The sequence below is a fragment of the Arachis hypogaea genome, chromosome 14, assembly GCF_003086295.3.
Source record: "Arachis hypogaea cultivar Tifrunner chromosome 14, arahy.Tifrunner.gnm2.J5K5, whole genome shotgun sequence".
In the NCBI taxonomy this organism is placed as follows: domain Eukaryota; kingdom Viridiplantae; phylum Streptophyta; class Magnoliopsida; order Fabales; family Fabaceae; genus Arachis; species Arachis hypogaea.
This window is the reverse complement of record NC_092049.1, coordinates 3,049,036-3,121,124: the sequence shown is the minus strand read 5'-3', so window position 1 is coordinate 3,121,124 and position 72,089 is coordinate 3,049,036. Positions and strand designations below refer to the sequence as shown.

Genomic DNA, 72,089 nt, shown 5'->3' with positions numbered 1-72,089 from the left:
AAAGGAGTGGAGATGTTTTTCTTTTCTTCTCGATCATCTGGTGGATTTGGAGAAACAAGAATCATGACTTATTTAATATAGATGACTCTTGGAGTGCTAGTAAAGTGGTGAGTTTGATTCGTAGTTCAGTAAGGGAGTTTCACTCTATTTTTGCTATGCATCAATCTTTGTCTCCTCCTTCACTTTGTTTGCATTGGGTCTCACCTCTCGTTCATTCTGTTAAATTGAATTGTGATGCTAGTTGTTTTGCTCCTTTTGGCTATACTGATTTTGGTTGTATTATTCGCAATTCTGATGGATGTTGGTTGAAAGGTTACACTGAAAAAGTCGAAGTGTCCAGTGTTCTTTTTGCTGAATTGTATGCGATTTGGAGAGGTTTACTTCTAGTTTGGGATAGTTGATTTCGTGAGGTTATTTGTGAAACAGACTGTTTAGAAGTCCTTTTCTTGGTAAACCAAAGAATACATAGTAATAATATTCCGGAATGGAATTTGACAAAGTATATACAGGAGGTTATGAATTGGAATTGGAGAGTCTCTATTCTTTTAATTCAGAGAAATGCGAATAATGTTGCAAATTGAATGGCTAAAGTAGCTACTTCTAGCACGAATATTCATTCGAATTGGAGTCAACTATAAAATGAGTTTCAACATCTAATAGATTGAGATATGAACCTAGTCAATTAATTTGATTTTGTCTTTTTTTTTTCTTTTTTTCTTTTCTGTTTAGTAAAAAAAAAACATAAATAAAATAGATAGGTTATTTTTGGCAGGTTACATATAGCCTTCGTCCTTTTAGTCTGAGCAGTTATTAGCTCATAAGATAATGCATGCTAATAAGAACATTGGGAATACAGTTATAAACAGCTATAGGCATACAAAACATGCATTCCGTAGTAAATTGTATAGTTTGAAAGATCAGAGAGAAATTTGATATTTATCTGATAGTACATGTATATATATATATATATCATAATTTTACTATATAAAATAGAGATATTAAAAATTAAAAAGGTTGGTGTCCAATAATTTTTAAATACCCTTCATTATATAATTTATAAAAAAATATTATTTCTAATATTTTCACTCAAAATCTTTTAGTTAAATTATAAATTATTTACCATCTCAACTAATAATTCAATCTTTATCATTTTTATACATATTTAATAAATAAAAAAAGTGAATCAATAATAAGTAAATTAGCATCTATTGATACACTAGTGTTCTATTATGTGATTGTACAAAAATGGAATGTGAAAGAACACAAAAAAATTAATAACTATATATTTACATATATTGTTTCACACATTTTTATTGTATATTATTTTAATGAATATTCTATATAAATAGTTAACTTTTTATATATGTAGCATAATTATTCGTTATATAACTTTACTTAAAAAGCTAGCAGTAAGTGGTTTTGAATAATGACTCAAAATTAGACAATTTTAATAGATTAAAAAATAAAAATATATAATAATATCTATAATTACCTTAAAAAAGGAAAAACTAATGTTCAATACAGCCACACTACTAAAATCAATATTGTCAAATTTTCGTTATTGGATAAAAATATCAATATGTCACGCACCCTTAGCTTAATTTTTAAATTTATTATTAAAACGTGAGTTTATTTATTCATTTTATTATTATTAAAGTGTGAGTTTAGATCATTTTTATCAATTTTATATATTTATTATAAAATAAATACTTTTAAAAATATTATTTGTACACTAAAATTAATCACTAACATAAGTCATTACAGTGACGGCGGATCCATAAAATTTTGATAGTGGGAACAAAATATATTAATTTTTATAATAAAAATATTATGTTTACATAAAAAATTAGCTATCAAATTATCTACTATGAATTTGTGTGTGTATATATATATATATATATTATTTAACTTATTTTTAATGTATATTTTGTATTTCAAGATTTATTTTGTACAAATAATTATTTTTAGGGTTAATAAGTACTTTTTTTGTCAATAACGTCTGAGCTCAAAATCAAAATCATCCCCGACCTTTTTTTCTTATTAAAATCATCCCCAATATTACAAGACGTTATAAAATTGTTCTTTTTTATCACAATTTTATTTTTTGACAAAATTACCCTTAACTATTAATAAAAAATAAAAAATATATTAAAAAATAAAAACATAACCCAATCCCAAACACCACCCCATCCCATCCTCATCCCCTTAACAAAAAAAAATGAATCCCCATCCCAATCATCACCCCCATTCCCATCCCTTTAAAATTTTTAGTGATTTATTTTGTGGTTGTTGCTACTGAATTTGCTATTGTTGAATTTGCTGAATTTGTTGTTGTTGCTGTTGAAGAAGAGAAGAAGAATTGTTGTTGTTGAATTTGATTGTTGCTGTTGCTGAAGGAGAGAAGAAGAATTGGGATTTTTTGGATGGGAGAGGGAGAGGAAGGGAAAGTTCGCAAAGAGCAGAAGGAAGGAGATATCAAGATCCAAGGCCAGTGAGAAAACCCAGCTTCTTGAGTCTTGATCCAAGGCCATACCTACCTAGTAACATTAAACCCTTGAGAATCAAGATCCTGAATCACCTCCTCAATATCATCATCACTATTTGTTCCGAGGGTTACCTGAAACTGGAGGTCGATCTCGGATGAGATCTTTGGTACTGGTCGGAGATTACGTGTCCGGCTGGCTGGTGGCGGCCGGAACTGTTGTGTCCGACTTGTTGGACTTGCTGCACTGCTGATTCTTGGCCACCGGAGGGTGGGGGTACCTGCAAGAGACTCCGATGCTTAAGTTAGCACGGGTATTAAGCAGGTTTTATGTAGAATCAGAGTATGAGTTATACCTGGGTGCTCCAGTGTATTTATAGTAGATGGGGCTGACTGGGATTTTCGATGATATGCAAAAACATATTTTAACTTATATATGTTAATAACTTGGGTTTCGGATAATTTAAAAAAAACATATGCTTGTGACCTTTCTGATAAGATAAGTTAGTTATCTTATCTTCAAGGGAACCGCCTTTATCTCTATAGGCTTGGATTGCTTTTGGATTTGGATCGTGTTCCTTCATTTGGGCCCTTTACTGGGCTTTCCTGTCGATTTGGCCGAGTTCTTCGTAAAGAAGTCGGTCCGCTTGACCTGAACAGGTCGGTTGCTTTGCTACTGAACATCCCGGTTCGGACAGCTCGACCCAGGGTATGAACAGTGCCCCTGCTTGAGCTCGGTATTCTTTTTGAGGCCGAGTTCTTGACTTCGGTCCTTCTTTAATGAAGCCGAACTCAAGCATTTTGTCGATTCCTTTGTAGAAGCTTTTTGAATGTAGAACGTTTTCCTCTAAAAGCGCGCGCTTTTATATCGGCGCTTTGGGAACGTGCGAGGGTTTAATGCCTTTTAATTTTAGCATTAATTGCCCCGTTTCCTTTTGGCTCTTTATTTTGATTTTGAAAATCCCGAAACGGTTTCTCTTCTTTCGCCCTTTTCGTAACTTCGCATTTTTCCCTTCATTCTCTCGCTTTCAACTTTTCTTTGTATTGCGGTGTTTGTTTGATTTTTCTGAAGCCTCTGCTTGGAGTTCGTAGTTTCGCATTTCAGCCCAGCGACATTTTCTTTTGCTCGTGTCTTTTCTTTTGCTTCGATGTAGTGATTCCAGATTTCGCCGTCCCTCTTCACCTTCCCTGAAGTCTGCTGCCTTTTCAGGTTGGTACTAACTTTCTTGCTTCTTTCACGGCTTCATCTTTAGTTTTTTTTGGTGAAGCTTTTGCTTTTGCATGTCTTGAAAGTTTGAACCTTTTCATGATTTTGCATTTGTTTGTCGCTGTAAATGCGTTTTTCTTGGCTTTCTTTTGTGTTGGAGGTCGGCACGCATTTTAGTAAAGGTATTGAGATTCCTCTTTTGTACAGGATATTGTTTATGATGGTGTAGTACTGTGCCTCTCTTTTTAACTTCTTTGCCTCCTTTTCTTCTGCGGGGAGTGTTCCTTCTTTGAGGTAGTTGATTATGGGGGTCATCCATCCTTGGTCCTGACTTGTTATGGCCAGGACTTTTTCCTCTTCCGAGATTGACGAGTTTTGCAATATTTCCTGGATGAGGCTTCTATTGTTGCCCCCTGGTTTGGTGCTGGCTAGTTTTGAGAGTGCATCAGCTCGGGCATTTTGTTCGCGGGGTATGTGGCAGATCTTATATTCCCCGATTTGTCCGAGTAGTTCCTTGGTTTTATCCAAATATTTTTTCATGGTGGGGTCTTTGGCTTGGTAGCTCCCTGTTATTTGTGATGTGACCACTTGTGAATCGCTGTAAATGTTGAGTTTTTGAGCTCCGACCTCTTTAGCCAGCTTCAAACCAGCTAATAATGCTTCATATTCCGCTTGGTTATTGGAGGCCGGGAACCCGAACTTGAGGGAGAGCTCAACTTGGGTTCCTTGGTTGCTTTCTATTATCACGCCTGCGCCACTTCCAGTTTTATTTGAGGAACTGTCCATGTAGAGATTCCATTATGTGGGAGTTTCCAGGGTATCTGTGAATTCTGCGATGAAGTCGGCCAGATACTGTGATTTGATGGCCGTCCGAGCTTCATATTAGAGGTCAAATTCTGACAACTCGACTGCCCATTGTAGAATTCTGCCTGCTAAATCTGTTTTCTGCAATATTCCTTTTATGGGCTGGTTAGTTCTAACCTTAATGGTGTGAGCCTGGAAGTACGGGCGGAGTCGTCGAGATGTTAGGATGAGAATATAGGCAAATTTTTCTATTTTCTGGTAGTTCAGCTCGGATCCCTGTAGTGCTTTGCTAATGAAGTAGACGGGTTGTTGCCCATTTTCGTCTTCTCTGACTAGTGCTGAGGCTATCGCCCGGCTTCCTACTGCGAGATATAATATGAGTGGTTCTCCTTCTCGTGGTCGGGATAGGATAGGTGGCCGTCCTAAGAACTCCTTGAAGTCTTGGAAAGCTTGCTCACATTCTGCCGTCCATTCGAACTGTTTTCCCTTTCTTAAAGTAGCATAGAAGGGGAGAGATCTTATCGCAGCTCCTGCTAAGAATCGGGATAGGGCGGCCAATCTCCTGTTGAGTTGTTGTACTTCTTTGACACAGGTTGGGCTCTTCATGTTGAGTACAGCTTGACATTTGTCTGGATTTACTTCAATTTCCCTTTGTGTGAGCATGAAACCCAAGAATTTGCCTGCTTCAACTGCGAAGGTGCATTTTGCGGGATTGAGTCGCATGTTATGCTTCCTTATAGTGTCAAATACTTGAGCCAGGTCGGACAATAATGTATCTTCGCTTTGTGTTTTTATCAACATGTCGTCCACATAGACTTCCATGATTTTTCCGATGTGATCTGAGAAGACTTTATTCATTAGCCTTTGATAAGTAGCTCCCGCGTTCTTGAGACCGAAAGGCATCACGATGTAGCAGTAGTTCGCCTTTGGTGTTAAGAACGAGGTTTTTTCTTAATCTGGTGGATACATGGGGATTTGGTTGTATCCCGAATAGGCGTCCATAAACGAGAGGTATCTATATCCGGAGGAAGCATCTACTAGAGCGTCAATACTTGGGAGTGGGTATGGATCTTTTGGGCAGGCTTTGTTGAGATCGGTGTAATCGGTACACATGCGCCACTTTCCGTTTGATTTTTTTACCAAGACGACGTTGGCTAGCCATAGTGGGTACTTAACTTCTCTTATGAATCCTGCCTCCAGTAACGTTTGTACTTGTTCTTCCACAGCTTGGGATCGTTCTGGTCCGAGTTTTCTCCGATTCTACTGCACCGGCCGAGATCCTGGATAGACCGCCAACTTGTGGCACATTAGCTTAGGGTCTATGCCTGGCATGTCTGCGGCTTTCCATACGAAGAGGTCGACATTATCTCGTAAGAATTGTATCAGTGATTCTTTTGAGTCTCCTCTTAGGACCGTGCCGATATTAGTCATTTTGTCCGAGGTGTCTCCAATATGAACCTTCTCTACCTCACCTTCTGGGTGCGGACGGAATTCTTCTCGACGCTGAGCTCCGCCAAGCTCAATTGTATGAAACTCTTCTCCTCTGCCTTTGAGGTTTAAACTCTCGTTATAACAGCGATGTGCCATCTTTTGATCTGCTTTTATCGTGGCTATCCCCTCTGTAGTTGGAAATTTCATGCATAGATGCGGAGTTGAGACTATTGCGCCGAGTTGATTGAGTGTTGTCCGACCTATGAGAGCATTGTAGGCTGAACTTACGTCGACCATAATGTAGTCTATTTTGAGGATCCTAGATTGGTTCCCTTTTCCAAAAGTAGTGTGTAGCGATACATATCCCAGCGGTTGTATCGGAGTGTCCCCTAGTCCAAACAGATTGTTCGGGTATGCTCTAAATTCCTTTTCGTCTAAGCCGAGCTTGTCGAAGGCTGTTTTGAATAAGATGTCAGCAGAACTCCCTTGGTCTACTAGTGTGCGGTGTAGATTGGCGTTTGCCAGTATAATAGTGATGACCATGGGATCTTCGTGTCCCGAGATGATGCCGGATGCGTCCTTTTTAGTAAATGTTATCGCCGGGATGTCGGGTGCTTCCTCCTTTCCCTCAACATGATATACTTCTTTGAGATATCTCTTTCGGGACGATTTGGAGATCCCACCTCCTGCAAATCCGCCGTGTATCATGTGGACGTGTCTTTCTGGTGTCCGAGGTGACCGTTCAGCTCGTCCATCATCTTCGTCTCTTCGTCTTTTTCTTTGGTCATCATCCCGGGTGGCCAGAAATCGATCTAATTTTCCTTCTCTTACCAATTTTTCTATGATATTTTTCAAGTCGAAGCACTCGTTGGTAGAGTGCCATCGAATTCGATGGTATTCACAATATTCCTTCCGGTTTTCTCCTCCCCTTTTGCCTTTGAGTGGCCGCGCTAGGGGGATTTTTTCTGTATGGCAAACTTCTTTGTACACGTCGACCAGGGATGCTTTGAGAGGAGTGTAGTTGTGGTATTTTTTGATTTTCTCACCCTGTCGATCTTCTTTCCTTTTGGAGTCCTTGTCTTTGTCTCGGTAGGAGGCCCTAGATTTTGAGGTTTCTCCCAGCCGAGCGTTCTCTTCCATGTTGATGTATTTTTCTGCTCGCTCCTGCACTTCGTCTAAGGAGGTAGGATACTTTTTTGATATAGATTGGCTAAAAGGTCCCTCTCGTAAGCCATTGATAAGCCCATGATGGCGGCCTCTGTTGGTAAACTTTGTATGTCCATGCATGTTTTGTTGAATCTTTCCATGTAGTTGCGGAGGCTCTCCCGATCTCCTTGCTTGATCCCTAGTAAGCTGGATGCGTGCTTTGCCTTATCTTTCTGGATGGAGAATCTGGCCAGGAACTTTTTGGCCAGGTCGTCGAAGTTTGAGATGGACTTCGGAGGTAAGTTGTCGAACCATCTGATCACCGTTTTCGTGAGAGTTGTTGGAAAAGCTTTGAGCGAACGGCATCTGAGGCATCGGTAAGGTACATTCTGCTTCTGAAATTGCTGAGATGATGGTTGGGATCTGTAGTGCCATCATACAAAACCATATCCAGGAGCTTGAAATCTTTTGGGATTTTGGTCTTCATGATTTCCCTGGTGAATGGATCCTGTTCTTTGCGTGAATTTTCCTCAGGAGTGGTCCGAGGAGCTTTTGATTTGAGGTCGGCCTCTAATTGCTGTAGTTTTTCTTCTAGATCTCGACGTCGCCGTACCTCTCTTTGTAGATCCTTTCCGATCTCCCGTTGTTGCTGGGTTTCTTTCTCAAGTTGCTTTAAGCGATCTTGAAGTGCTTCCATGGCTCCCGGATTTGGTGAGTTTTTGTCCCCGTTGGATTCCGGAGTATCCTTTAGCGTAGTGTCCGCGTTCTTGTGCGGTGTTCTGTTCTCCAGATCCGAGTCGTGGTCGTTGTCATGGCCGTCCGCCATGGTTTAGGGATGACTTTCAGGTTCCCCGGCAACGGCGCCAATGTTCCGAGGGTTACCTGAAACTGGAGGTCGATCTCGGATGAGATCTTTGGTACTGGTCGAAGATTACGTGTCCGGCTGGCTGGTGGCGGCCGGAACTGTTGTGTCCGACTTGTTGGACTTGCTGCACTGCTGATCCTTGGCCACCGAAGGGTGGGGGGGTACCTGCAAGAGACTCCGATGCTTAAGTTAGCACGGATATTAAGCAGGTTTTATGTAGAATCAGAGTATGAGTTATATCTGGGTGCTCCAGTGTATTTATAGTAGATGGGGCTGACCTTTCTGATAAGATAAGTTAGTTATCTTATCTTATCTTATCTTTATTTTGGGTGAAGTCAGCTTATCTTCAAGGGAACCGCCTTTATCTCTATAGGCTTGGATTGCCTTTGGATTTGGGTCGTGTTCCTTCATTTGGGCCCTTTACTGGGCTTTCCTGTCGATTTGGCCGAGTTCTTCGTAAAGAAGTCGGTCCGCTTGACCTGAACAGGTCGGTTGCTTTGCTACTGAATATCCCGGTTCGGACAGCTCGACCCAGGGTATGAACACTATTGTTATCATATATGAACCAACGCTCCACACCAAGCCAAGCATGGTACATAACCCACTCCCTCAGTACAGAACCCTGGTTCCACACCATGGTACATACACAAAGCTCATATTTTTCCCTCTTTTTCTTATCATTTCCATCAATTCTAGCGATAGACAGTAATATGGTGCAAACTGGGTACCGAAAATTTCCACTCAAATGGCTCACAGTAACCCCAACCCCTTTAGCCCTATCAGTGTTGTTCCTAACACCCTGCGGCAGCAAGCACCTCACAACTTCTTGCGCCACCAAAACCGTCCTCGTCGTTATAAAAAACGAACCGTCTTTGTTCAAGTTCTTGAACCCAAAGTGGCACCGAAAATGAGTCAAATTGGAAACCTTGTGTGGTCTCAGATTTAAACCCTTCACGAACACAATAATGATGTTGCTCTCTCTATCAAGGCTCGCCTCGTAATAATAGACACATTCAAGTTGGTGGGGGTTGATGTGGTGGTTGGTGAGTAGAAGGAGGAGGAGGTAATGGTTGGGGAATTGGATGCGATGTTGGAGTGTGAAGGAAGGGGTGGAAGAAGTGAGAGGCGTTAAGGGGTCAAGAATGGAGTTGCTGATGGCAGAGGAGTAGAGGAGAGAGAGCGCGAGGGGAGGGCGGAGGAGGGTGGCGGTGTTGAAGTTGAAGAAGAGGAAGAAGCTGGGTTTTCTCACTGGGAAGAGACATCGGAGGTGGGGTGGGGGGAGGGATTTTTTGTTTTTGTTTTTATTTTTTATTATTTTTATTAATTGTTAAAGGTAATTTGGTCAAAAAATTAAAATTGAGATAAAAAAGATGATTTTATAACGTTTTGTAACGTTGAGGATGATTTTAATAAGAAAAAAAGGTCAGAGACGATTTTGATTTTGACCCAAGATCTTGGGGACGAAAAAAAATACTTAACCCTTATTTTTATGTATACGTAATATAATTATTGGTATAATTATATTTTGTTATTATAAAATGTGATTAGTCTTTAGAATATCTAATTACAAATTAAAAACTAAAATAGTCATTTAAATAATAACATATAATTTAAAATTTTATTTTTTTATATTTCATATTTCAAATAGATTGAATAATTTTTCATTTGACAATATAATTAAAATGTCTCTTTTTTATATATATGTTGTTAAACAATTATTTAAAAATATTTAAAACCTATCTTTCATACAATTAGCTCTGATCTTAATGATATTCACAGTTGAAAAAGTTTATTCAATTAGTGTAATCGTTATGAAAAAAAAGTAAAACTAGTTTCAAAAGAAAAAAACACCAATAAATAGATAATATTCTTTCAAGTCAATTTTTAAGAAAGAACACCAATCTCATTTAAATTTGAGAATTTATCATTATAATAATACATATCTAATATGAAGTTTTTAAATTGATTATCAAGTGTCAAAAGTTGAATACAAAATTATTATGGAGTCAAATTTAATAATTTAATAGGAACAAATAAATATTATTATTATTATTATGTACTATTTAAAAAATTTTAAATTATAGTGGGGGCAAACGCCCCACTACAATATAAGTAGATTTGTCCTATTATTATATATTTATGTATAAATACATGTATTTATTTAACTTATTCTCAATTCGTATTTTATATTTTGACTTACATTTTATGCTAACAACTGATTTTAATAAATAATTTTAGTGTACATATAACATTCCTCTAATTTTTTTATATGTCAATCTATCACATTTGTTATCCTATCCGATAGTATTGTGTTGAATGTTTGAAAATTGAAATGTTATTCTTATTCGTAATGCTTAGTGCAGAAAAGATGGGGGGAATAGAATTGAAGGTGTACTGAAAAAATCAAAGTGACGGTGTTGGTAGTAGTAAGATGTCTAATGGGATAATTGAAGGGGCAATATGTAAGTGAACCCAGCCTGATCCATTCTCCTTTTATACCCTTCTTTCTTTCCCTTTTTTTCCCCTCCCTCTCTACTGGAAAACTTTACTGTGTTTTTTTTTTTTTTGAAAGACTCTCTTTGTAAGGATGTGACCAAAGTTTCTTAAAGCCCTAAAGCAACAAAGGCCTTCTTTTATTTGTTTACCCACATTCCTATCTCTACAAGTGTGTGTTTGTCAATGACAATAAAATAATGATTAATTACCGAAATACCAAAAGAAAAAAATTTTGATCAATTGCCTTCATTTTTCTTGATGTCATTTCTCTGATTTACTCCAACAATTAGTTGCTAATCTTGTTTCTTGATTATTTTTTTTTTTGGTGATAGTATGAAATGAAACCAAAGCCATGATATTAAGATTCAATTTGTTTGGCAGAATTTCAATTATTATTAATTAAGTTAAAGCTGAGTTGGGGCTGACCAAGTGCAAATGAACAATGAAAAAAAAAATAAAATGTTCATTAATTTAATTTAGGTTTGGAAAAAGAAGCACTAAAAAAGCGATGCATATGTGAGTAGTTCAGAGCACTTCTTTCTCTTTTTTAAAAACGGAGCACTACAACCTTACATTTTCAGTCACATTCGTAAAACCTGCAAAATAAATCTTCATTTTATCATTAAAGCCCATCAAACATGCTCTGTCTAATAGAAATAAGAGATAAATATCAAATCAATATCCGAAAGATTCTGGTTGATAAAATGATATTTGACTTTTATTATTAACAAAATAACTCCCAACAAATTTTAAAAGTCGACAAAAACACCTAAACATGAAAGCATGATGTCACATTAAATGAAAAACGTTTATCTAACAATAAGAAGAGCTTCAATGATAGCGGCAAAGAACTTCGATTGTGTTTCCAGCAAGAAGGGGAGCTTGTGTAACACCCTAACTTTTAGCACGTCATGATCGTACCAAAAGTAAGGCGTTACTAACCTATTTTCCTTTATTATCTATTTAATATTGAGCCTTTACATTGTTATCACATTTCAGTTTTTAAGAAAGTTCCACAAAATTTTGTTTCTATTAATTAAAACTACATATCAAAGATCTTCAAATAATAATCATTACATAAATACTATTAATAATAAGTGCTATACAAATAAATTCAATATAAAACTCGAATACAATATCTATCTCTATGGATAAAATAGAAACTAAAGCAACAAGGGCGAGAGAATTCTATAAAAGCAACAGGAATCATAAGTAAATCTACTAATCGTCCGCAGCTTCATACTGAGTTTTCGAACCTGTGTCACTGAAATGGTAGAAGGTTTTGGGGTGAGAACAAACCACACGTTCTCAGTAGGGAATGGGAATGCCGTAAAAGTAATGAATATAATGCCAATAAGTAACTTACTCAATAAAACTATTTTGTTAAATCTTTGGAAATACTTCTTACTTTTACTTTATATAATTAATTACCTTCTTTAAAATTTTCGAAAACAAATCTCAATAACAACCTATTAGCACAAGAAACAGATCAACGCACAAACAAATTGCAACAAGACAAACAGCACAATCATAGAGAAACAAGATAAGCAAATACAACCAAATGCAAATGCGCAAACAAGGATGATGCATGTCTAGTCCTATCAAGACCATGAGCTCATGTGTCGGTTGCCTACACGCTCCCGACATTACCCGGGCACAAGTCCCAGATATGGCTTTCCAGATGCATACAGTGTGCTTATAAGTCTTACGGCTAGGCCGCATACAATATGACTTTCAAATCAATGTGCTTACATCTGGAAAACAGTTCTCAGTGTGTGGGCATCCCCATTCCCCACTATGCATTTGGCACTAAAGCCCAAACAAAGTCGCATCTGCTCTCCTGTGGTAGACAGTCTTTTAAAGCTTTTTCATTATCTTTGCCCTCTGCTCTCCTGTGGCAGGGATCCCCTTCAGTTAATGTATTCTTTTAATCTTTGTTCTCTGTTCTCTTGTGATAGAGATTCCTTTAATTATCTCTCTTTCATTTACTTTTCGTTCTTCTTCTTTTCTTTCTTATCAAACCGAACTCATATCATAATTTAAACGAAATCTCTTCTCAAAAGATTGGATTTAAAACATTATACTTTCCTTAATAAATTGGATTCAAAATAGAATAAATCTTTTCTTAACTAAATAAATCTCAAATAATTTAATTTTCCAAAACCAAATCTTTTAAAATAGCATTTCAAACAAAGTCTCAAATTTTATAAAAATTTCGGCCGCATCTCGCCTAGAACTCGGACTTAGCCACCCTTACGAGTTTCCTCTTTATCACCAACCCTTTTGTCAGTAGTTATCATAACAACAGATTCTCAATAAACAACTCATCATAATTTAGTTTAACGACTATCATTCTATCACCAACTAAAATTAGAATTTCCATCAATCATTCTTTAAAAAGTAAATCCGTCCATCTTCAAGACTTCTAACTACAGTGGCAAAACCACCTCATGATGCCTTCTCTCTCTCTTCACAGACGTTCTGTCTCTCTCTTCACACACGTTCTCTCTCTCTCTCTCTCTCTCTCTCTCTCTCTCTCTCTCTCTCTCTCTCTCTCTCTCTCTCTGTTCGGCTCCTCCTCGGGGTGGCTCCATGACAGCTCGCAGCGGTGGTGCGACGATAACAGCTCCATGGAGGTCCGGCCGCGATGGTGGCGCATGCAGCACGAGTTCCTCTCCCTTGGTGCATCCCTGGTTCGCGTCTCTTCCCTTCGACGGTGATGGCGTGGCTGACGATGATGGCTTTATGGACGGCGACTTGGCAACGGTGGCGACGGAACTTCGATGACGGCAAGGCAGTGAGCTAGACTTCAGCTAGGGTGGCTGGGCGGCGAGTTCGGTGGCAGATCGGTAGCAGGGCGTAGCGACAGTTCCCTCTCTCTCTCTTTCCCCCCTTCCCCTCTCCTTTCTTCCCTGCTTCTGATCCCTTCTTTTCTTTCTTTCTTTGATGGGTAAGAGTTTTTTGGGGGAGGGGGGGTGAATGGCGGCTGTTAGGGTTAGAGTTTCAATTTGGGGATTTTTGGTAGTTTAGGTAATTTTTAATAAGATTAGGAGTAATAGAGTAATTAAAAAACTAATTTTAATCCAACACTAATATTTATACAAATACTATTTAATTATCTAACTTACAAGTTTATTTTCAAATAAATACTCTAATTTAATAATTAGAGATAATCAAATTAATTTTCTTTAAAATTATAAAATAAAGTTAAAAATCTAATTATTCAACTTAAAGCATATAAAACTCTTGTTATTATTCAATTACTAAAGTTTTGAATCATAAATAAGAAATTTTTTAATTTATATATAATATTTTTAAAATATAATCTTAATTAAATATAATAAATCATAAATAATTTATTATTTAATTTTCAAAAATCCAGGGTCTTACAGTTTGTAGCTGCGACAATGGTATTTCCACATCTCAGTCTCTCTCAGTCTCGCAGCCCACCTCTCGTTCATCTTTCTCTCTTCCTCTCTAGCTTGAAGAAGAAGAGAAGATTGAGAGAAAAATAGAGAAGAGAAGAAGAAAAAAGAGAGAAGCGAAAGACGAGGGCACCGGCATAGGGAGGACTGCTGCTCGTTGTCATCGTCGCTGTCACAATTGCAAGGGGAGGAAGCTCAAAAAGTAGAGAGAGAGACAACTTGAGAGAGAGATGCTGAGAGGGCACGGGCACGACAGAGAAGAGGAAGGAGGGAGCTATCTCGTCGTTGCCGTCATGCACTGTCACCTCCCCTAGAGTGGGTTGGAGCTGCCGCCTTCGACACAATAAACAGAACATGAAGAGAGAGAGTGAGCTTGATCTTCGCTTCTTTTCTCCTCTGTTTCTCTCTCGGTCTTCTTTTCTGCTTTAAGCTAGAGAGGAAGAAAGAAAGACGAACGAGAGGTGGAATGCAAGACTGAGAGAGAACAAGATGCGGAAATGCCATTGTCACAACTGCAAGCTCCCTTCCTGCCATAAACGCCATCGGAGCTCTCTGCCGCTATCACTAAAGCTCCTCTGATTGCCAAATCAGTGTTTTTCGTTCAATGCATGTGACGTCATGCTTTTACGTTTGGATTATTTTGTCAATAACAAAGGTCAGGTATTATTTTGCCAGTATCGAAATCTTTCGGATACTGACTTGATATTTACCTCTAAAAATAATAAAAGACCACCTAATTATTTTTTTCACTTAATTATAATAATAAAAATAATAAAGGTCCACTTAATAGAACATTTTAAAATATTTAAATCCTTAGGAGTTGGTTGTCATGGATGATTATGGGAAGACATGTATGTATAATTATTAGTGTTAAACTCATGAGATGTATCCATTTGTATTTTAATTTGACATAATAAATTGGACATAATATTTTGTGAAAATAATTTTTTTAAATTTAATATAACACTATCATTATCATTGTGTAATAAATGTAGTAAATATGTTATTTCACATCTATTCAATATAAATTATAAATTGAATAGTTTGACATTTATAATATCTTTATATCATAATGGAAAAAATCTGAAAAAGTAAGAACATATACAAATATATTATTACCATATTAATTTTACACTAAATTTTATATCAAAAGTTAATAAAATTTTATTGATAACTTAATATTTTACTAACTTCATTAGAGAAGCAACTATTGTATGTTATTGTGTTTCCTGTTACACATTTCTTTCAAGTATACAATTAGAGTTATATATAAATAGTTATATTTACAATTAAAAATGGTATAAAAATGCAAATCATAACATGTTATTAAAATGAAAAAATATTTTTCATGCTTAAATATTATCAATAGTTAATTGTCAATTTGATACCCAAAAAATTCAAGTGTTAACAAAATGGTATTTGACAAATATTATTGACAGATTGGCCCCTAAAAGATTATTAAGTTTGACAAAAGTGAAAAACCTTTAACTAAGTTGGATGACCAACCTTTAACTAAGTTTGACAAAAGTGACCAACCTTTAACTAAGTTTCCTTACCGAAACTCTCATCTCTACTTCTTCGTCGTCATCCCTTAGTCTCTTCTTCTTCTTCCTCGATTTCCTCACACCCCAATCACCTTAGTCATAACTCTTATCTCTTCTTCCAACTTAATCACTCACTTAAAGAAGCAACTACGTAAAAAAGACAGGACAAAGGCGAAAACGGTTGTATGGACAACAATTCTTCATCAGTTCTGTCACCTCCTCTTCTCTGATTCTCTCTCAACCTCTCAGGCTTTCAGCATAGCGTCCTTCTCCATTCATCTTGTACCCGGTGACGTTAGCAATGGCTTCTTCCATCGTCACTGGCATTGTCACCTTCTTTCTTTTCTTTTTCGTTCTCTCTCTCTCTCTCTCTCTCTCTCTCTCTCTCTCTCTCTCTCTCTCTCTCTCTCTCTCTCTCTCTCTCTCTCTCTCTCTCTCTCTCTCTCTCTCTCTCTCTCTCTCTATATATATATATATATATATATATATCCTCTCTTTGATGACAGCAAAAGTGGCGACAATGGCATATCTATAGATCGGCTGGAGTCGACAGCAGAAGCAGCAGTACATATGAGACGTAGATCTGAGGCAGAGGATGGAACCTAGCAGTAGCAGTGACAACACGATCCTTTTTCGCTGTCGCCCTCCTCGTTCCTCTTTCTTCCCTCTCTTCTTTTCTTTCTTTGATTTTTTAAATGGATATAGTGGTTTGATGTTGAGATTTAAATTTAGATTTGTTGTTGTTATGATTTTTATTTGAATTTGGATTTGTTGTTGTTGTGCTACCGTGTGTTAAGCAAAGAGGAAGAAGAAGATTTTTTTTTTTGTAAAAATTAGATTTAATTGTTGGTACTTTTTAATAAATAATTGTAGGAATAATTTTTATAATTATAATAATTGTTGACTGCCAGCTCAACGTTTAGTGTTAACGTTATCCAATTTAGTTGGCGGTTAGTCACTTTTGTCAAATTTAATAATATTTCAAAGATTATTTTGTTAATAACATCTTCAAGGCACTATTTTGTTAGTGTCTAAGTCTTTCAAGTATCGAATTAGTAATTAACTCTATTATCAAAATCTTCTTTGAACACGACATTGTTGTTGATGATTTTGGATTGTCGTCTTTGTCTAAAATTAGAACCTTCAGGCCGTTGTGACTCTTAATTCTTGACAAAACAACGTAAAATTGCCCATGGGTAAATAATAATTTTTATAAGTAAAGCCCTACATGCGATAATAATTGATCCTGACTTTTGTTGATGGTCATTTGCAAAGCACACTGTTAGTGAAATTGTCCCTGTTAGAACTTAAATGAGAATCCTAAATTCGAAGGTATCAAGTCGATTATTGGAATGTATATTTTGTCACCAATATTTCTACTAGTCATTATCGTAGCTCCAATTATGTTGTTGCCAAGTTCGTTGACTATCAACCTTGACCCACTATATAAACCTAAGGTTTGGTCTATGTTTCGCAATAGCATTACAATGAGTCTTGGCTTCAAAGCTAACTTGTGATTTGGTAATCTCAAACATTTGATGTCATTTAGAAACTCGGATATGAACCACTCTTATTGTACATCTTCATTCTCATTGACTTGACATGTGTCAGAATTTAAATACAACTTCCATGCTTAGAAAGATTGTCAATACAAAATCATTTAACTTCTTAACACTCTCAAGTGTGGATACAAGTGACATGTTTTGCAACAATTTTAGATATGCAAAGTCTACCAAATAAGAAAGAAAGAGTCATTAATAATTGTAATCAATAGATCATCTAAAATTTTAACTTTTAACTCGTCACCAACAGCTAAACCAATATTTCTATTTAGGACTCAAGTGAGACCAAATACAGGGTCAATTTGGTTCAAGTTTGAGGACCTAGTGAAGGCCACTAACAATTTTTCAACCCATAATTTCATTGGCAGAGGTGGTTCTAGCTTAGTTTACAAGGGAATTCTACCTGATGGCACAATGGTTGCAGTAAAAGGATAGAAGAGTCGGATTATCAAGGAGATGAAGAATTCTACAGGGAGGTGGAGATTATTAGCAACTTGAAGCACCACAATCTAGTGCTGCTAAGAGGGTGTTGTGTGGTTGATGAAGAAGAAGAGGAGGATTCCGGGTACAGAGTAAGCCAAAGATATCTTGTTTATGATTACATGTCAAATGGTAGCCTTGAAGACCATCTCTTCTCTTCCATGGACAACTAAAATGCAAAAATCACTTACTTGGTCTAAAAAAAAGAGCATAATCTTGGATGTGGCAAATGGGTTAGTCTATTTGCACTTTGGAATTAAACCTGCAATCTACCACAGAGATATCAAAACCACCAATATAGTGCTTGATGCAGGTATGAATGCAAGAGTTGCGGATTTCGGGTTAGCTAAACAAAACTTTGAAAGCAGATCTTTGATAAATACAAGAGTTGCTGGAACTCATGGGTACCTGGCACCAGAATATGCACTTTATGGCCAATTATCCGAAAAGAGTGATGTCTATAATTTTGGTGTGGTTATATTGGAAATATTGTGTGGAAGAAAAGTTCTTAATTTATCTTCATCTGGAGCACCTGCATTCTTTATCTCTGATTGGGTTTGGTCATTGCTGAAATATGGTAACTTAGAATTAGCTTTGGATGCTTCTTTGTTATTAGATGAAAATTTTACTAGTAGGAAAATAATAGAAATATTCTTAATGGTTGGTGTTCTGTCTTCTGATCTCATGTAGTAGCTGATTCAAGGCCAACAATTTTGGATGCTTTGAAGATGTTAGAAGGGGATATTGAGATTCCACCAATTCCATAGGCCACTGGTTGTTGGGCACCATGTGTTTCCCATAATTATAATTAAAACATAAATTTGGATTATATCATATTAACTAAAAAGCTTTGTATATTGTCACAATATTAAGTATATGTTCTGTGTTAAAGATGACAATTTTTTTCAGCAGAATGAATATCTGTGGAGATTTATCCGCTAGAGAGCAAGTTTGGGAGGCCTTTTTTTCTTGTGGGTAGCGGGTATGGGTTTTATGGAAAGTGGCCGTTATAAGATTTAGCAGCACTTTAACAGATTTTACTGTAACAAAAAGTGGCTAACACAATTGATACCTAAAAATAAAAAATAAGAATTTTAGAGTGCGTTTGGTTTGCGTTTTTATTTTCTGTTTTTTATTTTTAGTGTTTTCTATTTTTTTGATTTTGTGAAAAAAAAAAGGTAAAAACAAAAAATAAAATTTTATTATTTTCACTTTTTCCTTCACAAAATTCAGAAAATAAAATATACTAAAATTAAAAATAAAAAATAAAAACGTAAATCAAACGCAGTCTTATTCTGCGAGAATGCTAGTTTGATTTTGGTATTAATACAATAATTAATTTAATAATACTTTAGTAAGTACTCAAAGAACTTTAAGAAACACTCGTTTTTATACTATAACAAATAACGGATTTATTTGAATTTAAATGTATAAAAAAATAATAAAGTTTAGTATCACTTGAATAACTATACAAAAGATAAATATAATTATAAACTTATAAATTATAATCATATGTGTAAAGTGGACTAAATCCCTATTTTGGTCATTGAAATTCACGCGATTACTTATTTTGGTTCCTAAAATTTAAAATTACTTATACTGGTTCTCCAAATTTAAGTCCGGGCACCAATGTGATCCCTCGACTCTTTCTGGCGATGACTGGGCAAATGAAATCCTGAGATAACACCCTCTCTACCATGCTGGATGATGAGTAAACGACGTCGTTTATCCTTAGCGTCCAAATAAATATACGTCGTCTAAGTAGACAACATTGGTAGTGCGTGGAATCTCAAAAATTTGACTTATTTAAAAGAGTTGCCTACTTAGACGATGTTTTTAATTTGTTTGGATATCAAGAATAAACGACGTTGTTTACTCATTATTCAGCGTAGTAAAAAAAATGTCATTTCAACATCCTGTTTGTCTAATTATCGTCGAAAAGAGTCGAAAAATTACATTGGTGTCCAAATTTAAATTTGGAGGACCAGTATAAATAATTTTAAATTTTAAGAACTAAAATAAATAATCGCGTGACAGAAACCAAAATAAAAATTTAGTCTTGTAAAGTGTAAACACTACAAATATGTCGAAGATATTATAAATGAAATGAACGTGAGCTTAGTTGTTGTGTCAAATCTAATTAATTATTAAGTAGAACTAGACACCGTTAATGATGAGTCAATATCAGAATTCAGAAAGAACATGAATAATTGTATAATACACTTTGCTCTACCAAATATTGTTTGACTTTAAAATGAGTTAACAGTGGATAAAAGTGTTACATTCCACTTTCATTTAAAATTGGACACTCTACTATACAGATTAAAGTTATATAAAAAAATATAAAATTTTTTATAATTATTTTTTATTATTTTATTATTGTTCAAAATACGAGTCTTAACTTTTTAAATTTCTTTTTCATCTCATAAAAAAAAATCTATAAACTTACATTTTTACTATATAATTCACCTAAAATTAGACCTCTCGAATGAGTGTACTTGAATAAAGCAATTATTTGGTGTAAATAGAGAGTTTTTTACTTTTTATTTTTTATAAAAAAATTTTGCATAATAATAATTTTTAATAAATAAAAAATATTTATATATTTTATATTAAATTATTTAAGAATAAAAAATTATTTTTTCATTTAAAGTATTGTACATTAAAGTATTGTTATTTAAAGCATTTATTTATATATTAGGATATTTTGTATTTATTGAAATCTATTAATGCTCTTCTTTTATATTAGCTTTTGATTTTTATTTAAGAAAAAGTATAGGTAGACAATGAAAAGATTAAACAATGTGAACAATAGAGATATCAGATGTTCATTTCACTACGTATACGGATGGTTATTTTAATATTAAAATTTAGATGGTTAATTTGGAGGTGTAATGTATTTTTATTTAATTGGTGGTTGTTAATCGTGTTATTCAAAATAGTCATTGTTTATCTAGCACTCCCCTTTTATATAAGTGTGACTCATTCAATAAATACATAAGTACGAAAAGACTATGTCATTTAAGTTATAATTTATTGACATATAAATAGAGAGTTTAATTTTAATGTTTTAATGTAAAAATATTTTATATAATTGTGTATTTATATTTTTTTAATGATTGTTTAAACAATTAACTTAAAAATAATTATTTTTGGAGAAAGTCTAAGGGTTAACATTTTTATTGAAATTTGGTCGACACTTAATCATAAAAAAATGATTAATTCTACACTATTAAATGTCATTTCACACTATTAAAAATATTGATAATGACTAATTAATAATTAAACATCACAAATTCTAGTGGCTATTAAACTCCTCTTATTTTTGCATATGTAACACTACGAATAAATTCGTTCGTATAAAACTATTTTATACTAAAAGTAAATTAAAATTAAATTCTCCATTGACCTCTGTCACCTCTCCATACATGTTACATGTTGTCCCTCCTTCTCCTTTCTCTACTTTTTTTTTTCCCTTGATATTTTCTAGTCTCTTGATGAAAATCCCCGTATTTTCAGATAGGTTGAGTGTGTAGCCCGCTGCTGCTGTTTCAATCTTGTCGCCGCCATTTCCTTCAATTGCTTGCTCGGCCATCCTTTCAAGGTTTACTTCTTTCTCTACCCTCATTCTTGTCCGCTAGTTAATGCTATCTTCTCACTGCTGGTCTTCTACGTGCTCGTCTAGAGGCATTTATGATTCACGCGTCGTCTCTCCTGCCCTTTCTCCTAGCTCTTGTTCGTCACGATGCCTATCCTTCTTCCCTCTGTTCAGTCTTCTAGCACTGGGAACTCCCAAGTCTTCTGAGTATTTTGGCTTGCTGGCATCCCTACACGCCATGGCCATAGGGCTTTTGCAGGTTCCTTTTCCGTGTCCAATAACCCCGCAGTTGTAGCAGTAGCTTTGTTGGAGTCTTTCATACTTGATGCTAATTCATGCATTGTCTTTGTTGGCTCTTTCAAGATAGAAACCAGTCTGTAATGGGCTTGTGATATCTATGGTTGCTCTGAATATCAGAAACTCTCTTGCTAGCACTCCATTGATTTTGGGGTCTTCAACCTCATCCAGAATACCAATCATATATCCTATCTTCCTTGCTGTCTCCACATTCATATACTCCTCAGGAACTCCATAAAGTTGTATCCAAAATCTGCACAGTCATGGCTGATTTCATACATTGATTCCTCTTGCGTCCATTCCTGTAAATTTAGGAGGTTCCCTTTGATACTCCACAGTCCATTCTTGAGAACCTTTTGTTGGTCTTTGAAACTCAGCAACAGTTTGTTCCTCCCTACATCCGTGATCATTAGGCCTTCAGAGTTGCCCCATATGTCCATCAATGTGTTCTTGATAACTTTGAACTTGATTTCTTTCTCCATTATAACTTTTCCCACCAAGTTGAGGCATTCTGGGTTATATTTTGGACTTTTTTCCTGTTTAAGGCAGACTATTTTACCTTCTATCGGGTATATACCGCAATTACTATCGGGTATATACCGCAATTAGCTATCACGGTATAGAATGTTCGGAGCTTGCTGGTTTTGTTATGCAGGTATGTGGGTGAAGGCTGGGTTGACTAGATGGCTGCTATTAGTGAGAGTGATATTAAAGGTGAGAGAAAATATTAAAGGTGATTTGATTATGGGGAGAAGATGGGTTATGAAGCTAATGGTGGTGGCACACTGGTGTAAAACACAGCTTTAACCGAAGAAAAACCTAACAAGCTACAAGAAGATTAGGGTAAGACAATAATATCTATCTACTTAATCTACTTCTTTTTTTGGTGACTCCTAAAATTGAATTTTTTTTCAATTAATAAAAGTAAAATATCAATTTCTGAATCAATTTTTTCTCCAAAATGAATGCATTTAATAAATAATACATAATTATACTCATTTAAAAAAATATTTTTATTATAATTATATAAAATCAATATTTAATACATTATTAAACTACTTATCAATTATCAATCAAAAATATTTTAAATCATTTTAATAATAATAATAATCTACTCCTACTTAATATATATTAAACTTGAATTTTTCCTAACTAATGAAAGTGAGGTGTCAATTTTTTATAAATTCATTTTTTCTCCAAAATGAAAGTACTATTCTCTCTTCTAAATTTATTTTAAAAAAATATTTTTATTATAATTATATTACAATTAGCATTTAATGAATAATACATGATTATACTAATTTAGAAAAATATCTTTATTATAATGATATAAATTCAATATTTAATACTTTATCAACTAATAAAAGTGAGGTGCCAATTTTTCATGAATTTATTTTCTTTCCAAAAAAAAATTACTATTCTCTCTTCTAAATTTATTTTAGAAAAATTATAATTCCATACTGAATAGAATATACGTGACAAATTAAAAAATTTTGACAAGTTAATGGAATCAAATCATATTTCTATAATATATATATAAGAATGTATATTTTTATTTAGATTTCTACACTTAATGATGGAGTTGACGTGGCATATTTCTGAGCGTGTTTCTTAATTTATTTTTTATAACTCATTGAATACAATTTATTACAGTAGATTAACTCATCATAATGAAATTTTTACATTTAATGATAGAGTCAAAGTAGCATATTTTTCACTGTGTTTCCTAATTTATTTTATTTAACTCATTAAATATAATTCATTATGATGAATTAATTATATCAACTAATTGATTTAATTAGATATTTAAGTATCACATAATTTAAAATTATGTATATCAATTATTTGATTTGATTTTTATGATATATAATTTTAAGGAATAAATTAAAATAATATAATTTATTACTTATTTAAATTGAATACAATAAATATAAATTAATTTAGTTAGAAGTTTACTATTTTCTAATCTTTTATACATAAAAATGACAAAATAAAATTGTAAAAATAATCTTTTTATCACTTTTGCTATTTTAATTTTTCTTTCTTTGCTTTTTTTTTACGTGTAATTTTATTTTACATTAACTTTATTTATTTAATAACAAAATATACTCATACTAATTCTATCATATAATAATATATTTTTCTCCTATGTTAATCAAGAAATTTCAATAATTATCAACTACATCTAATGGAATGACTGAAAAGTGAGAACTACGAGAAGTTAAACCTAGGTTCAAAAGCTGAAATAAAAGAAAGAAAATACTAAATATATGATTAGAGAAAAATATATAATAATGAGAAATATACTAAAATTTGATTTTCTCCCAACTAATAAAAGTGATGTGTCAATTTCTCATGAATTTTTTTCCAAAATGAAAGCACTATTCTCTCTTCTAAATTTATTTTAGAAAAATATCTTTATTATAATTAGCATTTAACGAATAATACATGATTATATTAATTTAAGAAAATATCTTTATTATAATTATATTAAATCAATATTTAATACATTATCAACTAATAAAAGTGATGTGTTAGATCCTCATAATTAAATTCATTTTTCCTCCAAAATGAAAGCACTATTCTCTCTTCTAAATTTATTGTAGTAAAATATCTTCGTTATAATTATAATACAATATTACAGTTATATTACAATTAGCATTTAACGAATAATGCATAATTATAATAATTTAAGAAAATATCTTTATTATAATTATATAAAATCAATATTTAATATATTATTAAACTAATTATCAATCAAAAATATTTTTAATCATTTTAATTATATTGATACAATTCTAATTCTCATTCATTATGCAATAATTGTATTAGTAACAAGTTGTTACGTTAATGGTGACCTATTTATAATAATAATAATAATAATAATAATAATAATAATAATAATAATAATAATTAAATGCTAAAATAATTGCTAAACATTGTTTATCTAGTTTCAATTAGTTAATAAATTTAATTTTAGTTGCTATATTTTATTTTCTACATAATTATGTTAATTATCAATCATTATACATCAAATTAGTATTTAATATATAATTATATTAATTATCAATAATTTTTTTATAATTACACATCAAATCAGCATTTAATACATAATTATGTTAATTGTTAATAATTTTAATTTTCAATCATTATAATATAATTTTAAATTAGTCGTAATTTTTGGCAAGTTGATATTGTTATCTACATTAAAAAATTAAAACAAAAATCTATGATTCTAATCATGATAAAAATGTATATGATATAATAATGGCTTACTCAATCACGGTAAATATATGATGTATAACGTAAATAATAAAAAATTAACTTAATAATAATTAATTTATATAATTATTTTTGTTCTAATAAAGTCTATATATAGTATTTTTTGTGGTTCGTGAGCCTAGATTTGAGAATAAACTCATTTTTTTAATTTATTATTTTTCCTTGACTACTTCGTAGAATAAAGAATGTATTTTTGTTTTTCATCGAAGTTGATCATTTTAAGATATAATTTATAATTTTTTATAATATTTTTTATATATTCATTCTATTATATTATTTTTTTGATAATTTAATGATTGTTCTTACTCTAACTTATTCTTTTGTGGGGATCTTATTTGTATTTTCTGAGAGATTTAAATCTCTATAAAATTCTTTTCAACAATATAACTAATTACTACCACTACCTTCTTCATTCTCATTATTATCTCTCCTACCTCTATTATTTTTATTGCTTTATCATCATCATTATCTCCTCTACTGTCATCATCACCAATACCAATATTATCAACATTAAAATTCTCTTCTTTCATTTCTTATTCGATGTTATTTTTTTCCTTTAAAAATTATTTGTTCTACAATTATTTTTTTGGCGGTATCATTTTTATCAATAATTTTTTTTCACTTAACCACTATTAGTAAAAAAAATTTTTAAAAACAAATTTATTAATAATTTATGGAGGTTTAAAACCCCACAAATTACAAATAAAATCCTCACAAAATTAATTTTTGTTATTATTTAACGAATTTTTTAACCAAAGATCATATTGTCGTAAAATAAAAAGGTTGAGGGTCGAATATTTACTCCAAAAATTACTAAATTGGAACGTAGAAGTTGCTTTCCACCTTCCCTTTATTTATATATAACATGCATGATATACCGGCCGCCATGATATGTACAAGTCTAGGAAGCTCAATCAGTGACTTTTTTTTTTTTTTTTATAATCTTTTCAACTATGCCCAACAATGCATGTATATTCGAACTAGTTAAAGCTAACGATAATGATAGAACCTTTGATACTTGTTCTCTACATCAAGTTTTCTCTTTCATGTTCACAAACTTGGGACTGGGTCAGTCGAGGCATTTCATGAAGGTAAAAACTTGATATAAATAATTATTAACACATTCACCCAATAAGATACATCATTTTATATGGCAGCTCCTCTGTTCCCTAAAAACGTGACTTATATTTTTATCAAATTAAAAAATCTAAAATTGGTGTGTTTGCTGTAAAAAGAGTAGGTTCTTGACCAACCAAACCCATTTGTTTTCTTATCAATCTAAGTTGGAAATTCTTTAAGTTAACCCCATCTATGAGTAATTCTCCAGCACTAGGATCATAGAATTTTTCATTTTGCATATTGGAGCAAAGGTACGTAGATACCAAACTGAAGTCTCTAGTTATCATATGTAGAGTGGCTTAATTATGTACATATTAATATGTAGGGACTGTGGCTTGGAATCATATGAGCCTTTTTTGTTCAAGTACTTGGTCTGATCATCATAATAATTGTCTGCATTGATTGGGAGCAAGAGGTGTCAATTTTTTTACTTCCTTTCTTTTTGGTTTTTTTCGTCATACTTTTAGTGCGGGTTAGTTACTCATATCGTTTAATTTGTTTCTTTGTGCAGGCAAAGACAACTAATGAAAGAGTTAATGATTTAATAACATGAGAAGTTTTTTGAACCCACATTGTCACATTGATATAAATTGAACCCACATTGATATAAATTGAATTGCACTGCACCAGCAAAATTCTTTCCTTCATGTATGTTCTAAATTCAGTAATGTTAATACTAAGTAGCCAACGGATCTCATTCAATAATTATCCAAGAACTAACTGAGGATTCATCTGAATTTAATTAATAAATGAAGTATTTGAATGTTCTGTTCACATAACTTGGCAGGTATAGATTATAGACATTATTTTAATTTTAAAGAAAATTCTCTTATTTTAAATTTGATGATTAAGAATATTTGTCTCTTAAATTTATTGCACTGAATCATATCTAAAAGTTTTCACTTTGAGTTTTTGCATTTAAAAGATTTAAAAGATGTCCTATGATTTTTTAATAATTTGTTTTGTCTTGTATTTTGTTTATTTTTAAATAAAATATAAAAATACTATTTTATTTTGTTTTATTTTATTTTTATTTTTCGTACCTTTATTCATGTCAATTTATGTGATGTCTGAGTGTCCCTCTAACCATAAAAATTTAAAAATGAATAATTTGTGAAAAAAAAAAAAATTTAGGCATTGCAATAATACCACCTTTTATTGTTATTTGAGCTAACATTAGATAGAAAATTACTATTTAAGGTAGAGAGTAGTAATGTTAGGGTATTTATCAAATATTTAGAAAATAATATTATTGTAATATTTTTATATACTTTTTGTGATATATGAATATCTTTTTTAAAAGATAATAACTACAAATATTTAATATTTTAACTTTTGATCATATGAAATATTAAAGTTTAAAAATAGAAAAAAGGTAAAAAAAAACTAAAAATATTGTAATTATTTTAAGTTTTAAAATTTAAAATACTTTTTATAATCTATTAATCTTTATCTTGTTAATGACTATGCTATAGAAATTAGAAAGTTTAGCACAGTGTCAGCACTCGAACTTACTCAACCTCTTGAGCAAAGATCAAGTCAGCCTAACTCTCAATACTTAGCAAGAAAGCTAAAAACACAAGAGAGCACAAGAGAAAGGAAGCTTTGGTGGAAAGAACACTTTATTACTCAAGTGTTTATTACAAATGATTCACACCTTAACTCTCACTAACTCTCATCTCCTATTTATAGTCATCCACCTCCTTAATGGATGGTTAGAATTAAATCTAAACACGGTCTAGATTAATCATCTAGAACCTTCTTTACAAATATCTATCCTACCACTACTTTCTAAATATTTTTAGATTGTTCCATATTACTCTTCATACTTCTATATATATCCACACTCTTCTGGAATATTCTATGATCTTCTATAGTCTTCTAGGGTATTCCGGGACCTTCTAGGACATTCTAGAACGTTTCGAAACCATCTAGAACATTTTCAAACACTTTAAAAAATTATACAAACACTGTTAAATCTAACTTTCTAAAATTTACCATGACAACAGTCTTTTTTAATAATAATTTTTTTTAGCAATTTTTAAAGAATAAATATTTATGTTAATGAACTCATATTTTTAATTAAAAAAATTAAGAATTGACGGCCTCAAATGTAAGATTAATATAAAAAAGTATTAATCACAATATTTTTATCTTTAGTTATATTATTTATTTATCACTTAGTATTATCAACTGCTCACAATAATGAAATTTCGTGGCTTACAAAACTCAATTCATTTTTATTTAAATTTAGACCTTTGGTTGTAGGTAGTACCTGCCATTATCTGGAAGGCGTTAAAACTTGAAATCATAAAAAATAATCATATACTAATACCAAGTACTAATAATTAGTTATGTGACATTCAGTAGAGTACCACATGAAAGAAAGAAAATAAGAAAATAGGTTGCATTTTTCAGTAAATTAAAATTAAAAATAAAACTTAGAAGACAATAATTAAATTAAATATTTATATTATATTTAATATAAAATATATTAGATTGAGTTATATTTTAATATTTATTTAAAATAAATATAAAAATTAAAAAATAAATTTAAAATTAAAAAATTTAAAATATTTTTAAAAAATATATTATAAAAAATTTAATCTTTGTCCTAAAATTTCATCAATTTTCATTATTCGTAATTTTTTTTCGTAGATGCTGAACAAAGTACTCCTGCTTGAGACAAAAGAAAAATTGGGTGGCAAGTCTCAACCAAGTTGACGTGGAGTTTTATATTGAATTATACTTTTTCCATTGATATATTGTTATAAAAATATGGATTTGCTGAGCAATGTGAATGAAAGAGGTTAGGAGAAGGGAAGCTGAGAATGCGGTTAAAGATGTGTTCCTAGATACGGATACGAGAAACAAACCACTACTGTATCACAGTGAGAATCAATCATGTTTTTGGAGTTTTTTTAGTTTTTTTATTTTATTTTTAAAACGTAAATGGGTTTAAATTGCTATGTGTGTGTTTACATTACGGTTTACAAATAGTAATTTGTATAAAATTAATTTTGTAAATTTAATTTTGATGAAAAATAAATTTGTGTTAATGTGATTTATGTTTATATCAAAATGAATTTTAGTAAAATAAATGTTTAGATTATACTGTTCAAAATTATTTTTAAATAAAAAATTACCAAAAGAGACATTAATTTAAATAATTTTTTATATTATTTTATCATTTTAATTTAGAGTACGGAAAAAATAAAGTACGAATAAAAAAATAAAACTCATACAAATAAGAAATAATAAAAATTTTATAAAACCAACCATATATATCATATGCACACAAAATTTACAATAAAAAGTAAATAAAATTCATATGAATAAAATTAAATAAAAAATAAAAATTTCATACACAACATAAATATAACACAGTAGATAATAGGAAAAAAAGAATTTATACCAACAAAAAATAATAAAAATATCATAAAATTAATAAAATACTTGAAAGATCACAGTACTACAAAAAATAAAAAAATCAACAATATTTGTCTAATGAATAAAAAAATATAATAAAAATAAATAGAAATTATATGAACAAAACTAAATAAAAATATAAAAAAAAAACTTCATAAAAAATATACATATAAAATTTTTTTTATATGAACTAGAAAGTAATATGAATTCTAAAAACATCACATCAGAATACTAAAAAAATAATATAAAAAATATTTATCATATAAATAAAAAAATATAATAAAAATATAAAAATTAAAATATAAAAAAATACTAAAAATAATAAAAAATTAAAATATTTATTTTGACAACGATCCAAACAAATCCAAAAGATTTTGACGAAAAAAAAAAGAACGAACAACCACAAAAAAAACTATTGTGAAACTACATTGTTATTTGTATCCTTTTATAGAAGAAAATGAAGACATAAAGTTAGTAGAAAAGAAATAAATTTTTTATCTAATTTTTCAACCGTAATCAACCACCATAAACGTAGAAGCTAAAATCACTTCTCTTTTCCCTAACGCAAAACCAAACACACCCATATATGTTTTCTTTTAATCAATTCTTGTTATGATTGGAATGACGGTTGAGAAAAACATATTAGTTCTCTTTGAACCTAAATTTAAAGCTATTTCAAAGTCATTAGATCAACTCTTAGATGATTAGTCGAACTGGTTAATTAAGTCAAGGTTTTGAAAATGAATCGGTTATTGAATCATTTTAATTATTGGTTTATTAGTTTATAAGTTCAATTGGTTTGACTGTAATTAAACCGAAAAAACGTTTTATAATAAAATAATAAATAAAATATAAATACATTCCGCAGAAAAATACCATTCAAGGTTCCTGTTCATGCATCTGAAACGGACATCACCAAACAAAGCCATATAAATCAATGGCACTAGACATCCAAAGAAGTTATCTCTTGTCAAAATTTTATTTCATATTACAACATATGCAGGCAATAAATGCCCTAGGTGATATGAAAACTCTATAATGGTTATTGAACATGCATGCTTTCATGAACATTAATCAACTAATCAATGCCATCAATGCGGCAGGTGCTAGTCCACACTGCACCATGGTTCCGATCTAGCAGCTTGCATTCAAAGTTCTCAGCCTGCATAATAGTTATATGTATGATCAATAATACTAGCTACAATAAAAAAGTTTAGGAGTCAACAATTTTAATTTATAATAGCTAACACTTTTAGTCAATAGTTTAATACATTTAGTTTAATAGTTTAATACTATATTTTTAATCAATACTTTTAAATATTACTGACTAATTATTCAATAATATTTTATACATATTAGTTATATACTAGGAAAACTTAATTCTTACATACATATATATAACACAATAAAGAGTTTTCAGTAATGGTTTTTGTGAGAGTGTCTATTTAGTGATTTCAATGCAATATATATGATGAAAAATAATTTTTTTAGTCACAACAATAACTACTATTTCATTACATAGGATAGTAGCATTAGTCACAATCTAATCCAATTATTCAATTGAAACAAGCAATAACAATAACAATCCAATCTAATAATAATACAATCCAATCCAATAACAATACAAAGTTCACACTTCTGAATCAGTAACTATTAACTTCAGTTGAAACAGGCAAACAATTATTCAATCACTATATCACTATATCAGTTCACACTTTATAGTTCACAAAAGAACAATTATTCAATCACTATATCACCAAATCAGTTCACAGTTGAATGACTTGAATCAGAGTTCACAGAGCTTCACTATATCAGTAAATCATAAATTCAGAGTTCACAGAGTTTCACTATATCAGAGTTCAATCATAAATTTATAGTTAATAAAAAAATTACCTAGAGAGCATGCAAGAGACAGTGGTTGCGGAGGGGGACAGAGACACCGAGAGACAGAGACAGAGCACCGAGTGACCAAGGGAGACAGAGACACCGATAGAGACATCGAGGGAGACAGAGCATGCAAGACTGGTGGAGCAGACAGTAGATTCGGAGGTTGCGATGGTTGCTGCGCGATGGAGGAGAAGTGAGAGAGCGCAAGGCGGTGACTGTTCAAAGGAATGACGACAATGGTGGCATGAGACGGTGGCTGGACGAACTGAGGAGCCTTCCCTGGACTGAGTGTGTGTGAGAGACTGAGAGGAGCTCGATTAGAGCTTGGCTTGCGCAATGGAGTAAGAGTTAGGAATTGCTGGTGAGTGAAACGGCGATGTTTGGTTGCCTTTCCAAAAAATTGGTCGGGTCACGGTTTGGTTCGACCGATCGGTTCACCGATTTGATAATGGTTTTTGAAATTTGCGGTTTTACCTTTTGTTTCGAACCACTTTTTCTAGCAGTTTACGATTCAACCAGTCAGTCCGAACCGATTTTCAGAACCTTAGATTAAGTTATAAATAAAATAATTATATTAAATTTTATTTTTCTAATAATAAATATTTTTAATTATATTTTTATTAAATTAATTATTATTTTTATATTTTAATAATTTATTAATTATTTTGTATTATATTTTTTAATTATTTTTTTAAAGAGATATTAATAAATATCATATAACTATGATGAATAAAAAAAATATATTATGACCAATGAAAGTATTTTTGTATTTTTTTAATTTATAGATATTTAATAAAATTTAATATTTATTTGAATAATTGTATATAATAAAAAATTTTATTAATTTAAAAGAAATAAATATAAATATAAAATTAAATAAATATAAAAAATTTTAGATTATATATATATATATATATAATTAACATATATATATATGCAAAGGTAAACTTAGTCTAATAGCAAAAAAAATTTAAGTTTCTCATTTGCCAAAAATATTTTAAAATTAATTCCAAAATTTCTACTGCTAAATTATTGGTGTAGTAGAAGTTTCTTTTTGCACTTCAACGCCGCATAATTTTTATAAGCTGTTCATTTTAAATTTGTCAGTTTTTACTACCAGTTTATCGATCTAAAATTTATGAAGTATTGGCCGGTCTGATCCCATTCTAATATCAATGATAAAAAAAATTTGAATCAATTTATATGCTACTTTTTATCATAGCAGCTGAAAAATAATATTTCGAAAATGTATCTTACTGGGACAGTGGGACTATGAAAGATGCTACTAACATGGCATCATACATTAGTAGGGGTGTTCATAGATCGGATTCGATCTGTATATTCGCAGTATTTATCCGAATCCGATCTAAAAAATTACAGATATGGATCGGATCCGCACACTAATCAGATCGAATCGCAGATTTTGTGTTGCTATCCGTATATCCGTGTATCCACAAAAATAAAGAAATAAATAACTAAATATTCATTTTATGTTTTATTTCAACGAATAATTATCATATATGTTATATTATTTTAATTTATTATTTAAGAAAAGTATGTTTATATTATTTTAAGAGTAAACATATTTAAAAGAATAGAAAAAATGAATTTTATTGATATTTTTTAATAAAAATAAGCTTTTAAAAGTATTTTTGTGTTTTGCGGATATATCTGATATCCAATCCGATCCGCGTTCACCCCTATACATTAGGAGGCTATAAATTTTAAGTGTCACCCTCATGAGTTAGACAACTTCAATTTTAGGTATTATAATATTATTTAGGAGACAAACTACACTCCTCAGGAAGAGGTGAGAAGAAAACTCATTCGCCGTACGATCTCAACGCGAGTGATAACCCAGAAAACATAATCACGCAGGTGTAATTGCGTGGAAAAAATCATGATGAATGGGCGAGGTCTGTGAAGATTTCTTTTTGAACTCGAAAAAAGTAGGGATTTATTGACAGGACTCACACAGAACCAGAAAAAGATGCACCTGAACTTGAAGATTGGTGGATGGTCCAATCTTTGATTGTTTTGTGGATTTTGAATACGATCGAACTAAGCTTGCGGACCATCGTAGCCTATGCGGAGAATGCGAAAATGTTGTGGGAGGACATCAAAGAACGCTTCTCTGCTGTGAATGGACCTCAAATACAGCAGTTGAAAGCAGATTTGACAAAGTGTAAGCAAGAAAGTGCGTCCATAGCTGCAAACTATGAGAAGCTGAAAATACTTTGGGATGAACTTGCAAACTGTGATCAGATTTCCAAATGCACCTGTGGTGGGTGCAAGTGTTTAATTGGCCGTGGCTCTCAACTTGAGAAGTAGAGGGAAGAAGAAAATGTCAACTAACTCCTCATGGGCCTTGATGATGTCAGCTATGCCACTGTGAGGTCGAGTATCCTTGCAACCAATCTCTTACCGTCGCTTAATCGCGTGTACGCAATGTTAATTTAAGAGAAAAGGGTGAAGACAATCACCAAGTTGGCGGAAGAAACGAGACTTGTTGTAGGACTTGCAGCGCATGTCGGCAACAAGGCTAGAGGGAGAGGTGAACATAGAGAAAAGGCTGTGACGTGTTTCAAGTGCGACAAAAATGAGTATGATGTGAAAAAGTCTTTTCAAATAGTGGGTTACTCAGAATGGTGGAGTAATCGACCAAGGCAAGAAGGAAGAGGCGCTGGCAGAGGATCAGAAAGATAAAGAATACGCAACCGAGGGGCTCAAATGCATGCTAATGTGGCATGTACTGGAGGAAGTGGAAATCATGTGAACAATCAAAAAGAAAAGAATCTTAACATGGCATGTTTAACTAGTAACTATGGAAAGTATAAAAATCAGCTTAATCTAAAGATTGAGATTTGTGGATCATCAATAGTGATGCTTCTAACCACATGATAGGTATCTTAAAAAAATTGTGTAAAAAAAGAACCATTTCAAAATGTCCAATGAGACTACTTGACGGTGAGCAAATGCTTGTTTGCAAACAAAGAACTGTAGTTCTTAACGAAGGACTTCAACTGAAAAATATTTTTTATATACTAAAATTAAAATGGAACTTATTCTTTGTTCTATAATTGACTGATAACAAAAATTGTGTTGTGTAATTTACTGATTTAAATTAAGTTTGATTTTCAATACAATTGATGTGCTTCAATTAAAATAGAATATTTAAAAAATTATACTAATAATAATCTTAACTTATGTCATAAAAACACATATTAGCTAAATTTATAATTTATTATTATTTAAATTATATTGATTTAATTTTTATTTTTAAATTTAATCCAATTTTAAATTTTACATTTCAAAATATTTTAAATATCTCGCCCAAATTTTAATACATGTATTTAAATAGTATTCCAAAATGTTAATCAATGATAAAATATAAACGAGATAAAATCTAAATTTTTGAATTTAAATAATAACTCATTCAAATTTAAAAAATGTGAATTTATTCGCGTAATCAATAACTACTCAATGTTTTGTAATCTATATTAATAACTATTAAAGGTAAATTATTCAATGTGAATTACTCCACGTGTCATGTTTTTTCGTTGTTCTTTCTTTTTTATTCCTATGTACACGAAAAAATTAAATTAAAAAATGTTAGAATAATATAAACCCATCTAATTCATATTATAATAATTTTAGCCGAATAATTAGAATGAAAAAAAAATTAAATTGATAGAAAGCATAATCGTGAGTAAACGAAATACATGTAAAGATTTTTATAATTTATAGGTTAAAATATATTAATAAATATCACATTTTTTACGCAAACAAAATAAATAATAAAAAATATTATTCTTATAAACATATCTATATATATAAATATTATATTATTTTATTTATTTAAATAAAAAATCCCAAATTGAAATGATCGAATGCGGTTTATACCTATTTTTTTATTTATTTAAAAAAAAAAACGACTTCGTCCCTGAAAGTAAACTGGAAAGATGAGATCCTAAGTAAGAAACCCTCTCCATATGCTTACGTTACGTGTATTCCTAATGGACTTTACTCAATTGCCACTCATTAAGAATGTTATAACCAGAGTTAACAAATATTATCCCCATCAAATGTCTATTCCTTATTGGTCTAACAACATTAGCCACCTTGGCCACCAATAAATTTTGACCACCATAGAAAATACCTAATAATATAAAAGTTGCTGAAAAGATTGTTATTAAAAAAAAACGGTACTAAACTTTCTATAGCATAGCTATCAATAAGATGAAGATTATAAAAATTAATTTTAAATTTTAAAACTTAAAATAATTACAATTATTTTAAGTTTTTTTTTATATTTTTAAATTTTAATATTTTATATGATCAAAAATTAAAGGATAAATCATATAAGCAAATCAAATAAAAATTAATATTATATAAATATTCTAAAATAAATTATCTTACATATATATCCTAAAATAACTCTATTTAAATTGAATCAATTAAGTTAAGTTTTGATTCAGCTATGATACATTAGATGTCACTAAATTATTAACTCTTTCAGTCACCAAAAAAAAATTATTAACTCTTTCAGTACTTGTCTGTCCTGAATTATTAACTCTTCCCGTAGTTATGTTTGCCTAAAAAAAACAAATTTAATCGTATCAGTAACTAATAAGCAAAATTAAAAGTTCAAAGAAAAAGCAAAAAGAAAAAAAAATGTAGACACCTCTTTCTCCCAATCAATACGAAGAGTTATGATCATCAGACTAAGTACTTGAACAACAAAGGCACATATGATTCCAAACCAGAGTCCCTGCACAGTACCTAAATAATTAAGACACTCCGCAAATAATAATAGATTTCAGTTTGGTATTTTACATACCTTTGTTTCAAGATGCAAAACGAAAGCCAATACAATAGCGGACGGAACTCCAACTACGTAATATGAACCTAAGTTAATAAAAGCACCCATTTTCTGCTTTTTACATCCTCTAACAATTCCTGAAAGAACACCCTGCAGTCCGTCCAAGAAATTGGATGCTGCAAGAATTGGCAGCATGAGTCCCACGTGTCTAACCACTTGTACGTCATTACTATAAACATGGCCCCAAACATTGCGTAACAGTATCATCAGTGTTGCAACTAGGATACCCTCAATAATGGTTGCTACTAACACTACACGTACTGCCAAACGTGCAGGCCAAGGATTACCAGCCCCAAGTTCGTTTGATACACGAGTGCTGCAACACAAACAAACAATTATGCAATTGCAACCGTTTACTTGATTTCGACATTTGTCACAAAATTCTAAATGTTCATAAGCATACAGTAGTAATTAAATTACCTTATAGCTCCACTTAATCCCAACGGGATCATCCAAATAGTTGATGCTGTGTTCACACTGAAATTTCCAACAATAATTATTATTAGATCGGTGCAAATAATAATATCCACTATAACATGTAAAGTGCTGGTAGCTAAGAATTGTGAGAACTAACCAAATAGAAAGCACTGATGTTTGCAACTTTGGATTTGGAAGACGACCACCTAGGAGAACCATCAATTCAAACGACCACATTTCCAAGCTGTTCAGCACAATGAGAACCAAACAAAAGCTCATTAGTAGAGGATCTCGAACAATGTAACGGTGGGGAAAGCAACAGTTAGTAGAAACTTACCAAACCATAATAGAAGAAAGAATAGCAAGTTTCAAAAAAGAAGGAATGTTATGGAATGCCTCTAATGAAAATCCAGTCCAAGTTTCTGAACATCTTGAAGAAAATTTTATGTATAAGGCAAGTATCAACACATTCACCCAATACGATATACAATTTGATAAGGCAGCTCCAGTACTCCCTAAGCCAGCTTTGAACACTAACGCCCAACACAAAGCAGCATGCAGTGTAGTAGCTACTCCAGAGCTGAGCATCATTGGAACTCCAATGTTCTGTGTCTGTAGAAATCTAGTCTGACACTGAAGAACACTAGAAGCAAAAAGGTATGGAATGATTAACTTAGCATATCTTCCTGCTTCTGTGGAGATTTCGTGATCCTGGCCAAATAAAATCAAAATGGATTTTGTATTTGCCCAAACAATAGAGATGGGTACGCAAAGAATGGTAAGAACAAGCATGGCTCTTTGAGTGTGTATGCCTAACATCTGATGCTGTCCGGCTCCATATGATTGGCCACACAAAGTTTCCAACGTACTTGCAATTCCCATCTGTCATTATATGAAACCAACAAGGAGTTGAACACAAAGTTAGTTGATTTAATAGGAACAGTTGGCAATGAATTAATTTGCTTCTAGTTTTCATGCCATGGAGGGGTGTAACCAGATCTGATTGGTGTTAAATATTTTTTAACAAATTCTTTATCAAATCCAAATTATAAACGAAAAAAGAAGAGAAAAATTCGATTGTTGAAATCGTAAAAAGAGTATTAAGAGATGAAAGTAAAAAGAACTAACCACTAAACCAATGCCAGTGACAGAAGTAAAGGAAATGGCCATGGAAACGCCGGAGAGAGTCAACACGCTTACATGACCAACGAACATTATTGAAATAAGTTCGATGGCAAAATTAAGAAAATGCACCATAATTAAAGGTGCTGCCAAATATAGTTGTTTTTTTATTTCTTTAAGTATTGTTCTTAACTTGTTTTCATGGGACACGCGAGGTTCACCAGAGATACCGGTATTATTATCCTGTTCTCCCTCCATGGATTAATTTTTACACTAGATTTAGAGACAAGAAGTTTGTGAGAAATTTATGGGAAATTAAAAAAGATATCCTTTCGTTTTGGGTTTTATTGTTGAAGAGAGAAAATAAAAAGAAAGAAGAGATGGTAGAATCATGTTACACGCATGAGTTATAGGGAAGGTGGGAAGCAACTTTCACGCATGAATAAAGGGAAGGTGAGAAACAACTTTTACGCATGGTTATCAAATCTGGATCGGTCTGGCCGGTTCTACCGTAAAATTGGTAAATCGGAAGCTAAATCGGTCCGGGTTACTCTGCTAATCATTCTTGCAATTGAACCGCAGAAAATCCTCCCTCTGTTTACATTGTGAGACCTGAAACAACAATCTTGACAGAAAACTCCTCATGGACCATAAGGCCTTATGCGCGAAAGGACGATGCAGAAGCAACGAGGTGTGTAAGTGTGTAAGAGAATGGTCAATAAAGGCAGTGAAAGATGGCATGAAATTCCCATAGTGCACACAACATCACAGCATTCCAGCTGTGATATTCTCTACTTCAGGCTATATTGGCAAACACTTCCATGAATTCACAGACATCATCATCCCACTGTTTCTGACTTCTAGACAATTCAATGGACAAGTTAAATTTGTTGTGTCCGAAATGCGTCCTTGGTGGATTTCTAAGTACCAAGCAATTCTCAGTAAGCTGTCCAATTATGAGGTCTTGAACATTGACAAAGTTGACCAAGTTCACTGCTTCACAGGTGTGAATGTTGGTCTCAAAAGGTATCCAAAAGAACTAAGCATTGACCCTCAAAAGTACTCCTATTCCATGAAAGACTTCAGGAGTTTTCTGAGAGACTCTTGTTCAGTGAAGAGAGTTAATGCAATCTAATTGAGAGAGGAGGGTGAAGATGAGAATAATAAGAATAAGAAGCAGCAGCCAAGGCTTTTGATTCTTTCAAGAAGAAGAACAAGATCATTCACTAACACAGCTGAAATAGCAAAGATGGCTAGAAGCATGGGATTCGAGGCGATCGTAATGGAAGCTGGTGGAAGCATGTCAAGCTTTGCAAATGTGGTGAATTCTTGTGATGTGCTATTGGGAGTTCATGGAGCTGGCCTCACTAACATTGTTTTCCTTCCTGAGAATGCAGTTTTGATACAAGTAGTTTGGTTTCGAATGGCTTGCTAAATATGACTTTGAATTGCCCTCAAAGGATATGGGACTAAAGTACTTGGATTACAAGATAAGTGTGGAAGAAAGCACTCTTATTCAGCAATATCCACAAGATCACATGATCATAAAGCACCCCCCATCTATTGGGAAACTTGGATGGGAAAGATTCAAGTCTCTGTATTTGGAACAATGCTAGATCTCAATAGGTTTGTGCACATTTATTTACACATTTATTTTGTGCACCACAAGGATAGCAACACCAGCTTTGAACTAAAATGTGGACATAATGACGTAATTATTTTAACATTAGTGCTCATAATATACGATTAAAAATTCATATTAGTTCAACGTAATGTTAGTCTGCTTCTGCGATGATACTAAGCTTTGGTTTAAGAAACTATAGACTAATTGCTTATTAATCTATTTTTCTTTATTTATGGAATGGTTTAAAAATAATTAATGTATAATAATACTCTCTGAGATTACCTTTTTCTTTATTTGTTCTTCATCCAAAAGTAAACACCAATGCCACCTCATTAGTCATTATATTAATAATATGGTATAAGAATTGCATTTTCCCTTTACATTTCTCACTTCACTGCTACTTTCAATATAAAGACGAAAGGAATTATAAGTAAAAGATCGTTTGTAGGTGTACCAAGTCCCTTAATACATATACTACATTTCATTCAAATGGATGATCGGCTAACTTGATTAATGTAAACCTGTTTCCTAAGCAGCTACAATATACTTTAAAGAATAGTGGATACATATGCCTTCCAACTTCCACATCAAAAACAATGAATTGGAAGAATGCATGATCAGCATAGATTAGTGTCCTTAGTCTGAACGGTAACTGCTCAGCCTCCCAATCTAGAGCTGTTTTCCGTTTTGCTTTGAAACTCGGTAGATTCTGGATGGAATCACCCTTTACAAGAACAAGGACTCCCAGATCTTAAAAAAGGGCACAAGGGCTCAGATTTGTAACATTTAGATTCTAGTTCCCTCACCATTAGTAGCTCCATACACTTACTGTCGAAATTGTGACTGGAAAGATGAAACCAGTGCCTTGAAAATGAACATGTTCTTCCTCGGTGAAAAACCACGTAAAAATGATCTATCCAAGATAGAGATCTTGTAGATTCGAGTCAGCTCCATTTAGCACGTTTTGATGAAGTTTTCTTATCTTTCTTGTTGCTCTTTTTCAAAAGCACAGACATATGGCTGGCAACATCGTGTGAAGAATGCATATCACCTTTCAGCCATAGAAGAGCCTCAGCGGCAGCAGATTTTTCTGATTGTTTCTTGTTGCTGCAAGGCTGGCCAACAAAATCCAAGCCATTAAAAATTGATGGTGGAACGGAATTGGTTGTTCTTCAGTTGCCTTGTTTTGTAAGTTGGCACTTCATGTCCAGCCCTGTTAAGTAATGTCTGAAGCTGGTTTTTAAAATTCTCAGCCTCTACTCCAGCACTACTTTTGGAGTTTGTTGCCTCTTTTACTTTGGGTGCAGGTGTGGCCCGGCGACCAAATATGAATCTACCATCACAGTGGTCCTCAGATATCACCAATCTAACAGCTGAAAGAAGCTCGTCATGCGATTCAGAAGCTGGCAAAACATGCAAAGCATAAAGTAAATTATAAGTATGTCATGGACTTGGAGAGACTGAAAATTGAATGAAGAATAAGTCTTTACACAAATGAATAATGGCTGGAAGAATTTGAGATGTACGGGAATAAAATAAAAACTATGATCAAATGGATTGAACATACTTTTTTCTGTATCAGTTCCTCCAGCTCCCCCTTCAACCGCAAGTAAGTGTTAGCTAATTCAGGTTTCATGAAAAATTCCAAATAACCTCCCAACATTTTTAGGTGACCATCCTGTCAAAAGAATCATATGCTCACCACAAATTGCCCATATCAACAGGAAAACTGAGTACAAACTAAAGGGAGCACAATTGTAAGGAAGCACATACGCCTCCTGCTTGTGTATGTGTGTGTCACTCAGGCATGTTTTTTTAATGAAAATACCATTAGTAGAATTAGAAAATGGATTCTGCAGATGTTGGAGCAGTACAATACATACACTGACGCATATGGATGTACCAAAGTAAACACTGACACACATGAAAAGAGGGGGAAAAAGAAGAGTGAAAATTGGAAACGGAAGTAGAATTAGCATAAACAAGAGATTACCACAACAGATGATACTCCAGGAAACAAACCCGCACAGATGACTGCTCGGACAAGATGCTCCTCATGACTCCATCTACTGTAGGTCTCAGAATTGTGATCAACCAACCCAATATCTTTAAGCAAGTAACAGAATTGCTTTCGAAGGGAGTCAATGGCCCTAAGTGTTTGAGAAGAAAGAAAATTTTGCCAACAGTACTCGTAGCCAGCTTGCTGAGCTTCAGCCTCTTTCCAACCCTCATAAGCTCGGACAAGTGCAAGATGATCACTATAGTCACGAGCAGAAAACTGGGCCTTAGCAGACTCTGCAAGCTGTATGAAACATGCATATAAAACAACTAAATACAAAGTTAAGCCTTTTCTGCCTCACACATAGCATATTGATTATTTTAATCCTACTTGATAAATTAGTGATAATATTTGAGCGCTAAAAAGGAATCAATAGAAGCCATTTTTCTCAACATTAATATGCTCTACCAGAGAGCATGCTTGATACTTGATAGGTCCAACATACTTAATCAGATGATATTGTTAAACTTTAGTTCCAATATTAATATTCCAAAAAACAAGTGATGTCATCACATGATAACATAAAAAATGATAAATCCACTATTTTTCTAGCAAGATTTACATCCAATGTCAAGGGAAAACGATAGTCATGGTGACTTACATCCTTCTTGTCAGCCGGCATCAGAAATGGATCCCTTACACTAAGACCAGCAACAACAGTCATTATGGGATCCAAACAGTTGAAGATAGCGCCCAGAATGAGCATTTTGCTGAGTTTGGGCTCCACAGGAAGAATTGACAACTAGCGCCCTGGAAAGTAACAAATCAATATGACAATATCAGCAGTTGGAAGAAGAGCTTGGATAAACCCATGACAGGAGAAACTTTGTTGGAAGAATAAATGGGAAGGGAAGTTGAGAGCAAGAAACAATAAAGTACTAGTTCTTCTACCTGGTTCTTCAGATACTAAACAGCATTTTGAACCTGCAGAATCAAATGAATTGATAATACAATTAATTAAATAAAATAAAACTTATATAAGTTGAACATGTATTAAAATTTAGTGTATACAAGTCACTGGTAACGAAGTTAATTAACAACCATCGTATTTCAGCACAAGTTCCAAAAATATGCACAATGAAATTTTACCGATAGCGGCTCTGGTGGCTGGAGAGCTCTAGCTAAGAATTCAGATATGCTTCCAAGTTGTAAACTTTTGATTTGCAAACATAAGGACTGCAAAGGTGTTCTCAAAAGTTCTGGCAATTGATAATCAGCAAAAGCATCATAAACACATCTGGGATATAGATGGTAGCATTCACCAGGTTGAACACGACCAGCCCTTCCTCTCCTCTAAAGAAAAGAAATTGAAACCTTTTAAGAAACCAAAATAATCAAATCCATATACTTCATAATAAGTAGTAGTTTGGAAAGTATCAAACATTGTGAATCTATATACATCTGTATACTAGCTAAACTATACAAGAATGTCTGTGCATGTGACAGCAACAATTCCATCTGTTCCAATTGACACATTATTTACAATCTAAAATTATTAGATTTTTGTTGTAAAGAAAATACAGCTGATCCTGATCCCATTACCTGATGAAAAACCAAAATTTCAGGAAAAAACTACGGATCAACGGTTTTTCTAACATTGTTCTCAATTTTTCTAGGTCATCCTTAACCAGTTTAATTTGACAATGTTCAACCTCAAAGGGGTAAATAATCAATATCCACAAAATTAAATAAACAATAAAAAAAAAATACCTGCCGGGCAGCAGCTTTTGATATCCAAGATGGAAGTAAACAAGGAGTGTTGTTTAGTGCATCATATGATGTCTCTTTAGCTTTACCACAATCAACCACAAAGACAACATCATCGATGGTAATACTAGTCTCAGCCATGTTAGTTGCCAGAACAATTTTCCTCACCCCACCTTCAGGGTTTTCAAATATCAACCTCTGCAGAAGAAAAGAAAAAACAGGAAAGCAAACAAAATTTATAAGAAAATACATTGCTATGCGTAAATATGACTAGAAATATAAGGTGAGACACAGATGTTATTCAGTTAATCGCTTCAATATGACAAGAAATCCAACACTCCCCCATCTTCCGCAGCAAAATAAATGCAAGCGTAACAAAGTAAGTCCCTTAGATACGCAACTGCAGCAGTAAATGGATGAGATTAAATTCATGCTCTACAAGACTCTTGATTCCAAGTTGCATTTTAAAATATCTCCCCTTCTACAATCAAATAATCTTGAAAAAAAAAATTGTTCCCCGAAGCCAGTAAAAAAAACCCATTTTTAATACCATATTTACCCTCAATAAGCTTAAGAGGGGAACTATATAGCACTTTGATATCTTGAATTAAATCGCAAACTAGAATGTGGCAACTGTTTTTGCTGGCTTCTTTCCAGCCTATTACTATGAACATTACCTGCTCAGTGCTGGCCATGGATCCATGACATGCAAGAAGCAAGACACGGCTGGGATCTCCTAACAAAGGATGAGTTTGGAGCTTATCCTTCAAGGAGTTTATGTCATCCCACCCAGTCATAAAAACCAAAACAGCACCTGGCCTTTCATTCTTGACAATGTGAGAAAGCACATGTTCAATAAGGTTAAAACCAAGTGAGTCAGGGCACCAGCAGGACAATGACTCCCGAGTGCGTAGACTATATCTGTGGAAGTCTGCAACTTCTAGCGCATCCTATACAAACTCATAGAGAAATGAACAGAATTAGACCCAAAAAGAATAGCTATAAAAGCAACAATGTTACGGCAAGTTACGCACCTCAACAGCAGAAGCAATTTGGCTCTTTCTTTTCCGGAAAGCTAAAGCTTGTTTCTGCATTTTCCATGTTTTTTCTTGACCATAGTCATCAATTTGATTATAACGATTCAACCGATATCCAGTCACTTCCAGAATATCCTCCAGAAAACTTGCTCGGACTGGATATGTAAAACCCTATAATTTCACAGGCCATAAGATCAAAAGGAGAAGGGTATTTTTAAAGACAACTATAAGCAAAATGAGAAATCTATGCATGACACTTCGTGAAATATTTAACAAGCAACTACTACTGAGACCTGACTGAAAAAAGAGCTGTCTTTATTTTATAAAAGAAATTTTTTAGAGAAAGTGAATATGGTATAAGCTGTTTGTGTCTAGAGCTTACAGGAATGTGCATAGTTGGAGCACCATCAAAGTAGGAAGAGAAAAGCTCAGCATTTAAGGTTGCACTCATCAAAATTAATCTCAAATCAGGACGGCGAGGAAGAAGCTCCTTCAGGACAATCAAAAAAAAATCTGACAAAAGTGAAAACCAGTGGTAAGTAAACTTGTATCGCAATCAACAACACTGGAATACACGTTATATATGACTACCTTCATTCATTCCACGTTCATGAATTTCATCAACAACAACATGAGTTACACCATTTAAAGTCCTATCCACTAGTAGTCTCCTCAATAATACACCTGTGGTACAAAAAAGAAGAGGAGTATCCCTTCCTTTCATACCCTCCAACCGAACTTTGTAGCCAACCTTCAGAAGGACAAATTAGATAATATAAGCTAATAAGTAGTCATAAGTATAACAGATACTTCAAGAACCAGAAAGCCCAAAAGTTTCACAAACTAACAGATTCTCCCAATTTCTCCCCACGTTCTGCTGCAACTCTTTCAGAAACAGACATAGCAGATATTCTTCTAGGCTGAGTACAAATTATGTTACATCCAGCACCACGTCCAGCTTCAGTCTCAGATTCTAGTATGTACTGGGGAAGTTGTGTGGTCTTACCACAACCAGTTTCACCTGAGACAACAATGACCTGCAAATTTTCATTAATAACACCAATTAATATAAACTATCATTCAATAAAAGCATATCAGGATTCATAGTCTCAGCAATAAATGGTCCTACATAAGAAAAAAAATTTGCAACATATGTCACGAATTCTGAATTATAGCTTGCTAAGAAATTATAACTTGTGCCAATTTGATAACTAACCTCTATAACATTTAAAAAAAAAACATTATTCAGAGTATTTTATTGTGGTAAATTTTGCTGATCAGATTGAATATCATCCATTCATGATCTGATTGATAGCACCTTATACAACTAAATTAGTCTCTATTATGTATGTTGTCCAGAAATGTATGTTCCAGTGTCTATGCCTCTCCAAACGTGTCACAGTCATACAATCGATCACGGATAGCTGCATTCTTACAAGTCATTACTCACTTCACATCCCTTAACTAAATTTGTAACTGTGGTTCCAGTGCTAACAAAGCATGAATCTCAGAAAGAATTGTAATATGACAGTGACAGCATTACATAACACATGGGACACATTTTTCCCTTTTCACCTGATTATCTGAAATGACTTTCAAAAATGCATCTTTCTCTTTGAATGCAGGAAGACTTCTACGAAATTCGAGCATCCTTTGCCCTTCAGGAGACCCCTACGGATAAACCAGCATCTGTTATAAATTTCTAAAAGCTAAATTTGTACAAGGACATTTATACACACAAATTTTCACAGATAGAGAAGATCAACAAACATCTCAAATTATAAGTCAACAAGCTCAGAAACCACATAACATGAATCAAAACTCACAAACATCTAGAATATTCAACTATTGCTCATGACACTCCAGTCAAAAGAACTACAATGAAACAAACAACTTTTTAAATTTGTTAATATACGAACTATTACTCATTAAAAGTGTATTCAAACATAACAGATATAACTATTACAATAACGATCAGGGCTAGACCAATAAGGTCGTTAATTGTACCTAGATTTCATAAAGTTCCACTCACAATACGAATGAGACTTGAATTGAACCAGCAATAAAAATGTTTTTATTGCCGGAACCCAAAAACCACAAATTAAATACTGGTTGATATTCAAAAAAGAATGCACAACACTCTTTAAATGCCAACTAAGAATATAATGGAAAATAAGATGCAATTTAGATAGGGTTAATAAACCTGCCAATCTTCTTGCTTAATACGCAGTTCCAAACTTCTCCGCTGAAGGATTTTCTCCTTGACAACAGAATTATGGATCCTAGGCACTGGCTTCTCATAAATCCCGTCATTGGTGCGAATACTTCCAGAATCACTTGATCTATGCAAAGAATCATAAAAAAAAAACCTAGCCTTTTTGTAGGCTTTTGTGAAAGATGGGCGCGGAGATGAGTATCTACTTCTCTATGAACACCAAAAGGTAAGATTACCTGCAAGAGCACAGAAAAATCAGTCAATCAGAGCATGAACATGCAAGAGGATAAAGGATTTACCAAACATCACAATTTTTAAAGTGTTCAAACAATTAATAAGGCTGGTGTTTGTTAATAACTCTTAGTGCAGAAACAAAAGGAAATGAACAGAAAACATCAATGCAATGTGATACCTCTCTTTGTGGACGCTTATCATCCAAATCAGGGCGGTAATTTGGCAGAGGTGCTTTACTAAAGACAACAACTCTTGCATATTGTCGGCTGCCCAGGGTAATTTTGTTCAGAATTTAACAAACAGAATTGAGAAAACCTATAAATAATGATAACATTAAGGTTGATATGGTAGCCACTATTTTATACTTGCTAATTTTGACCTGTAAATGATATAAATTTCTTAAGAGTATCCTTCCCTCTTGCTTATCTTATTTTTTTAATAATTATTCTTTTGTCTCTTAATTCTTATGTTATTTTAAGGCTTAATAAATTAGACCCAAACATGATTTATTGAAAATTTGTCACCTATGATAAAAAAATTTAAAATTTAGTTGCACACTGATTTAAAATGAACCATCAAGGATATAAATATATTTTCTCTTTTTTTTTTAAGTAACTGATTATGTATTGAAAACTGCTAACATGTTGTTCTCAAGTGCACTCTTATTTTCTCAAAATTATCACTCTCATACCTGTGGATAAACTTCATGGATGTTAGTTAAAAAAAAGAAGTCTTATATTACATCTCTAGAATATGAACTATTTTAATATAGTTAATCTTTTTTTTTTTTTTAAGATAATTCGATCAAAGTTAAATACATGTAATCATATAAAGTTACAAAGTACACATCAATCATAAAATAAAGTAAAACAATTATTACACTAAGATATTACTCCAATTTTTGAAAACCAATATGCACCTTCTCCTACTACTTCAATGCCTAGAGTATTTTCTGATCACTTTCAATTTTAGACAACCAACATAGTAAAAGTCATCCTGTGTTAGTTTCAAATTCATAAAACAATTATGAATAAACTTATTTTTCAAGACCAGTTTACTTGAATATTCTAGAGCTTTATATTTAGAATATAATTATCTAAAATTATCTATTGTTGGTTCAATAATCAGATGTAAAATTTCTTTACTGCAAAAAAAAGAACAAACAAAAGAGGATAAAATGAAGTCCAATATAGTAAAGTAATATTTAGCTCATTCACTAGATAAATGAATTCAAAATAAGAAAGCACTAACGGATAAATAAATTTAGTTATATAATTCAGTGGGAGTAACAAATCCGTGACCCTTTTAAAAAGTTATCTTTTAAAAGTTAATTTTTATAAGTTACTTTTAAAAATTAATTTTTAGGCAACGAATTCTTTACTCCCACCTCTATATGGGACTATAAAAATATCATTAACTATAAAAAAATATTTACAAATAGAACCCCATTTTTTTATTTTTGACTACCCCTTCATATTTTTAGTTTTTTAAAATTCTCCCTTCTCTTTTAACCATTCTTTTGAAGAAGAGAATCTCTGCTAGGGTTCCTCCTACACTAAGCATCATCACAATTGGCTCTGCCAAAAAATCTTTCCTTTGATGTCCTCATGTCAGCTACTACCCTCCCGCCGCACTACACTTTCAATTCGATCTGTGTTCTTGTTCTTCGCTATCGCGTTAATCTGCTAGGTTTCTCGAGTATCGTGGCGGATTCTATAATCTACGGAAGGGTTTGTTGGGATTTTGGACCCATGTGCTAGCTGGTAGCTAAGTCTGAGTGGCAGGTCATTGCCGTTGCTGCTGAACCCTGAATGCTATTCAACCTTCGGTACACATCAACCTCAGCGATCCGTATATCTCCTTTCAATTACAACAAAAAATTCTACTTCGTTCTAAGCACTTCACTCTTCAGGTACGAGTTTCTTAATCCCCCCCCCCCAATTTGTGTTATTCTGCAACCTTTTTCCACATCTCTTATCAATTTGTGGTTTTATCGGAGTTTATTGTTCTCCCAGATTGGATTCCGCTTTGCTTATGTAGTTCCCAATCGCATGCACTTATTTGCAGGCTGAACCCTCTCCTTTCAATTTTAGGGATTATAGTGTATCATCTTTTCTGATTAAACTTTGCTGATTGTTAGTTTCTTGCTCTCTTTTATCTGAGAGAACAAAATTGCCGTTACTCCTGTGCTTGTTCATAGGATTTGTTTCCATGGCCTTCGCTTTTAGCTTTGGGTTTTCGTATCCGTGAATTTAGTTATATTTGAACATACTGTCATCTAGACCAGATTGTTGTATGGATTTTGGGTATCAATCAATCATTTGGCTAGTGCAACTTTGATCTTGTTGATTTTAGGGTAAAAAATATGTGGGATTGGGTTTTTGATTTTTAGGTACTATTATATGTTTAAACCATTTCAGATATGCAAAGGCTTGTTTGTGAAAAGGTGTGGAAATGTCATTCACTTGTTCAATAATAAAGAGAAGTGATATCTTGTATGGCAAATTGTGATTGAAATAATGTAATGTCTATTAGGTGAATTAGGTTTGAAATTATATTGCATATTAGCTATCTCATAAAAAATATGGCCTTTGTTTTCTTCGTTATGTCATTAATTTACATAGCTGCTGCTGCTGTTTTTGTTGTTTTAATATTGCATTAGACTTACCTGATGCTGATCTCAAATCACTAGATTTTCTTTCCCTGTGCTTATGCAGCAGGCACTGTGATAGAATAAAACCAAACTTTTGAATATCAGTGTGGTTGGTTTACACCTTCATCTTATCTATGACAGCTTTGTTAGAAATTAGAATTGGTTTTGATTTAGTATTTTCTTCTGATTTAATATCCATATAGTATTATGGTAATGAGATTTCTTGCTCCAGCCCTTTTTCCGTGTAACATGAGGTGAGTTGGAGATGGCAGACTTACCAGGATATTTGCGTTCTTGCCTGAGCACGGGATAACTTGCCTTTTTGGCAATCTTAGTCTCTGGGGGAATTGTCTTGCAAATTTTGGTCTGTGTTCTTCTCATTGTTAATAAATGCATCACATCTTATTGGTAACGAAGTAATTGTTGCTTACCTAGTTGCATCTGTGTTATGTGACAGGCATGTGCTTTGTATAATAATTGGTGGCCGATGCTAAGTGGTGAGATAAAGCATCTCTGTATTTATTTCTTGAAGATTTAAGGGAATGAGATGTTAATGTGACCGAACATTCCTGGTTTGTTATTACATTTGGTGTTTTGTTTTCTTGCAACTATAACATATGTGCTTCTCCCAATGCCTCTGCGGTTCTTTGCGGGGTCTAATGGTTCTTCTATATTTTCTGAATCTCATAGCAGGTAAACTGTTATTATTCAAGCATTAATTGAAAAATAATTTAATAAGAAAAAAAGATAAGATTGTATACCGAGCCAAGGTTATTAATCATTCAACTTTTTGTTTTGTGGTCTGATGAATGATGGAGCAGCCGGGTGAATTTAGCCAAGTTCTTGACTAGATTCTCAACTATTGAAAGCATTACCATTCCAAGCATTCTAAAGCATTCTGGTGTTATTGGTTGGGGAGCCTTTGCAATGGAGCTTTCATCTTTCTTCGTGTTTGTATTAGCCATATTGTGTTTCATGGGGATGAGTGATGAAGATGACTATTACAGTATGATATGAGATGGAAATCTACTAGACATAATTTCATGTGTAAAAATGGATTTATTCTTTGTGCGCGCTATTGGTTCTCTTGCTTTTTTAAAATTCATGTTAACTTTTGCTAAATTTCATGAGTTAATACTCACTTAAAATTTATCTCCTTCATTACTGATTGCAAGGGAAAGGGCAAGTCCTAAGGCCTGCTTATATCATATAATTCTTCTAAATTAATGGAATCCATTCAACTAAACTATACATAACATTTACCTAGGCAGAATCTCTGTCAAAGTGTCAATGATTACTTAACAACAATATAACTTTGCTTATCTTTTATAAAGGAATGAATATTGTCACTTTCATTTTTAATACATTCATGTAAAAAGTACAATGAAAAGAAAGCATATACAAACCAATGTAACTTGCTTTATCATAAATCTTTATATTTAAGTAAGACAACATAGATATAGGAATACAATGAAAATACTTTTCTAAATGCCCAACTCCTATATATTCTGATCTAAGCTACTGTTGATCTATTGTACAAAAAAGTGCAAGTAGGGGGCCAAAATACTTGCCATTAGAAGAGTCAATGACCAACTCCTACTTTAACTGTTGGGTAGCTAAAGAATTATTATATTAACAAACATCCCCAACAAGTGGCGGAAAAAACCAAATTCTTGAGTATTTTAAGAGGATCTAAGTCAAGGATCAACTTCATAATTGCACAAGTTGTCAGCTGGAAGCTCTTGAATGGTATTAATTTTTTCTAGTATTATTTACATGGATGAATCAAGAGGCCAGACTCAATGTACTTCTAATGAAAATCCTGTAAGATGTTATCTTTTTGGGAACAAAAATTCTCGAAATGCACTGTCTCCTTGATTAGTGGATAAGTAATTGATAATCAATTCTATGATGGTAGCATCTACTGAAAAGCCTTTGTCTATCATTATTTGAAGGTATTTCATGGACCTTAAAGAATCATTTTTAATTAGTAACCCTTGGACAAAGACATTGTAAGTGGAGTAGTTTGGCGGGCAGCCATTCTCTTCCATGTTCGTAAGTAAGTCTTCAGCTTCATCTATTAAACCTTGTTTACAGAGACCTTTAACCATAATGTTATAAGTATACAAATGAATTTACAGACCTTTAGCACGCAAAGAAGAAAAAAGTTTTCACGCCCCATTTACTTCTCCAGTGGCCCACATTCCATCAAGCATAATATTATAAATCACAATGTTAAGATCCAAACCACTCTTCTCCATTAATTCAAACAACGATGTTGCCTCGAAAAGAAGCTGGCATTTACATAGACCATCCAATATAACAGCACAAGTCTGGAGATTGGGCATCTGGCCATGTTTGTACTAAAAAAGAGTTCTTTTGCAGCCAATGGTCGACCAACTCGACAAAACCCACCGATAAGAGTGGTCCAAGTGACAACATCAGGAACGAATCCAGCATTGACCATTTCATTCAAAAGATGCATAACCTTATTTATGTTTTTAATCACACACTATCCATGTATAAGTTAAGTGTAAGTTACAATGTCAGGTAAATAGCCCCTAGTGACCATCAAGTTAAATACTTTCATGGCAAGTCTATTAATATTAGAGTCTATTAATATTAATTCATTTCTTCTGTTGATGTAGCAAGTCTCTAGGTGTGTTATGTCTTACCATTTTCACTTTCTTTAGTAATCAGAAAATACGGTAAGGATGTATATATCTCATTAGAATGGCTTCTTACAAGAGGAAAGGAGAACTATTTTCGGAATCTACTTCTGAGTCAACTCTTGTAAAACTGGGCTAGGGTTACCAGTGATATTTGGTGTTGCCCTTTTTATTGATGAGGGGGTTGTCTACCCCTTTGATTGCTGCTGTGGGAATAGCAGGTCGGTACTCATGCAGAAACTTTAGATCAGTATTCTGCTGTAGTGATGTCATCCACTTGGATATGACAAGACTTTATTGAAAAAGCACCGGGAAGGTTTTTTCTATTGTCAGCCCTTCGATTGAATAGTTTTAGCAGTTGTGAATTGTGGACCCCTTGAGTGTGCTGACTGCCTCTTAGTTGCTGTTGTTCTCGGTTGGGTTTCTGAGTTCTGGACCCCTTGTTAATAGTTGCGTGGTAAGTTCTTTCTTTTTGCCGGCATGCTGTTTATAAAATTGAAAAAGGAACGGTAAACTTAACATTCATATATAGAGAACTCATCTATTTAGACTCAGGATTCATCTAAAGTGGGTTTTTAAATATTAAATAAATTACCATTTGTATTCATTAGAATTTAGAACGCTGACAAATATACTCACAAAAAATGAAAGTGGCTTTGTACCCATAAAAAGATAGATTTTTACTAAATTCCCAACTGCCCTCTATTCCTCAGCATCATCCCTTGGCCTAGCGATTCGACCCACCATTCTCCCTTCTCGATGTTTCCGCCTCTTCCTCATCAGCCTCGCTCTCCTCATCATCGTCAACATCAACAACCCCATCCTTATTAGGGTTTTTTGAATCTTTCAAATTCCCCAACCTTCCTCTGGTCCCATCTCTGCGGGTGCTGGAAGCATTGGTCTGTCTGAGATAAAAATGCCATCGTCGTGGTAGCCATTGCCGTTACCGTTTTCTGCTACATGCACCGGTTCGAAGGAAAACTGGGAGTAGCTTGGATCTGGATCGGAACCCGAAGATGTTCGGCGATGCAGCTGGAGGAGTGTGGTCGACGGTAGGTACATCTCCACCGGAGAAGCTGGAGTAGCCGCCGTAGCCGGAGAAGTTGTCTTCGTCGGTTTGGTTTTGGTGGTGATTGGAGTCGACACTGAAGGTATCAAAGGCAGACATGTCTTCTATCTCTATGCTGTTTTTGTTCTCTCTCTTCTATATAAAGATGGGTGCTTCGTTTGCTTAGCTTAATTGAATAATTGTATTCAGAGAAAGATGAAGAGGATTGTTTGAGAATTATTAGAATCAATTTAGATCAATTAGTATCGTCTATATTTACATAGTATATATGTACATTAATTGTAGGATTCTATGTCTTTATTACTTTGATTCATTTAGCACCTATAAATACCCCTTGTATATTGTACCTTTGCACACAACTCAATAATACACTTTTCATATTATTCTCTCAGTCTCTTGTTTCTAACATGGTATCAAGAGCTTAGGTCTTTTTTTTTTAATGAATATTAGTTCATAGCCCCTTTGTTTTTCCTTTTTGGCAGTGTTCTTTGGCCTCTTTTTTCGTTCTCTTTTCGACGCTTTGGTTCGTCACCCCGTAACCATCTTGTTCGTCTTATCGCCGTGATTCCAACGCAACGAGAACCGCCGCCATCCGCCGCCAGACGCGCCTCCACGCGCCGCCGAAAGACGCTGCTACGACCAGGTTGATCTTCATTCCAGATTCCACCCGTGCCTCTTTGCTCGCAAATTTCGATTTGTTTCCGATGCTTTGGTTCGTTACCTCCGGCATCATCGTGTTCTTCTCTCCGTCAACTTTCCAACGCCACCAAGATCGCCGCCAGAAGCCCCCGGACGCGCCGCCACTCGCCGCTGGAAGTTCGCTGTCCACCTCCATTGTTCCTCCTCCAGAAGCTTCAGCAGCCGTTAGATCTCAGCGCTGATCGGACATTCCTCCCACTGCCACGTGTCGGCCGAAGCTTCTTGTTTGACCCGCGCGACCCGGACCGACTTGACTTTGACCCGCGTCCAGCTCCTGCCAGCGTGTCTCTCCTGCTCCTCTCCGGTGCTGCCACGTGTCTTCACTTCTCTGACGTGGCGCTGACGTCACTACTAACGTGGCACTGACGTGGCGGACAAGTGGGTCCCTCCCTAAGGTTTTTTGGTGAGCTCTTTCCGATTCTGCACTCCGATTTCTCATTTTCTGCTCCGAAATTTCCGTTTTCTCTCCTCTCTTTGATCTTTGTGACTGCTACCATGGAAAAGTCAGATGTTTTTGCTGCCACCGACAGAAAGGGTAAATTCTGTCGAAACTGTAACCGTTCTGGGCATCTCTTCCCCGACTGTCCTTCTGTTGAATGTCGCACATACCACCAGAAAGGTCATCTTAGCTACCATTGTTCACAGCTGTTCTGCCGTTACTGCAAGCTCTCGGGACATTTAATTACTGCCTGTCCTACTTGCCCACCACGTCCTAGTCCACTCAACTCGTCTCATGTCTCTCTTTCTGATATTGCATCTCTTCTTCAGCATCTTCTCTCTGTTTCTGGTAATACTCCTGCTGCTTTTTCCACCTCTCCAGGTAATTCTAAATGGTACTTTGACTCGGGTTGTTTTAATCACATGTCTTCGTTGCGTAATATTTTCTCGTCCATGTCTACCACTACAAATGGACCGTCTGTTAGTACTGCAAATGGCTCCCTCTTGCACGCAACACACAAGGGTTCTATATTCCAGTCGACTCTTAATCTTCCTGATACTTATTATATTCCCAAATTAAAATTCAATCTTATTTCTGTTGGTCAAATTGTTGATCTGAATTTTGAAGTCACTTTTTCTGTTTCTGGTTGTCGTGTACAGGATCCTCGGACGGAACAAATCATCGGGACTGGACGTAAGGTCGGAAGGTTGTTTGAACTCGAGAATCTTCATATTCCTCCTGTACCAAATCTCTGTGCTGCTTCTTCTCCCTCTACCCTCCACTTATGGCATCAGCGTCTTGCCCACACCTCCCTAGGAAAACTGCGTCCTCTTGTCTCTCAGGGTGTTTTAGGTCAGGTTCCAAATGAATCTTTTGATTGCATTTCTTGACAAACTGCCAAACAACCCGCTTTATCTTTTCACAATAATTCATCTCTTGCTTGCTCTCCTTTTGATCTCATTCACTCTGATGTTTGGGGCCCCGCTCCCACTGCCTCTATGGGCGGAACTCGATACTTTGTCGTTTTCATTGATGATTATTCCTGTTTTACTTGGGTTTATTTGATGACTAATCGCCATGAGTTACCTCAGATCTATATCAACTTTGCTACTATGATTAAAACTCGGTTTTCCAAGGTCATTAAGGTTTTTCGACGTGATAATGCTATGGAATACCGTGATTCCAAACTCTTAGCCTTTCTTGCAGAACAGGGTACTTTGTCTGAGTTTTCTTGTCCTAGTATATCTCAACAAAATGGTAGAGCTGAACGCAAACACTGTCACATTCTTGACTCCGTCCGTGCAATGCTCCTTTCTTCGTGTCCTGAGCGTACTTGGGGTGAACCTGTTCTTACTGCTGTTCATGTTCTCAATAGACTCCCTTCTTCTGTTCTTGGTAATGTTACTTCCTTTGAGCGTCTTTATCATACCTCTCCAGATTATAGTTCTCTTCGAGTTTTCGGTTGTGTATGTTTTGTCGTTCTTCAGCCTCATGAACATAGTAAACTTGAACATCGGGCTCGTATGTGTTGTTTTCTTGGTTATGACACTGAACACAAGGGTTATCGTTGTTGGGATCCTCTCTCTAAACGTATTCGTATATCTCGTCATGTTGTCTTCTGGGAGCACCACATGTTTTCTCGATTCTCATCCTTTGAGTCGATTCCTACTACTCAGTCACCTTTGTTTACTAACCCCAATGTTGATCTTTTTTCTAGTGATGATTCTACATGTTCTATCTCCAGTGACCCTCCACAGCCTCCTGTTCCTCCGCCTTCTCCATCTCCTGATGATTCTAGACCGGACGATGATCCTGCTCCTACCGTCATGCCTCCTCCTCCCGCTCGTTCTTCTAGGGTAAGGATTCTACCTCCTCATCTTCTTGATTACCATTGCTTTTCTACTATTCTTCATCAACATGAACCTAAGACATTCAGAGAAGCCTCCTCAAACCCAAATTGGCAACAAGCAATGTAAGAAGAATTACAGGCACTTGAAAAAGCACACACTTGGGATCTGGTTGATCCTCCTTCTGATCAGGAAGTTGTGGGCAGTAGATGGGTATACAAGATCAAGACTCGCTCTGATGGCTCTATTGACCGTTATAAGGCCCGCTTGGTTGCTCAAGGTTGTACGCAAGAGTATGGTATTGATTATGAAGATACTTTTGCCCCTGTCGCTCGTCTTACGTCTGTTAGAGCTCTTCTTGCCATTGCCGCGGTTAAAAAATGGTCTCTCAGTCCAATGGATGTGAAGAATGCATTTCTTAATGGGGATTTGAAAAAGACAGTCTATATGAAACCACCTCCGGGATATCCTTATCCTTCTAATAAGGTTTATCTTCTTCGCAAGGCACTTTATGGACTTAAGCAAGCTCCTCGTGAATGGTTTGACAAGTTCAGCACTACCATATGCAGTCTTGGTTTTACTTCTAGCCCTCATGAGAATGCGCTCTTCATTCGTAAAAGCGAACGTGGAGTTGTTCTTCTACTTTTGTATGTTGATGACATGATAATTATTGGGGATGATGTTGATGGTATCTCTGATCTCAAGGCCTCACTTCACCATACCTTTGAGATGAAAGATCTTGATTCTCTAAGCTATTTTCTTGGTCTCGAGGTCATCTCCACCGATGATGGCATCTATCTCTCTCAGGCTAAGTATGCTTCAGATCTTCTTGCTCGCGCTGGGATTACAGATAGTCGCACTGAGTCTACTCCTCTTGAGCCTAATGTTCGATTTACCCCTATGGATGGCACTGTTTTGGATAATCCGACTCTCTATCGACAGTTAGTTGGCGGTCTCGTCTACTTGACTGTCACCCGACCAGACATCGCCTATCCGGTTCATATACTTAGCCAGTTCTTGTCAGCTCTTCGTACTACTCACTATGCGGCAATTCTACGCATTCTTCGCTACATCAAAGGCACTCTCTTTCATGGCCTTTATTTTTCTGCCCATTCCTCTTTGTCTCTTCAGGCTTACTCCGATGCTGATTGGGCTGGTGATCCCACTGATCGTCGTTCTACTACTGGTTACTGTTTGTTTCTTGGCGACACTCTCATTTCTTGGCGTGCTAAGAAGCAAACGTTCACTGCTCGCTCAAGCACAGAAGCTGAGTACCGTGTCCTCGCTGACACCACTGCTGAAGTTGTCTCGGTTCGTTGGCTTCTCGAAGATTTGGGTGCTCATCATCGTCCCCTACTGATGTTTTTTGTGATAACCGCTGTGCTATTCAGATTGCCCATAATGATGTGTTTCATGAATGCACCAAACACATTGAGATTGATTGTCACTTTGTTCGGCAACGTATCCTTATTGATGCTAATCGTCTCATTGCTGTTGGAACACTAGATCAGACTACTGATATCTTCACGAAGGCTCATCACCCGACTCGTTTCCGGACTTTGTTATCCAAACTCAAGTTGGTATCCTTAGCTCCCACTTGAGTTTGAGGGGGATGTTAGAGAATAATTAGAATCAATTTAGATCAATTAGTATCGTCTATATTTACATAGTATATCTGTACATTAATTGTAGGATTCTATGTCTTTATTACTTTGATTCATTTAGCACCTATAAATACCCCTTGTATATTGTACCTTTGCACACAACTCAATAATACACTTTTCATATTATTCTTTCAGTCTCTTGTTTCTAACAAGGATAATGAATTTGGGGAAGAGATAGATGAAGATGAGGGGGCAATGATGAAGACGTTGTTGAGGTGCATGAGATTGAAGACAACGATAACGAACGAAGATGGGGTTGAGTATAATGGCAGTGGAGGTGGTGGTGATGTTGATAGCGACAGTGATGGTGGTAGTAATGGACGAGAGCGGTGATAGGAACCTAGAGTTTAGAATTGGGGGAGAGAAGATGAGAAATAAAATTAGAAATTAAAATTAGATTAAATTTAGAGGATAAATTGAAAATTTTAAATAATTTTTTAGGATTTGGATATATTTGTCCGTAAAAATTTATCTTAGCCACTATGATAAAGTTACTTTCGTTTTTTTTTTTTTGATAAATTTGTCAGTTTTTTAAACTTTTATATAAATGATAATTTATTTTTAAATATTCATAATGACTGTGACCTTTCATAATTAAATTCAGATGTACATGTCAGTGGGTAAAGCAAAAGCACATGGATTCTAACGGACAGTTTTATCTTTCGCTTAAACTAACGTCAGCCAGGCCTTATGCCTCGAGTCCTTGACTCGAAATATCTAGTACGATATGATTTACTAGGTGAAAATAAGCATAAAGATACATTAATGAAAAATAACTGAATCTTGCACAAGTTGCAATGCTGCAAAGAGCTGGACTATTTCAGTGGTTGTGTTGTGCCGATACTACACCAGAAACTGGATGCCATGGTATGCATGATTGCATGTATTTGTCAATGTCAATGGATCGAGATGTCAACGTATGCCTTTAGGTGCTGCATCAGCATGTTTATTCTCTTCCTCATCGTTGAGCAAGGCTTATTGCGCCGACAATCCTGTAAAAAAGAGAGAAAAAGAGAGGGGGGGGGGGTTCAAATTACGGAATTATGCCATTTTAAAAACTGATTGAAGAAATCTTATATTCAGGGTTAATAAATTGTTCTACATAGTACATACCCTCCAGAGTATAACTGATCACCAAGAATGAGGGCTGCAATTATAGCAACTAAAAAGGTTTGCAATGGCTGAAAGACAGCAACACATACAGCGCCACCCTTTTGAATACACCATGTTTGCAGAGATATGACAACCTCAGACGATACAATTCCCTGGAATCATCAACACATAAATGAATTCAGTTGACTTACACCAAGTTGCATGATTTGAGGTTAGATAAGAATGAATCACATTCCCGTGACATTTTCAATTAAGATTATCAACATCCGAACTATATTTCATTGATGAAGTGAAGAGTATTACAGCATATAGGATGGTAAGAAGCTCTTCTGTTGATATTATCTTCCAACGTTCCATATGAGTTTCTAAAAAGGCTTCTATAATCAAGAACTGAACTAATCCAAAGAAGAATGTAAAGGAAGTGAGTGATAGTTTTGCTGGATACTTCTTCACCACAGGAGCCTGAAAAAAGGGTTTAGCCACTTTGGTTAACATAGAAAACAATTAAGCAAATAGAGTCAGTGCAACATTATTAAGAATGAAGCCAGGCGTTCACTAATTTGCAGTTTCATGCATGCAACTCATGATCAATAATGATTATGACGAAGACACCTGAAAAACCATCCGAGCAGCCCAAGACAAACAATGTCCAAGTAAAGTATACGCAACTCCATGTCCAGTTCTGAACTTTGATTGATGACTGATGTATGTAGCTATCTTCTTGCATCTGAGGTGTCTGCAGGTGGAGAAGAGGAGGACCTTTGTATAGAGTGATCACAGTTGCACCTCCAACACTTGCAATGGTTCCTAGAATTTTTGCCAATCCGTCTATTCTTGCAATGTTGACTTCCTCAAGTCTATAAAAAACTTGTGAATAGATCAGATGACAAAAATGTTCAAACTCAAAAGATGTGAAATGAAATACCCTAGAGCTGAGGCCATGACAAAAGTGATTGCAGGAACTGAGTTCTGCATTGCAGAAGCTAAAGTTGGAGAAGCATAATATAATCCCAACAAGTAAAACCCTTGGTTTGCAGTGATGCTAGCACAGCCAATGAAAAATAATGTTAGAAGAATAAAACGGAAACAAATAACTCGAAAATTGCAGGTTTTTTTTTTTTTTTATTGCTTACCCTAGCAATGCTAATAGGAAGAACTGAAACAGCAAAGAAAAAGCAAGGGGTGGTCTTTCGTTCCTGTTCATTGTTTCATGTTAAAATTTTGCCAACATAAAAAGTGACAGACACTATAGGAAACTATAAAATATGCATGTTTAATCATGAAACTTACTTCTCTAAGAAATAAGCAAGTAGACTCAACAAAAGAAGGGCAATTATATTTCGATAAACAGGGTAAACAACTTTACTGACACCAATATTAAGTGCAAGTCTAGAGACAATGTGGTATCCTGTAAAACAAAATTGAAGGGCCATTAATGCCACAAGAAGCTTCACTTTTTTTTGTCATAACACTTTCCATCCTGTGTTCTTGTTCTAGCAACTTAGACTTGGGTATGGAGATAAAGGAAATACTTAGAGAGACGTGCTTATATAGAGAGGGAACAATCTGAAGGAACATTCAAAATTGTTCATTTTGTATAAAGTGATTATCGGCAGCTACCGATATTATTACAAAGGCATATAAGCGTTTAAAATATATCCTAAGTTATCTCTAGACTACAAAATCTTATATATATAATTTCTTGTGCTTGTTGACTTTTAATGTAATATTTTAGGGAGACAAATTGAAGGTGGATCACGTTAGCCAGGTAGTTAGAGAGTGGCCAACCTCTGGTTTGCATGACCATGTTCCCACCATCTCCTTTGTAATAATTTTAGTGACATTATTATTTGTATTGATTTTCTATCATCGTCTAGTAATTTCTTCAATTTTACTATGAATTCAATTAACCGTAGGATTTGGCATGCAATTTAATAACAATAATACGAAATTGTTCTGTTCTTAAAAGATAATATATTTTATTGGTTTTCAAAGAAAATCGATACGATAGTAGTATAGTATTTTAACATTTTAGTTGCATGTAAAATGGAATAGGCTACCGCTTCAATAAAGATATTAAAAATATCTTTTTTTCTAAAGACGTATGTATGTTATGTTATTATTGAACGAATTATTAAATTAGTCAATAAATTAATTTTAATAAATAAAAAAAAAACCAATTTATTATAATTATCTGATCCGATTGATTTACATCATGAGAATTGAATTATATTTAAATTTTTTTTTATCAAAATAATAAATATATTCCTAATTTTTTATTTTACACACATTTAAATTCATAAAAATTTAACATTATAATTAAGTTCCTACAAAAAATTTCTAGACTTTTGTTCTAGCCAAACCCAAGCAAGCCAAGCCCAATCTCCATGTCTCACCAATAGCTGAATCTGTCCCAAAAGAGCCCTAGCCCTTAGCGTCCCCTTCGTCTCCCTTTCCCACTGAACTTCGAGCTCTCTCACCTCCCTGCTCATCAGCTCTCGCGATCTCAAGCTTTCTCCCTCTCTCGTCGCTGGTCTCGCACTCAAGGTTCTCGTCGCTCTCCATGTCGCCATTCGTCACCATCTCGCACTCAGTCTCGCTCGCACGCCTTTCCTGAGCTCGTTGTCGCCGGCGGCAGAAGCAGCTAGTCCCGGGACTAGTCGTCGTCATCGCTCCATTTATCCTCACCGTCTCGCACTTAGTCGTGCGCCTTCTCGCGCTCGTCGTTGCCAGCGGCCGAAGTAGCCGGTCCCGAGGTTGGACGTCGTTGTCGTCTTGTTACTTTGAATCTCGCCGTCAGCTTCCTCCCTGCCCTCAGATTCCTTCGCCCAACCAGAGGCTGGTCCTCGATTTGGTGATTTCCAATAAATTCCTTTGTTCTTTTTTTTTTTCCAGTTTTGTTGCCCTATTCATCACTGCACTTTGATTTTAATTTGTTGCTGAAAATATCACTGAACTAGTTCTTATTTTTGCTGAAAATCATCATTGTCGTGAATTTGTTACTATTTATCACCACCGAACCTTGAATAATTTGTTGAGCTAATTTCTTTGTTGCTTAAAATCATCAAATTTTGTACTGATTATCATCAATGAAGCTTGAATTTGTTGTTGTTTTGCTCAAATAATTACTTTGCTAAATGTTTTTGTTGCTGGAAATGTGAGTTGAATTTATTAGTGATTGAACCTTGAATTTGTTGTTGTCTTGCTGAATAATCACTTAGTACATGAAAATGAATGTTAAAGGGAGATCGTTGCTAGAAATTATTATTTCTCCTTTTTTTTTTTTGAAGATTTACTGTGTAATATCATGCTTAGTTATGCTTAGAGCAGGACAGATTTGTATGGTTGTTCATTTTTTTTCCGATGATTTGCTGTTTGTTACATATCTTTGGTTGCTACAAACATTAGCTAAATACATATGATTCATTGGTTAAAACATTTTCTTATTTTTTCTAAGCTTCTTCTAGTCTTTAAAACGATTGTTTACACTTTTTTAGTCTATGTTTGCATTCCATTGATGTCCTGAAAGCACACTATATTTTAGGGGTGTGCATGGACCGGGTGAAACCGGGTTTGATGTGACCCAGACCCGACCCGAAATATATACCGGGCCTATTTGTTAGACCCGAACCCGACCCTAGACCCGATGAAACCTATACACTTTCGGGCCACGATTATACCGGGTAAAAATCGGGTGAAAACCGGGCCGTTAACATTATATTACCTTGATACCTTCTTGTAAGTTAACATGTAAAAATATCCAAATTTCTAAGACTCCAACCATTATTTGACATGGTAAAATTCACTTAGAAAAATATAATAAGAACTAACTCTTCTCTAAAATTAAAGTATAACCATAATCAATACTAATATTGCCTAATAACACCAAATATTTAAATCAATACAAATAACACAAGATTATGCATTAGTCTAAAGTCTTATGCATTTTAAACATAAAACATTAACTTATAGTCTTATATATAATGACTAATAACACAAAATATTAAGGTTTACAATACTTAAATTTCACATAATAATAGCCATCATCCATCACTAATAACACAAAATATTAATTGTGTATGATGACCGGGCCACCGGGCCGATTTCGGGTGACCCGAGCTATGGCCCGGACCCGACCCGAAATAATGACCGGGTCTACTTTTGAGACCCATACCCGACCCTAGACCCGATGAAATCACATCAAATTAGCCCCTAAAGTGTTCGGGACCGGGCCGGGTCTTCGGGCCAGGCCGGGCCATGCACACCCCTACTATATTTTATAGCAAAATTCCTAGGTGAGGTACCTCTTTGACTGCATGACTTTTAAAATAGTGGTGGAGTGGTAGAAATTATATTCATCTATACTTGGCAAAGTTGGCAGGGAAGGTCCACTAGTTAGAAAATGAAATAACTTGCATTATGAATTTACATAAATGGCTTTTTCATTCTAGCTTATATGATTACCATGAATGGAGCTTGTTAAATTTGAGGGTGATCGGCCTTCTTGTTCGTAGACTTTGTTATTATGACATTTCAAACTATAGGATTTGCCCAAGTAATTCTAACACTTCTGTGATGTTTGTATTTATTCAGAATTCAAGGCCTGTTATTCCTTCCGATTGCCCACCTGCAATGGGCGCTTTAATCGAGCAATGTTGGTCCGTGCATCCAGACAAGAGGCCTGAGTTCTGGCAGGTTGTTGAGGTGTTAGAACAATTCGAATCATCACTTGCATTGGACGGAACCTTGACTCTGGTGCAAAACCCTTTGTACCAGGATCATAAGAAAGGGCTTCTTCATTGGATTCAAAAGTTTAGTCCTTCTCATCAAAATAGTGGTCCAGCACTTAAACCTAGATTCTCAATTTCTCATGAATCTTCTGAGTAGCCTGGCTTTTGTAGTAGTGATAGCACCCCAGGTCCATTGTAATTAAAAAATGGTAAGTTTGGAGTGTAGAAAAGGACAAGAAGAAAAAGGAGAAAAGAAAAGAAAGTTTTTTTTTATCTTTTTTTTTTTTAAAATGCTCTGGTTATAGTAATCTTTATGAAATTCTTATGGAGGGTAAATTGGTTTGTGTATATTGAGGCGAAAGCGTGTTTATTTGTCCTATTGTGCATACACACTAATTATATTGAAGCTATGACAATGGGTTAGGAGCAGTCTTTTTTTTACCACAGTTTTCTGTTTTTGTTTGTTGTTAATACAGTTATAAAGTACTCATATTTCTGTTATTTCTTTAAAGTCTAATATCTCCAGCTATATATTATTTTAGTCATTTATTTTTAAGGAAACTTACTGATGCAAAGTCGACAAAGATTAGTTACTTTGTCCTTATTCTGTTCCACCATGCAATTGAATTTGAGGTGCTATTTCAGCATGGCTGAACGAATAAAATTGAATTGGACAATGTTGTGATGCATACAATAAAATTTGGTATATATATTTGAATTATGTGATAAATATTATTTGAAGATTGTTTAAATTTATATAATTAGATGACTTTTAGTGTAATTTATCAGTTTTAGTCAAGTGCACTTAACTTTATAAATGCTTTAAGACTTGAAAGCCGAATTTATTATACATTTCAATTCAATCATGTGCCTAGCACAGCTAGCAAAATTCAATTGCAACTTGAAGAGAAGTTGCAAGTGACGAGAGCAAAAAATGAGATCCATGAGGTTGATGAAAAAGACAAGAGAGCCATAGGTTTCGCATTGATGATTAGTATATATTTTTTAGGGTGTTAAAGTGAATTATGAGATATTTGATATTTTTGTTCTTCTCTAGCTGAGCAATATGAGTATTCAGAGTAACTTAATATTGCATAAAATAATTAAATTCTATGAATCTATAGGAGATGATTTTACGTGATTTTGCTAAATTCAATTGGATCAGTTGGACTAGATTTAATGCATTTCTGTATAACATGATTCCCATTTTGATCTCGTGCATATCTCATGACATGTCCATCTAGCTCACGAACAAGCTGAGCTTTTTGTTCAAGTTCAATGACCTCAAGTGCCTGCATGGGAGTAAATCAAAATAAAAACGTGGCAATACTATTAAATTTGGAATAGGGACAAGGTTAAAAACATGTTCAAAGCTTGATAGTAGCCATTATATTTCAAAATTCTTATATAACTTTTAAGGTAAATAAAACTAGTTACCAGGACAACCAAGTAACAAAATTGTGGCTTAAGCACTTAGTGCAACAATGGAGTTTTCTATAGTCTAAAATAAATGAAAGTATAATATGCTTATTATGCACAATCCTTACCATGTCCAACAAAATTGTTTTACAAAATTTATCTTGTTTTGCCTCCTTTCATTCAAGTGAAAATGATTCTTTATAACTTAACCGTTTTGATGTGTTATAAATTTTAATAAAACAATTGAAAAACAGATAATGCTGAAACAGACATATTTTTTTCAACCCTCCGATATAAAATACAGGGTAACAAGAAAAAAAAAAAAGAAGATTTAATTAAAAATGTGGCCTTTTTATCCACATGACTAAATTAATACATACTAATGCCATAAAACTACAAGAATCAATATAAATTACATACCTTTTGCATACCTTATTGTGTTGCAACAAAGAACTCTTCATAAACTCTATTATTTGAGACTGAAAAACATATAAATTAGTCCATGGAAGGAGAATACGAGAATAACCCGTGTCTCACATATTTTTAAGCATGTATTGTGGTTATTCACGATATTTTTATTTTGGGTAAAGTATATTTTTTGTTTTAAAATTTGACAAAAATTTTAAAAATACTCTTAAATTTTATTTTATTTCAATTTTGTCTTAAAAGTTTTTGATTTGCATCAAATATACCCCTAACGATTCATTTTTAAAAAAATTTAAGGTCAATTTAACAATTTCATAAGAACAACCGTCAACACAAGCAAATCAAGCATAATTTTCATATATTATTGTTAGATTGATCTTAAATATTTTAAAAATTAAGCTGTCGAAGGTATATTTAATACAAATAAAAAATTTTTGGAACAAAATTAAAACAAAATAAAACTTAATATTTTTAAAACTTTTATTAAACTTCACAAAAAATATATTTTATCTTTTTTTTAATGCATATCTCTTTGACACATAAGACTATACTTTTCAAATTTGGATCAATTTAAAAGATAAAAATGGATATAGTTTATGAGTTGATAGGACACATGTTGAAGTTATAGTTAAAAAAATTATTATATATAGAAAATTGTGTAAGTTTGATTTCCAATACAATTGATGTGCTTCAATTAAAATAGAATATTTAAAAAATTTTACTAATAATAATCTTAACTTATGTCATAAAAACACGTATTAGTTAAATTTATAATTTATTATTATTTAAATTATATTGATTTAATTTTTATTTTTAAATTTAATCCAATTTTAAATTTTACATTTCAAAATATTTTAAATATCTCGCCCAAATTTTAATACATATATTTAAATAGTATTCCAAAATGTTAATCAATGATAAAATATAAACGAGATTCAGTCACCAAAAAAAAAAAAAAAAACGAGATAAAATCTAAATTTTTGAATTTAAATAATAACTCATTCAAATTTAAAAAATGTGAATTTATTCGCGTAATCAATTACTACTCAATGTTTTGTAATCAATAACTATTCAACGTAAATTATTCAATGTGAATTACTCAACGTGCCATGTTTTTTCCTTTTTCCTTCTTTTTTTTCCTATGTACACGAAAAAAATTAAATAAAAAATGTTAGAATAATATAAAACGATCTAATTCATATTCTAATAATTTTAGCCGAATAATTAGAATGAAAAATAAATTTAAATTGATAGAAAGCATAATCGTGAGTAAATGAAATACATGTAAAGATTTTTATAATTTATAGGTTAAAATATATTAATAAATATCTCATTTTTTACGCAAACAAAATAAATAATAAAAAATATTATTTTTATAAACATATCTATATATATAAATATTATATTTATTTTATTTATTTAAATAAAAAATTCTAAATTAAAATGATCGAATGCGATTTATACTTATTTTTTTATTTATTTAAAAAAAAAACGATTTCCCTAAAGATAAAACAGAAAGATGAGATTTTAAGTAAGAAAAATTTAAATTTTTAAAATTTTGAATTTTTATTTTAGAGAATAAAATGTAATTTTTTATTATTGAATATTTTTTTATATTTTTTTTAATTCTATTTATAAAATAAATAATAAAAAATTATACTTTATTTTTTAAAATAAAATTCAAAATATAGAAGACAAATCCAGGTAAGAAACCCTCTCCATATGCTTACGTTGCCTGTATTCCTAACGGACTTTACTCAATTGCCACTCATTCAGAACGATATAACCAGAGTCAACAAACATTATCCCCATCAAATGTCTATTCCTTATTGATCTAACAATATTAGCCACCTTGGCCACCGATAAATTTTGACCACCATAGAAAACACCTAATAATATAAAAGTTGCTGAAAAATTTGTTATTAAAAAAACGGTGCTAAACTTTCTATAGCATAGCTATCAATAAGATGAAGATTATAAAATTAATTTTAAATTTTAAAATTAAAAAACAAATCACATAAATAAATTAAATAAAAACTAACATTATACAAATATTCTAAAATAAATTGACTTACATATATATTCTAAAATAATTCTATTTAGATTGAATCAATTAAGATTTAATTCAGCTAGATTACATTTGATGTTACTGAATTATTAACTCTTTCCATACTTATCTCTCCTGAATTATTAATTCTTTCCATAGTTATGCTTGCCTAAAAAAACAAATATAACCATATCAGTTACTAATAAGCAAAACTAAAAATTCAAAGAAAAAAGCAAAAAGAAAAAAAAAAGTTAACACCTCCTTCTCCCAATCAATGCTAAGAATTATGATCATGAGACTAAGTACTTGAACAATAATGGCACATATGATTCCAAGCCAGAGTCCCTGCACAATACCTAAATAATTAAGACACTCCACAAATAATAATAGATTTCAGTTTAGTATTTCCATACCTTTGTTTCAAGATGTAAAACAAAAGCTAATACAATAGCGGACGGAACTCCAACTACGTAATATGACCCTAAGTTAATAAAAGCACCCATTTTTTGCCGTCGACATCCTCTAACAATTCCTGAGAAAACACCCTGCAGCCCGTCCAAGAAATTGGATGCTGCAAGAATTGGCAGCATGAGTCTCACGTGTCTAACCACTTGTACGTCATTACTGTAAACATGGCCCCAAACATTGCGTAACATTATCATCAGTGTAGCAACCAAAATACCCTCAATAATGGTTGCTACTAACACTACACGCACGGCCAAACGTGCAGACCAAGGATTACCAGCTCCAAGCTCGTTAGATACACGAGTGCTGCAACGCAAACAAACAATTATGTAATTGCAATTGTTTACTTCATTTCAACATTTGTTGTCACAGAATTCTAAATGTTCATAAGCACGCAGTAGTAATTAAGTTACCTTATAGCTCCACTTAATCCCAACGGAATCATCCAAATAGTTGATGCTGTATTCACACTGAAATTTCCAACATTAATTATTATTAGATCGTTGCAAATAATAATATCCACAGTAACATGTAAAGTGCTGATAGTTAAGAATTGTGAGAACTAACCAAATAGAAAGCACTGATGTTTGCAACTTTGGATTTGGAAGACGACCAGATAGGAGAACCATCAATTCAAACGACCACAGTTCCAAGCTGTTCAGCACAACGAAAACCATACAAAAACTCATTAGTAGAGGATCTCGACTCATTAGTTGAAGATCTCGAACAATGTAACTGTGAGGAAAGCAACGGTTAGTAGAAATTTACCAAACCATAACAGAAGAAAGAATAGCAAGTTTCAAAAAAGAAGGAATGTTATGGAATGCCTCTAATGAAAACCCGGTCCAAGTTTCCGAACATCTTGGAGAAAACTTTATGTACAACGCAAGTATCAACACATTCACCCAATACGATATACAATTTGATAAGGCAGCTCCAGTACTCCCTAAGCCAGCTTTGAACACTAACGCCCAACACAAAGCAGCATGCAGTGCAGTAGCTACTCCAGAGCTGAGCATCATTGGAACTCCAATGTTCTGTGTCTGTAGAAATCTAGTTTGACATTGAAGAACACTAGAAGCAAAAAGGTACGGAATGATTAATTGAGCATATCTTCCTGCTTCTGTGGAGATTTCATGATCTTGGCCAAATAAAATCAATATGGATTTTGTGTTTGCCCAAACAATAGAGATGGGTACACAAATAATGGTAAGAACAAGCATGGCTCTCTGAGCGTGTATGCCTAACATGTGATGTTGTCCGGCTCCATATGATTGGCCACACAAAGTTTCCAATGCACTTGCAATTCCCATCTGTCATTATATGAAACCAACAAAGAGTAGTTGAACACAAAGTTAGTCGATTCAATAGGAATCGTTGGCAATAAATTAATCGCTTCGGTTTCCATGCCATGAAGGGGTGTAACCAGGTTTGATTGGTGTTGAAATATTTTTTAACAAATTATTTATCAAATCCAAATTATAAACGAAAAAAAAATTGATTGGTAAAACTGTAAAAAAATTGTTAAAGAGATTAATGTAAAAAGAACTAACCACTAAACCAATGCCAGTGACAGAAGTAAAGGAAGTGGCCATGGAAACGCCGGAGAGAGTCAACACGCTTACGTGACCAACGAACATTATTGAAATAAGTTCAATAGCAAAATTAAGAAAATGCACTATAATTAAAGGTCCTGCCAAATATATTTGCTTTTTTACTTCTTTAATCACTGTCCTTAACTTATTTTGACCGGACACTTGAGATTCAACAGGGACACGGGTATTATTCTCGTGTTCTTCCTCCATGGACTAAGGCTTGGTTTGGTAAAATTTTTTGAAGAAGTGCTTGTGTTTTTTAAAAGCTCAAGCTCCTCATTTTATATTTGATAAATAAAAAAGATTATGTGATTATACTGGCAGCTTTTAAAAGATTCGAATACTTTTGAAAGTACCTAAAATAACTTCATGTTAACTAATTTTTAAATTTATTACTTGTATTTATATTTATTATAATATTTTTAAATTTTAAAAACTATTTTATTAAACGTAATTGTTGTTAGTTATATTTATTGAAAGTTATTTTTAATTTAATTTAGTAAATATAAATATTATAATTTTTAAAAAATTATCTTTTAAAAGTTAATCTTTATAAATTACTTTTAAAAAATAAAAATTTTACCAAATTAAGTTTAATTTTTACATAAGTTATGGAGTCAAGAAGTTTACGAAAGGTTTATGAAAAATTTATAAAAAAGAATAAGCCAGTTTCAAATGATAGACCTTATGAAGAGTTCCGTTGCAACACAATAAGTTGGGTTTATATTTATATATAGAATAGAAGTAGAAAAATATATGTATTATATAACATACATGAATAAAGATGTGCAATTAAATCATGCACAAGTTATAGGTCAAAAAATAGAGTAGAAGTAGGAGGATAGGTATAATGTATATTGTATAGAAAGTTTTCAGAATATTAATGTTTCATTAATCTTTACCATTGATTTTAATTTTTTTTGGGTGACTTACCATTGATTTTAATTAATATATTATATATAATTTATAATTGATATCAACAATTAAAATGATTAGAACATCAATATATCTACATTTAAAATTTATCCTCTTATATATTATATAAATAAAAGAAAGGGTAAAGTATATTTTTTGTCTCTGAAGTTTGACAAAAATTTTAAAAATACCCCTAAGTTTTATTTTGTTTCAATTTTGTCCTAAAAGTTTTCGATTTACATCAAATATACCATTGACGGCTAATTTTTTCAAAAAATTTAAGACCAATTCAACAACAATTTCATAAGAAGAACCCTCAACATAAGCAAATCAAGCATAATTTTCATGCATTATTGTTAGATTGGTCTTAAATTTTTTGAAAATTTACCCGTCGAGAGTATATTTGATGCAAATCGAAAACTTTTGGGACAAAATTGAAACAAAATAAAACTTAAGGGTATTTTTGAAACTTTTACCAAACTTCAGGGATAAAAAGTATACTTTACCCAATGAAAAGTAGTATATTATGCGTGTTACATCAATAAAGGAACGGTGGTTTAAGTAATTTTTAGATTTTAAATACTAATTTAGTAATTTAAGAAAAGTAATATATTATGCAGGTTTTTATATTTAAATTAAATAAATAAACTATTTTTAAAATATCTAAGATGTAGACAATTTATCATTTAAAAAATACGTGCATTTTACGTATATTATTGTATCGATTTAACTACAATATTAGATAATTCTATTATTATACTCATAATTAAATATTCGATTTGAACAAAAAATAATGATTTAATTTTTTTAAATTAAAAAACTATTTAACTACAATATTAGATAATCGTATTATTATACTCATAATTAAATATTCGATTTGAACAAAAAATAATGATTTAATTTTTTTAAATTAAAAAAACTAACCATGATATATGCAAAACTTCTTTTATACCACGGTATAATGTTTCAGACAACGGTGGTTTGATTTAAAATTTTTCTTTCTCTCTAATTTTTTTAAATAATTTAAACTTTTAAAATTATAATATTTTTAATTTAAATTAACAATTTAATTTAAATTTAATTTGATAAATTTTTTTAAAAAAATACTTGTACTTTTTAAAAATTCAAACTCGTTGTGTAACTTAAATCAATAACGTCTCCTTTGATGTTAGTCTATAGATTCAACCACTTGAACTTATTCTGATATTACTTCTTGAACTAAACACTAGTTATTAGGTAAAAAGTTATCATTAAAAAAGTTATCATTATTATTGTTATTATTATTATGTGTATAACCTTTGTTTTAGATTACATCTAGAAGTAAATTATATAAAAAAATACCCATATTTATGATGATTAATTTTTAACGTCTCTGTTGTCCTTGCCAATTTGTTCGATATTCTTTTTTGTTCGATATAATTATTATTGAAAATGCTCTTTTTTTTTTATAATCTATTAATCAAAAAGATCATATACTTGTATTTGGAGTTTTTAAAAGAACGAGATACTTCTGAAAGCACCTAAGATAGAGTTTTTTAAAGTTCGCTTATGTTTTTTAAAATTTAAAAGTTTAATATAACTTCATATGTTAACTAATTTTCAAATTTAATACTTACATTTATGTCTATTATAGTATTCTTACATTTTAAAAGCTATTTTATCAAATATAATTATTGTTACTTGTGTTTATTAAAAGTTATTTTTAATTTGATTTACCAAATATTAATACTACAATTTTTAAAAAGCCATCTTTTAAAATTTAACTTTTATAAACTACTTTTAAAAAATAAAAATTTTATCAAACTAAGTCTTAATCTAATAATATTAATGTATTTGTATTCGTATGATTAATTATGAGTACCGTCTAATTAATTTTTAAATTTTTTTTAAAAATGAATTCAAATAATAGATGGTAAGTAATAAAGGAATTCTAATAAAGATATTGTATGGATGGTAAGCATCTTATATTTTAAAAATAAGGTAAAGTA

General features: G+C 33.1%; 3 protein-coding genes, 1 long non-coding RNA gene and 4 pseudogenes across 4 annotated transcripts; 3 read left to right on the top strand and 5 right to left on the bottom strand.

Moving 5' to 3' along the window:
- The first annotated feature begins 14,685 nt into the window (after positions 1–14,685).
- On the top strand, positions 14,686–18,209 carry LOC112740629 (probable receptor-like protein kinase At1g11050; annotated as a pseudogene).
- Positions 18,210–35,425: 17,216 nt separating this feature from the next.
- Positions 35,426–39,365, bottom strand: LOC112740983 (protein DETOXIFICATION 16-like). Its single transcript, XM_025789741.3, has 7 exons — positions 37,482–39,365; positions 36,691–37,235; positions 36,511–36,597; positions 36,357–36,413; positions 35,895–36,252; positions 35,739–35,825; positions 35,426–35,649 (listed from the first exon to the last, which is right to left on the bottom strand). Exons 1-7 carry the CDS (start codon positions 37,731–37,733, stop codon positions 35,533–35,535), a joined length of 1,503 nt encoding a protein of 500 aa, XP_025645526.1. The 5' UTR covers positions 37,734–39,365; the 3' UTR covers positions 35,426–35,532.
- Positions 39,366–39,411: 46 nt separating this feature from the next.
- On the bottom strand, positions 39,412–41,908 carry LOC140173088 (DExH-box ATP-dependent RNA helicase DExH3-like). Its single transcript, XM_072213583.1, has 4 exons — positions 41,760–41,908; positions 41,093–41,401; positions 40,667–40,777; positions 39,412–40,502 (listed from the first exon to the last, which is right to left on the bottom strand). The coding sequence occupies exons 1-4, from the start codon at positions 41,862–41,864 to the stop codon at positions 40,458–40,460; spliced, it is 570 nt and encodes a 189-aa protein (XP_072069684.1). The 5' UTR covers positions 41,865–41,908; the 3' UTR covers positions 39,412–40,457.
- Positions 41,909–41,923: 15 nt separating this feature from the next.
- On the bottom strand, positions 41,924–46,643 carry LOC112740626 (DExH-box ATP-dependent RNA helicase DExH3-like; annotated as a pseudogene).
- Positions 46,644–49,236: 2,593 nt separating this feature from the next.
- Positions 49,237–50,082, top strand: LOC112740982 (vacuolar protein sorting-associated protein 55 homolog; annotated as a pseudogene).
- Positions 50,083–58,349: 8,267 nt separating this feature from the next.
- LOC112740624 (WAT1-related protein At3g18200-like) lies at positions 58,350–59,961 on the bottom strand (annotated as a pseudogene).
- Positions 59,962–60,846: 885 nt separating this feature from the next.
- On the top strand, positions 60,847–63,745 carry LOC112740981 (uncharacterized). Its single transcript, XR_003171346.3, has 2 exons — positions 60,847–61,358; positions 63,098–63,745. It is a non-coding gene; the product is annotated as an uncharacterized lncRNA (long non-coding RNA).
- Positions 63,746–67,013: 3,268 nt separating this feature from the next.
- On the bottom strand, positions 67,014–69,396 carry LOC112740622 (protein DETOXIFICATION 16-like). Its single transcript, XM_025789249.2, has 6 exons — positions 69,145–69,396; positions 68,360–68,904; positions 68,159–68,245; positions 68,005–68,061; positions 67,540–67,897; positions 67,014–67,471 (listed from the first exon to the last, which is right to left on the bottom strand). The coding sequence occupies exons 1-6, from the start codon at positions 69,394–69,396 to the stop codon at positions 67,319–67,321; spliced, it is 1,452 nt and encodes a 483-aa protein (XP_025645034.1). The 3' UTR covers positions 67,014–67,318.
- Positions 69,397–72,089: the final 2,693 nt, after the last annotated feature.

Bases quoted from the DNA above. Each gene is read 5' to 3' on its own strand.
- LOC112740622 (XM_025789249.2), bottom strand. From the start codon at position 69,396: ATGGAGGAAGAACACGAGAATAATACCCGTGTCCCTGTTGAATCTCAA. The intron at 68,062-68,158 runs GTTAGTTCTCAC...TGGAAATTTCAG, and splicing joins ACATCAGTGCTTTCTATTTG to TGTGAATACAGCATCAACTA. The intron at 67,472-67,539 runs GTATGGAAATAC...GGTATTGTGCAG, and splicing joins TTTTACATCTTGAAACAAAG to GGACTCTGGCTTGGAATCAT.
- LOC112740983 (XM_025789741.3), bottom strand. From the start codon at position 37,733: ATGGAGGGAGAACAGGATAATAATACCGGTATCTCTGGTGAACCTCGC. The intron at 36,414-36,510 runs GTTAGTTCTCAC...TGGAAATTTCAG, and splicing joins ACATCAGTGCTTTCTATTTG to TGTGAACACAGCATCAACTA. The intron at 35,826-35,894 runs GTATGTAAAATA...GGTACTGTGCAG, and splicing joins TTTTGCATCTTGAAACAAAG to GGACTCTGGTTTGGAATCAT.
- LOC140173088 (XM_072213583.1), bottom strand. From the start codon at position 41,864: ATGCTCATTCTGGGCGCTATCTTCAACTGTTTGGATCCCATAATGACT. The intron at 40,778-41,092 runs GTAATCTCTTGT...TTCTTTTGACAG, and splicing joins CTGGAGTATCATCTGTTGTG to GATGGTCACCTAAAAATGTT. The intron at 40,503-40,666 runs GTATGTTCAATC...ATGTTTTGCCAG, and splicing joins AGGAACTGATACAGAAAAAA to CTTCTGAATCGCATGACGAG.